This window comes from Dermacentor silvarum, chromosome 1 (genome assembly GCF_013339745.2).
Source record: "Dermacentor silvarum isolate Dsil-2018 chromosome 1, BIME_Dsil_1.4, whole genome shotgun sequence".
Lineage (NCBI taxonomy): Eukaryota > Metazoa > Arthropoda > Arachnida > Ixodida > Ixodidae > Dermacentor > Dermacentor silvarum.
This window is the reverse complement of record NC_051154.1, coordinates 249871912-249944000: the sequence shown is the minus strand read 5'-3', so window position 1 is coordinate 249944000 and position 72089 is coordinate 249871912.

Genomic DNA, 72089 nt, shown 5'->3' with positions numbered 1-72089 from the left:
TTCGACAATGTCACACACGACATAATACTGACGCACCTCTCCCAAACCAACTGTGGACACAACACGTTTCAGTACGTTAGGCAATTTCTCGCCGACCGGCAATCGTATATCCGGATACAAGATGAAGAGCACGGCCCCTACCAATTAGGCACGAGAGGTACCCCGCAGGGCGCGGTCCTCTCACCTGTACTATTCAATTTGGCAATGATGAAACTCCCGGCTCAGCTGGAGAATGTAGGAGGCATACAGCACGCGCTGTATGCTGACGACGTTACCATCTGGGCTAAACACGGATCGGTAGGAGACATTGAAGCCAACCTGCAGCAAGCGGCGGATATCGTGGACGCCTACGCCCGCCGCTGTGGCCTTCAATGCTCCCCTGCCAAATCGGAATTTGTGCACATTCACCCCTCGCCAAAGTGCACTACCAAAATTGAACTGTCCCTAGCAAACGGACCCATCCCAGAACACGATGAGATCAGAGTACTGGGTCTCTTTATTCACAAACACCGCCGAGTCGACACAACACTGGCCAAACTGCGCAGGGTGGGGGACCAGGTGGGCCGCATGGTCCGCCGGGTCTCCAATAAACGCGGGGGGTTACGGTGCAAAGACGCCTTGCGGCTGGCGCACGCATTCGTAACCAGTCGAGTCTTGTACTCAACTCCTTACCTCCACCTTCGCAAGTTTGATGTGAACGCCCTCGAGGTGGTTCTCCGCAAAATTTACAAGCGTGCTCTCGACCTCCCGGTCAACACGTCCAACCAGCGCCTCCTGGGCCTCGGAATGGTCAACACCTTCACGGAGCTCCGAGAAGCACACTTGATGAACCACTACACAAGACTCAAAGACGCCGTCGGGTCGCCGCCTTCTTGCCCGATTACACATACAACATCCGACACTAACGGAAGAGCGCGTGCGCATCCCCGAAATCTGGAGATGCGCCCTGCACGTGCGCCCTCTTCCGGCCAACATGACACGAGACGACCATAGTGGCCGGCGCCTCGCGCGGGCAGAAGCCTTGGCACGTCACTATGGGAACAAACATGGAGTATTCTACGTGGACGCCTCCGGCCCACACCATGGGGGTTGGTACACGGCCGCAGTCGTCCATCAGAAGACCGCGGTGAACGGCCTTACGTTCAAAGCACAAGACATAACACATGCGGAAGAGGTGGCCATCGCGCTCGCCGCCGCACATCAGGACTCGCGGGTGATCATCACCGACTCGCAAGGGGCCTGCAGGAACATCGAAAAGGGCTTTATACCCTATTTTGCATACCGCATACTTCAAAGCAGCGATTATCTCGGGGCCCCCGCGTCCCGCACGATAATATGGACTCCCGCGCACACGGGTCTCGAGGGCAACGAAGCAGCTGACGCCGCTTGCCCGCGCGCTTACTCTCCGGGCATCGCCTCCCCTCGATGCGGACTCCGAACCCAATCCGGCTTTTACCTTTAAGCAAATCACCCAACATTACCAATTCGGCCACGCAATCTTTCCTAAGCCCTGTAAGGGCCTCACGAAGGCGGAGGAGCGTTTACTCCTTCTCCTCTATACTAAAACACTGCTGTGCCCGGCAGTCCTAAAACATTTAGACCCTGCTTGCACAGGGGAGTGTCCACACTGTGGGGAAAAGTCTTCGGACATTTTCCACATGGTGTGGGCATGCCAATCCACCCCGCACCTTCCCCCTATACCCAACCCTATTCGGGAGGACTGGGAGGCGGCCCTGCTCGGCTGCTCCGACCTGGCGAGCCAGAAGGCCCTGGTCGTGCGTGCCCAAGCCGCGGCTATAGCCAATGGGCTTCTGTAATGAAGAGCCCACCTAGTATTTATAAGGAACGTCCCTTAAGGATCGGTCCACACCCTCCCTGTCAATACTTTGGCCAATAAAGTTTTTCAGTCAGTCAGTTCCTGCATTTAAACTTACGCCTTACTTGTAGCTCACAATAAGCACCGATTTTATTATCTTGAGGCAATAATAGCTAGTCCACAAAACTCCCCCTTATTAAATTATTAAAAGAAAATTGGGGGCACGGTATGGGTAATGTGTCGGCAATGTTTCAAATGCGTGGGTTAAATGCGCCTTTTGGAATAGATTACGTATGCAAGTGGCCCGGATCGTTGTTAGTGTGTTTTACGAGCGGCGTAAAACTTAGACCGCTGCCCCTGCATAACTATACAACCGAGGTCAAATTTGGTGAACAAAAAGGAAACGATACGCCAAGTTATTGTGTCACGTTAAATGCGTGTTAAATGCGGCTTCTGCAAAAAAATAAAAAAAATAAAAAAAATTAAGCAAGTGTTTGAAAGTGTTACTCTGCCGTTATAGCTACGTTTCCCAATGTCGCAAGAGAACTCTCGTTTCGGAAACTCTATACTTAGAAGGAATGGGTGGCATGCTAAGTGCAACCTTTTGCGAAGTTCTAACGTTTCTGGCTTATTCAGAAGCGTTAGGAATAATTATTGAACATTTTTTATGCGTGATATATTGGGTTCTCCTGGCATCCTCAATGAACTAAACGAGGCCGTTTCGCTATGTCTGCTGACAGTAAGAACGAGGTGATGTGAAAGCTCAAAGTGGGTGGGTAAGTGGGGTTTTGGCAATAAATTGCACATGCATAAAGCGCTCTATAGAGCGTTATGAATGTGTCGAATATGTCTAACGAGCGGGGCAAGATTTAGCCAGTTGACTTGGCCACTTGCCACCGAGATCAAATTTAGGGAGAGTGGTTGGAACGCTATGGAAAATCTCAGTGCAAAGTTAAATGGCGTTGGATCAAACGCAGCTTTCTAAAAAAATTCTTATTCAAGTTTGAGAACGTGTGATACGACCTCGATCGCCTATGCTTCGCAATGTTCCAACATAGCTGTAGGTTACTGCAGGTTTATATTTCGTGGAAGGGGAGGTAGCAATGTATGACAATATTTTTACGTTCCTGGTGCAGTTATAATCGTTTCAACTAATTACTGCTCCTTCGTTCTTTTTTCCTATTTTCATGCGTCATAAGACGTTCGCAGTTGGTTTTTTTTGATGTCCATGATGAACTAAACAAAGCACCCAGCTTATATTTTGCGAAAATAAAGGGCGCGTTATGTGTAATAGGTAGGCAAAGCTGACAGTGAGGAGACAGATCACGACATTTCCAGCAAATTACGCATGCAAGCGATCCGGAACTTTATGAATGTGTTTTAAGAACAAAGCAGAATTGATCTCGCTGCCCTGGGAGGAGGAGGAAGAGAAAGAGAGAAGGCGGGGATGTTAACCAGAAACGCGTCTGGTTGGCGACCCTACTCTGGGGGACTGGAAAGAGGGAATTGAAAGATGAGATAGAGAGAGGAGGGGTGGGGGAGGCAGAACGTGGTGAGCTTGCGTACGCACGCGGAGGGCCTGAGCAAGTCAAAGGCATTCACATAGGCCAGTCGCCCTCAAGAAAGACAACAGTGCCCCCACAGCTTTGTGGGCCGACGAGCGGTCTTCAAGTAGCACCTGCACGAACAGCCGATCGTCCAGACGTCGCAATGCGTTAGCTAATGTTTGTCTTTCTGACTGAAATCGATCACAGTGACACAATAAATGTTCTATGTTCTCTTCGCCGCCGCAGACGTCGCACGCAGCACTTTCGGTCATTACAATCAAAGCAGAGTACGCCTCCGTGAAAGCCACTCCCAACCACAGCCGGTATGGAAGCGATGCCTCACGTCGGTGAATCCCGGGTGGAGGTCGGAGTTGGAGCGAAGGGTTCAGTTTGTGTAGCCTGGTGCGCCTTATATTTGGGGTGTTCCACTTGGTTAAAGAGAGCTTGCGTGCCAGGTGACGAAGCTGCCTTGCAGCGTCTGTCCTGGAAAGAGGAATGGGAACGTTGTGTTGTTCTTGATGGGATGTGACCATCGGGCAGCTTTGTCTGCGTGATCGTTTCCACTGATCCCGCAATGGCCAGGAAGCCACTGGAAAATAATTTCGTGCCCTTTCTATTTGACGTCGTGGTGAAGTTTGACAATTTCGTACGTTAGCTGTTCGTGAGCTCCACGTCGGAGAACTGACTGCACTACTGTGTAAAGCCGGTATCGAGTTGGAAAACACGGCCCATGTACTCTCTGCGTCAATAAATTTAAGTGCACTGCGCAGAACCACAAGTTCTGCAGCCGCAGACGTTGTGACATGTGACGTCTTGGATCGCATTGTTACTCCTCTCGTCGGTATAAACACAGCACCGCCAGAACTGGTCGATGTAGTCGATCCGTCAGTATAGACATGTACGTGACTATAACTATGCTGTATCTCTCGTACAATAGCAGTAAGCTCAATTGTTTTAGTGCAGACGGTGATAGATCTCACTTTTTCTGAAATCCTGGAATTCTGAGCTGTACTTCAGGACGGCACAAACACCATGGAGGAGACACCGGCCTGGCCGCAGGTCCGTACCCCCATGTAAGCGAGGCACGATATGCTCGGACTGTTGTGCTGTATGACGTGCGGGGTCTTTTCACGGTGAGTGCGGCGAGGTGGTGGCAAGGGGTCCGGGCAATGTGCCTGCACATGTGCACGCATTGTATCGACGGCGATGTGCGTCGTGATTGAATAATCTTGAGCAATGGCGATAGTTTCAGCCGTTGACTCACTGCGGGGTACTCCAAGGCATATCCTAAGAGCTTGCGCCTGAATGCTCTGAATTGCACGCAAATTAGTTTTGCAGGTGTTGGATATAACATGGTAGGCTGTGTCGGAGGAACCCAACAAACAACACCCTGTACAGATGTAACATGGATTGTGTGGACACCTCCCAGTTCTTTCCTGCAAGGAACTTGAACAGACGACAAATAGCCATCAGGCGCTTTTTCGTGTGGTTGTTGTGAGAAGTCCAGGACAGATCTCTGTCAATCACAACTCCCAAGAACCTGTGGCTTTTGCTGAACGATATCACTTGTGTTGATTGATATGCCGTATGCAGACATCGGCTTCCGGGTAAATGCCACCCTTGTGCACTTTTCCCACGTCACCTCCGGTCATTGGTTACGAAGGTAGCATGATGTCGATGAGGCCGCCTTCTGAAGCCGAGTGCGAAGCTGGAGCCGTGAACGCAACTGTGAAACGACCGAGTGAACGCAACCGTGATCAAAGCACGCACGCACGCGCACGCACGCACGCACGCACATGCACGCATATATATATATATATATATATATATATATATATATATATATATATATATATATAGTAAGGAGTGAAAGAGTCAGATGTTTTACTGTTTGCCCCCTCACTCGAGAAATAGTTCGTGCGCCACGGTTCTAAGGATGCTAATCACATTAAAATTGCAGATCTCACGCGCCGTGGAAATCAGTGTATGCGATGCGTTCATTGGTGTTTGCTATTGTTTATCGGCTATTTGCAAGTATTTAGCACACGACCAAGTAGGATACATTTGCCAACATAAAGATGTGGTGCTCGAAGATGTGGATCCCACGCATGGCGACGGTTTAACGTCGGCGGCATGACGACACCGGAATGAACACGAAAGAATGACAACGAGTGAACAACCATGACCGGATGACGACGACTGTATGACGACGATGCACTGATGACGATGAAATGACGAAGAGGGATGGTACGAGGGCAACGGCACGACGACAATTGGATAAATATTATGGAATGATGACAATGGTATGACGATAGTTGGATGACGAAGCTGGAACGAGGGCAACGGCATCACGACGATTCTGTAACCACGAATGCATGACGACGACTGCATGACGACAACACAACACACTGCAATGACTTCGACAAAATGAGGACGATTGAACGACCTTAGCGTCATGACGACGCAATCGCGACTATGAAAAGACGACGATGGGCTGACGACGGCGTGACGACAATGGGATGACGAAGTCGGAATGACGACGATAGATCGACCCCGACGCATCCCGAGATAGAAGGCACCTTACAAGCAGTGGTCTCTGCAGTAGAAACCTACCTCCAAGACACGGGTCTCCGGCTATCTCCACTCAAATCGGAGCTGCTCCTCTACCGCCCGCGCTGCCGGCCCAAGCCTACCGGCGAATCGCGCCAATGTGAGGAAATACTCCTGTATACGCAAGACGGCTCCTGTATTCCCCGAGTCCCGAAGATACGCATCCTCGGCGTGCATATAGCAGCCAACGGGTCAAACGCAGAAGCTATCCGCAAGATCGAAGGCAAGATTACAGCGGCTACCCGCCTGATCAAACGCATTACAAACAAGCACACGTGTGTGAAGGAGGACAGCGTCATGCGCCTCATACACTCCTTCGCGATCAGTCACATTACTTATGTGGCTGCCTTCCACAACTGGAATGTCACCGAATGGGAGAAACTCAACACTCTTATACGCAAGACTTACAAGATCGCCCTTGGCCTACCGGAGTCCACGAGCACTTCTCGTCTGCCACAGCTGGGGGTATACAACATGCTTGAGGAAATCGTGGATGCGCAAAGAGCCTCGCAACTCGAACGCATGTCCCTGACAGCCACGGGTCGGTACATCCTGCAGCAACTTGGCTTCAATTACCATGTCCAACACGGCCAGAAACAGGCCATTCCACCCGACATCAGCGACACGCTGACCATCGCCCCTGTCACAGACCCCGGTGAACGAGGCGCAGACGCCGGACTAAATTCCAAAGCCGACTTATCAGCTTCCGAAAATAATCCCACGAAAGCAAGGACAATTAAGAGTGGGCCCTCTGGTGCGCCAGCGAACGCCGGTTGCTGTCCAAAGACCGAGTCAGAGCCCAGAGTTGTCAAAACACAACAAAATATATTCTTCACACAAGGCAGTTACACACACACTTGCACACTTAGGCTATACACAACACAATACAAATCAGATGGGTATTAGACACAAGAAAATAAATCACGACAAGCACTAAGAGTCCAACACGTAAAGTACAAAATAAATAGGAACACTAAGTGTCCAATCGTATTCACCGTGCTGGTTGGTCTTGGAGTCAGACGATCTCGGCGTAACTTGGGGGCAAATCTCGAAGAAGGAACTTCTTCCGGAAATGCAGACGCTCGATGAACTCGTCGACTAGCTTGCCGGGGAATCCCCTTTTTCCGCAGACGCTTGGTCTTCACGTTACATCACTTCACGGTGCGGACTCAACTCCTGAATTCCTCACTGGACTCCTGGATTCCTGCCTCTGATTCTCGCACGGCGGTTATATAGCTTCCACAGGCGTTCTCGAACATTCTTATCGGTGTCGTGATCTCGTAGCATGGCCAAAGCTTGGGAAGCTTCTACTCTTTTCTCGTACCTTCGACCGCTGCTTTCGGAACATTCTCGAGGGGGGTTGATGACTCATGCTGTTGGCGCGCGCGCTCACGCTGTAGTTATGTCGGTCGACTCGCCGGGTGAGAAGGTGTCTCGGCGCGCGCGTGTGCTCCCTCTCTCTCTCTACCTCTCCGGTTAACGTCGCTCCGTCGAGTCTCTTCCAAGTTCCAGACGTTTCGGCGCCGTTGTTAGCGTTGTTGCTTGAGGCGTATGCGCTCTTCCCCTCTGTCGAAGTTGCCGCGGGGCCGGCGTGTTCTTTCGCTGGCTTGCGTGACACGCGGATTACGCGCTCTTTTGTGACAGCCCCTATCCCTCAAAACATGCACCCCGAACATAACGGGGGCCGACGCCAGGCCCGTGCCAAGGCAGTGCTGCGCTCCTTTGGTGGGAAGACGACTACGCGCTTCGTAGACGCGGCAGAATAGACACAAGAACTCCGGTTCACTGCGGTAGTCGTAGACGTTAACTCCCGGCTTACGCACGCGTGTAGTGTCAGCACGGAATATCCAGAAACAGCGTAAGAGGTTGCGATTGCGCTTGTGCTTACCGATCCCCCTCTGCGAGGTAGTTCTTAGCGACTCACAATCCGCAGTTCGAAACTACGCGTGGGGGCGCATTTCCTCCGAAGTTCTTCAGATTCTAAGGCAAGTGGTCCACAGCACTTCGACAGCACCGCGATCATGTGGTTCCCAGCGCACGTCGCCACACCCACTGACGAGGGCCCCCTAATTTGAATAAGGTGGCACACCGCTCTGCGCGAGAACTGACCCGCCGCGCAGAGTCAAAGACACCCTCTTCGAGTTCGGACCTCCTGGTGCGAAACACGCGAGAACGCTTAGTCAGATATAACGACATAACCAAGCACTACCAGTTAGGCAGGAGGATATTTTCCCGACCTCACCCCAAACTGAAACGTCGCCAGGCAGTCGTCTGGCGACAACTGCAGACACACACCTTCCCCAGTCTTGCACTGTTTTATGTTGGCTGTTTTATTTTTTAGTGTTAATATTTTTCGCTGAGTCATTGTAATTTCTGCTGAGTCATAGTCATGACTATGACTTCTACCATCATCCTTTTGCGTTTCCTCCACTTATTACCCACGTCCGGTCACCACTTCAGTTGTTTTTGAGTGCTAATCTTTTTTCGCTTAGTCACTGTCATTTTTGGTGAGTCATGCTCATGTCTATGACTTCTACCATCATCCTTTAGTGTTTCGTTCACTTAGTGTCCACGCCCGAACCCGTTTCAGTTGTTTTTTAGTGTTATTCTTTTTCGCTGAGTCAGTGTCATTTTTGCTGAGTCATAGTCATGACTATGACTTCTACCACCATCCTTTTGCGTTTCCTTCACTTATTACCCACGTCCGGTCACCACTTCAGTTGTTTTTGAGCGTTAATCTTTTTTCGTTTAGTCATTGTCATTTTTGGTGAGTCATGCTCATGTCTATGATTTCTACCACCATCCTTTAGGGTTTCCTTCACTGAGTACCCACGTCCGAAACCATTTCAGTGGTTTTTGAGTGTTAATCTTCTTTCGCTGTGTCATTATCATTTTATGAGGCTGTTTTTGACCTACATGACACGCATGTCATGACATTCATGTCATGACCTATCATCTATGTTCGCCATACACTCTTGCCGTACCATGCCAATCCGCCTTTTTCATTTTCCTGTGCTGCCCTCTGCCGCACGCCACCGGAAACGTTTTGGTAGGGTGCCGGGGCTTTCGCCGGTTGATTTGTGAACCTGCGCCCTTGTTGAGTGCGCATCGGTTGTGCATTTCGTGGATTGCGAATAATTATTAATGGCTTCTGCGGGGCAGCATGTCGTTCCTGGAAGCCATGTAGCACTCACCAACTATATATATATATATATATAAGGTGAGCAGGCGTGATAGCGCTGTTTTGTTACGCTGAGGTACGCTGAGTACCCTCTGCCGGCGCGGCTGCTTTGGAGTTTGTTGTCGCTGACTCCTGCACTTGCACCTCGCTTTTCTTACAATTCTTCTTGCACATTCTTTAGACATTTTGCATAAATAAGAAGTTCTCGAGCGCGCAGCCTTCCGCGTCGGATTTAGCAAAGCGGTGCGCTTGTTTACATCGACATCTACAGCCACAGATCGTTGTTAGCGTCCAAAATTGGGAAAAGGTGCATCGCTGATATGAAAAAAAAAATGTCAAAACGTCGAATAAAGCACACATACCGGCTCATATGAGCCGCGTTATTCCACCGTGAGATGAGTCAGTATGAGGGCCTGAGCTACTCAACGGTGACTGTGATCCAGTTACAAATATCGGGCTGTTAATTTATTACTGATTCTCGCTTTTCTTTAACTTCATCATACTTAGTTTGCGCTTGTCATAAAGCATTATTATAGAAAAATGTGCTCACATAAGCGCTCATTTAAAGGCCGTGTTGTTCTCCCGCAAAAACGCGGATGCCATCGCTGACACCGTTGGTATATAAATGAGCGAGGCGGCTGTTTATGCTGCTGTACCGAATATACCGTCTCAGTAGTAGTAGTAGTAACAACTTTATTTATCCTTTTTACAAGGAAAGGGGCAGCGGGGTATAGGGGGGAAGGGGTCTACTCGAGGTAGTCCTCCGCTACCCTCTCAGCCCACCCCAGGATGGCCTCCTGAACGTCGGGCCTGGAGCTGCGCAAGGCAGCCCCCCACTGCTCCTCACTAGTAATTAAATTATTAAGGGGAGGGGGTAATGAGTGTTGAGGGCATCCCCACATTATGTGGTCGAGATTGGCCTTGGCCGCTGAGCAGAAGCGGCAGGCCGGGGAAGGGTAGAGAGAAGGGTGAATTACGTGTAGAAAGTGAGGGGAGGGAAACGTGCGAGTCTGTAGCTGCCGCCAGAGGATCTCGCGTTTACGTGGAGAATTACGTGCCAAGGGAGGAAATGTCAGACGATCGAGTGTATAATGTGCACAGATGTCGTCTCATGTTTCGCGTTTGACGCAGAGATAAACAGTACATCTCAGGAATTAAGAAGTGCGCGAGCATACCAACACGTAGAAACCGACCCATCTACGTTGCGAATACGAGCGGCAGCCTACGGGAACGGTGACCTATACAGATGTTGGCACAGCCGTTGGGCACAGCGCTGTGTCGCCGCTTGCAGATTATTGTGTACGCGCCGTGCGAAGCGAAGAGTAGTTTATTTCAAATCGCTAAGGCCAGAACTGAACTATAAAAGCAGTTTCATTCGTCCTAACTTGCTTACTTTTCAGTACAGGTCCGCCGGTAGCGGGTGCACGAACTCGACGGAGCCAGGCCTAAGCTTCGCTGAAATCAACATTGGCTCAAATTTCATGTGCACGGCTTGCGCATTTCAACCTTTCAACTTCGTAGGCATGTTTTGACTTACTTTGAGCGCGATTATTTATATATACCAACGAAGGCGTTGCGGCTATCGCGTTATCGGTTCGACGGCCTATCGCGCGGGTTTCGGTCGAACGATGGTATACAGGCACGGTGATTTTATCGGTGCCGTGGACATGAAAGCCCGTCACAGTACCAAAGCCAGTCTTACGCTACGCACACTTTCAGTACTGCACTGACGTCGAGCTACCAGTGGAATTTCAACGCGGTACACGGCACGAGTTGTCAGTAGCGCGCGTCCGAGCGCTTTTTTTTTTTTTTTTTTCGGTGTACGTTTCCCCGAGATGGGGCCGCACGGCCGCGCGAGCGACCCTTCCAAAACGTTTCGCGACTAATCCGCCAGGGCAGGGCGCATGCGCCGTCGGGCCGTGAAAAAGGCGGATTTCGGTACCTACCAAGTTAACGAAACGACCATGAGAGCACCAAGACGTAGGCGGCTGTTTCATAACCTACATGACAGGCATGTCATGACATTCATGTCATGACCTATCATTTATGTTCGTCTTACACTCTTGCCGTACTATGCCAATTTTGGTACCTACCAAGTTAACGAAACGACCATGAGAGCACCAAGACGTAGGCGGCTGTTTCATAACCTACATGACAGGCATGTCATGACATTCATGTCATGACCTATCATTTATGTTCGTCTTACACTCTTGCCGTACTATGCCAATTTCGGTACCTACCAAGTTAACGAAACGACCATGAGAGCACCAAGACGTAGGCGGCTGTTTCATAACCTACATGACAGGCATGTCATGACATTCATGTCATGACCTATCATTTATGTTCGTCTTACACTCTTGCCGTACTATGCCAATTTTGGTACCTACCAAGTTAACGAAACGACCATGAGAGCACCAAGACGTAGGCGGCTGTTTCATAAACAACATGACATTCATGTCATGACCTATCATCTATGTTCGCCATACACTCTTGCCGTACTATGCCAATTTCGGTACCTACCAAGTTAACGAAACGACCATGAGAGCACCAAGACGTAGGCGGCTGTTTCATAACCTACATGACAGCCATGTCATGACATTCATGTCATGACCTATCATCTATGTTCGCCATACACTCTTGCCGTACTATGCCAATTTTGGTACCTACCAAGTTAACGAAACGACCATGAGAGCACCAAGACGTAGGCGGCTGTTTCATAACCTACATGACAGGCATGTCATGACATTCATGTCATGACCTATCATTTATGTTCGTCATACACTCTTGCCATATTATGCCAATTTTGGTACTTACCAAGTTAGCGAAACGACCATGAGAGCACCAAGACGTAGGCGGCTGTTTCATAACCTACATGACAGAAATGTCATGATATTCATGTCATGACCTATCATTTATGTTCGTCACTCTTGCCATACTATGCCAATTTTGGTATCTACCAAGTTAACGAAACGACCATGAGAGCACCAAGACGTAGGCGGCTGTTTCATAACCTACGTGACAGGAATGTCATGACATTCATGTCATGACCTATCATTTATATTCGTCATACACTCTTGTCTTACTATGCCAGTTTTGGTACTTACCAAGTTAACGAAACGACCATGAGAGCACCAAGACGTAGGAGGCTGTTTCATAACCTACATGACAGGAATGTCATGACATTCATGTCATGACCTATCATTTATGTTCGTCATACACTCTTGCCATATTATGCCAATTTTGGTACTTACCAAGTTAGCGAAACGACCATGAGAGCACCAAGACGTAGGCGGCTGTTTCATAACCTACATGACAGGAATGTCATGACATTCATGTCATGACCTATCATTTATGTTCGTCATACACTCTTGCCATATTATGCCAATTTTGGTACTTACCAAGTTAGCGAAACGACCATGAGAGCACCAAGACGTAGGCGGCTGTTTCATAACCTACATGACAGGAATGTCATGACCTATCATTTATGTTCGTCACTCTTGCCGTACTATGCCAATTTTGGTACCTACCAAGTTAACGAAATGACCATGAGAGCACCAAGACGTAGGCGGCTGTTTCATAACCTACATGACAGGAATGTCCGGACATTCATGTCATGCCCTATCAGTTATGTTCGTCATACACTCTTGTCTTACTATGCCAATTTTGGTACTTACCAAGTTAACGAAATTGGGTACCGGTCCCGGACAGTGGCCTTGGTAAACTCGGCGGTAATGCAGTTCCACTCAACGTGAAAGCTGGGGAAGTGCGAAACAGTGATTCGCCGGTGTATTCCTTGTGTTTCTCCTCGTGTTTATCTTGATTTATCCAGCGTTTATATTGTGTTTAGCAATCCATAATCCGTTTTGACACCTGTGCTAAGGCACAACTGGTGGGAAACTGCCACACACATGGAGCCAAACCAACAAGCACATGGAGCCAAAGCCTGTACTGATGATAGTTAGAAGCGATTTTAACGAATTTTTGTTAATTAATTCTTTTAATTCATGAGTATTTTTATCTTTTAAATTATTCTGAATCATGTTAGTTTATTTTGAACCGGTTTTGATGAATTCTGCACTTGTTTTGACCCTGTTTTGAAAACTTGTATTTGCGCTGACCATGACGACATGAGATCACATCACAAGATTTTCACGATTTTCACGAGTTCCTGCTAATTAATGCGCTTAATGCTTGATTATTCCTATCTTTTAGATTATTATGAATCATGTTAGTTTATTTTGAACCGGTTTTGATCAATTCTGCACTTGTTTTGACCCTGTTTTTGCGCGTGACCATGACATGATACGCCGACTGCATGCCCAGGCCCCTGAAGTGCTTCGCGCTTAAAACCATATATTGCATGAGAAGACGCTTTGGGCATGCGTGCGCTGTTATTCCTGTCTCCGAATCTAGCCTCCAGAATTGGTCGGTTGCAAGCCGCACAAGCTCGAACTTTCGATCAGCATCAGCAATTAGTTATGTTGATCATTTACTGCCTACACTTCGATGCTTGCGAAGTGCAAGAACTTGGGGCCTGAGCGCACTTGATAAAAAAAAAGAAAAAAACACTCCGATGCAGTGCCGTGTTTTATAAGTGCTTAAATCTAGTTTACGATCATCAGGAGTACAAAAGATTGTCTTGCGCGCTATAAGTAGACACTAGACTCTTGTAACGGAGTTAATGATAGATCATCGGACAGTGCAAGAAATTGCAGTTTGTCTGTCATAAAATCAAGTCTTATTAGAATGCCTTTTATTTATACTTCAAATCAGTGGCGTAGCCGGAAATTTTGTTCGGAAGGGGGGGGGGGGGGGGGAGGGCTCACTTGCAGCGCGGTCTCCTCCTTATAGAATTTGTCGAGGGATCAAATACATGAATAATAACTGCATCGTCATTGCCAATGCCATTATATATTAGATGCTGCAATCGAATTATTGAACGCTACGCACTGTCAAGACAAGTAAAATATCTATTTTTTCATAACAGAATATATTCGTATGTCCCAAAAATTGTGGCAGAAATAACTGATATCAATGCTTCCACGTTTTTGTCTATTTAATAAGAAAATATCACGCGCACTTTAGAACTGTATCAGTTCTAAACCAGCAAAGCAGTGCATGCAGCTGATATAAAAAACGTAAAGGCCATGAAATGAACAAGTTGAGGTCAAATATTTTGATGAATCTTTGTCATTCAAGAACCTTGTTTACATTTTTCTACATATGCTACGGCCAGAGAAAAATCTCAATGACGCTGTCCTTCGTTCCGATGTATTGCGCAGGGGCAGCTGTTAGCGGTCGTGTATTGTGAGTAAGTACACTGAAATTATAGTCGCAACAGAGAGTACATATAAAAAGCAGAAGTTCTGCAAAATATACATTAGAAATGCGAAGATACAATGGAATATACTGATGCGAAGATACAGCTTGGTGGTATTGCGGATGGTACGATTACAGAAAAGTCCTTTGAGATTGTCCTGTGCTTTTCGAACCGTTGGTGTAACTGTGCTAATACGTGGTCCATGAATGAAATGAACACAATGCTACGGAAATATTCCTCAGCATTTTCCGATATTCAACGCTCCCACGATCCTGCTGTCGGACACCGGTTCGTCGGCTGGGGATTTCCACATCCAATTTTTTTGCCCGTTCCTGTACTTGTTCAAATTTTTTTGAGAATGAAGCAGTCGCATTCTTGCGGTCATTTTCGATCGCCTGCTGTACCACATCTATGTCGTCAATGGCGGCGCTCATGTCGATGTTCCTGGTCGGCAGGTTCTTTGCCAGAGGCAGAGTCACCGCTAACACATGCTCCGCCGCATGCAGGCTCACAAGGAATGCCGGTGACAAAAGTGCCAATGCTAGACTATTTGTTTGAACTGGACTTTTGCCACTGCCATTTAATTTTATCTCCTCAAGAGTCGCGATGATCGGTTCAAACAGATTCACAAATGAAAGAACTGCATCATGTTTTTCCACCCAGCGCGTTTCACATAATTCCAAAAGTCGCTGCCTTGTGGACTCAGGACACATCCAAATTAACATTTCTCGTAAAACGTGTGAGCGGTTAGGAGATTTGCTGAAAAAGTGCGGTGTTTTCTTCAGCGTCCCAAAACAGTTTCGGATATCTGTGATGGAGCACGCCGCACAGAGAACTAGGTTGAGGGAGTGGCTGGCGCAATGTGTGTGTAGCGCGGCGGTATATTTCTGGCGAATGGCACTTCGCACTCGTTTTACCAGCCATCGAGCTCGCACCATAATAACCTTGGCCACGAAGGTGATGCATGTTTATTCCAAGGTCAAGCAGAAATTTTATAATGATGTCGGCGAGGGCCCTGTCACTTTGGTCCGGAATTGGCACAAAACCTAAAAACACTTCTTCGTTGTCGTTGGCATCCTTGTTCAGGTACTTTGCCCAAAGAGTAAGCTGTTCGATTCCAGCAATATCGGTCGTTTCGTCAGCAAGTACGGAGAAGCAGCCTGCAGCGTTTACTTTAGCAACTAGGCTTTGTTTGATAATTTCACCACAAATTTATATAATTGGGTTTTGTACTTCTGGGCTTAAACACGAGGCATTACTGGGGCAACTTTCCAAGTGGTTCTTCATATACTATATATATATATATAAATATATATATATATATATATATTGTTACAGTGCGTCAAAGGTAGTGGAGCGGCAGCATCAGCAGCAACAACATTAGGAGAGCAGTGAGGAAGAGAAGGACGACGTGTAGTATCGGCACCCACTTGCCCTACGGCTCTCTGCAATAAACGCCTTCTACACACCCCGTAACAGAGTGGTGGAAGGTGCTGGGTATCTAAGCATCCAACGACGGAATCACTACCCCCTGAACCTCGTCGCAGCCGTCGACTGGCGGGACTTCCACCATCCTCAACAGCAGGCATGTCCCGAGAAACTGAAGCTCCGATACCGACGGGCTCTTCGCAACTGTACAAGGAGCCACCCAGCTTTGCCGGAACTGGCGGTGAGGATGTGGACGAGTGGTTGAAGTAGTACCGACGGGTGAGCAAACAATAACGGCTGGGACTCCGCCTCTCAGCTGTCAAATGTTGTGTTCTCGCTCACGAACACTGCTCTCATGTGGTACGACAACCACGAGAACACGCTTACGACCTGGGATACATTTGTCCAAGAACTGAAAAGGTGCTTTGGGGACTCCGCAGCGAGGAAGAAGCGAGCTGAACAGACTCTGTCCCAAAAGGTCCAACTCTCTGGCGAGACATGTACTATATATGTACATAGAAGAGGTCCTCAAGCTATGTAGACTCGTGGATTCAAGCATGTCTGATGAAGATAAGGTGGGTCATCTTCTCAAGGGCATAGCTGAAGATGTATATCAGTTCTTGATTGCTAAAGAAAACCTGACATCTGTGGCCGACGTCATCCAACATTGTCGCACGTTTGAAGCACTGAAGATGCGTCGCGTGGCACCGAAATTTGGCCGTTTGGCTAATGTGCCGACATTGGCCTGCGTTGACGCGAGCACACCATCCGATCTGTCGTCTACAATACGACAGATAGTTCGGGAAGAGCTCCTCCGGTGCCACGAAATCGGCCGTTATGGTAGCGGCGACTCACGAGGCAACGAACCCGGACTACCAGCTACGTCGTGGCAACCCTCTATTAATGCGGCGAACGTGGACGATTATAGAGCTGTGCTTCCATCTGCACCCACCAACCGGCCACGCTTCAACGAGCAGCAGCACCGCACTTCTTATCCGGCGCAGCGGTACCGTACCACTTATTCGGGGTACAGAGAATACAACGATCATGACCGATACCCCATGCTCGGTGGCGGAAATGAAAGCTTTGAGCAGCACCGTGAATTTCGGCCTCCTCGTGTGTGCTATAGTTGCGGGGTCCCTGGCCACATCGCCAGGTTTTGCGACCGCCGCCGACCTTCCCGAGAACCTTCATGAGCGACGTACCAGTCAAATTATCAACCCTTTTTCCGCGTCATGGCCTCCACGCCCGCCAACCAATCGTGGAATTCGTCAAGGTAGCTTCCGTAACCCGTCACCAGCCTCCGATCGCAGCTTAACGCCACCGCCTGCTCCACGTACTCGGCGGTCTCCATCGCCGCGGCGTCGCCGGCTATCCCCACCACCGGAAAACTAGGCAGTGCGGCCGATGGGGGTGAGGTCGCTGGATACCGTTCGCTGCCAACCGACATTCCTCCGCCAGTTTTCATGCTGAAAAACAAAGTGCACGTGCTTGTTGACGATATACCTACAATGGCTCTTGTGGATACTGGGGCAACAATTTCCATGATGAACTTAAATTTTAAAGCCCTACTGGGACAAAAAGGGATGTTTTCGTGGAACAATATTTCTACGTTTCGTAGTGTTAGTGGTGACACGTTGTGCCCTATTGGTGTTTGTACGGCGGATGTGTGTTTGTGACCCGCCGTGGTTGCTCAGTGGCTATGGTGTTGGGCTGCTGAGCACGAGGTCGCGGGATCGAATCCCGGCCACGGCGGCCGCATTTCGATGGGGGCGAAATGCGAAAACACCTGTGTACTTCGATTTAGGTGCACATTAAAGAACCCCAGGTGGTCGAAATTTCCGGAGTCCCCCACTACGGCGTGCCTCATAATCAGATCGTGGTTTTGGCACGTAAAACCCCATAATTATTTGTGTGTTTGTGTGGCAAAGTATTTACCACTGAATTCGTCGTTATTCCTCGATCCACGCATGATGTTATTTTAGGCATCGATTTCTTGCAGGAGTGTGGTGCAACCGTTGACTGTCGAAGTGGGGAGCTTTCGGTACAACGCGAGGTTATAACAGGACTCATGGAGAACTCGCCACGTGAAGAAGGTGCCTTTTGTGTTTCGGAGGACATCGTCATTCCCCCACTATGCGCTGTATGCGTTCCGGTCATTTGCTCTGGTGCCAACCCCGCCACATTTGATGCCGCGACGGAGCCGCTTCATTCGGCCTGTGTAAAGAAGAACGTTTTGGTTCCGCATTGTTTAGTATCGGTAGTTGAAGGACACTCTGGATTATGGGCAATGAACTATGCGGCCCAGCCCATACTTCTCCCTTCTGGCATGAAGCTCGCTCTCTTCAAAGAAGAGACACCGGCGTTACTGGCGGTACTCGGAGCTGCAGACGAGTCCCTCCATCCCTGCCCATCGGACTCGAAACTACTTCAGATGGTGAGCAAGTCGCTCAGCACGAGTGAGCGCTACACGTTACTGGATGTTCTATCCAAGCACTCGCAAGTGTTTGACTTTTCGCAGACTGACACGACGTCCCAAATTCCGACATCTCGAGTACGCCATCGTATAAATACCGGATCAGCGCACCCTATACGACAGAAGCCGTACAAAGTATCCCCGACTGAGCGCAAGATAATTGGCGAGCAAGTTCAGGAAATGCTGCACAGAGGGATAATTCAGGAGTCCGCGAGTCCCTGGGCTGCACCTGTCATCCTCGTTAAAAAGAAAGATGGCAGTTGGCGATTCTGTGTTGATTATCGGCGGCTAAACAATGTTACCAAGAAAGATGTCTACCCACTTCCGCGTATAGATGATGCCTTAGACTGCCTTCATTCGGCTTCTTACTTTTCTTCTGTAGACTTGAGATCCGGCTACTGGCAAATCCCGATGCATGCCGAGGATAAGGAAAAAACGGCGTTCGTAACACCCGATGGACTTTTTGAATTCAATGTCATGCCGTTCGGCTTGTGCAACGCACCCGCCACCTTCGAACGATTCATGGATACTATTCTGCGAGGTCTAAAGTGGGAGATATGCATGTGCTACCTCGACGATGTTATTATTTTTGGACGCACATTTCACGAGCACAACACGCGTCTTGGTATTGTACTCAGCTGCATACAGAAAGCTTGTCTTGTGCTCAACTCTAAAAAGTGTCATTTTGGTGAGCGCCAAGCCTTGGTGTTGGGACATCTTGTGGACAAAGACGGCGTCAGGCCTGACCCTGCGAAGACAGAGGCTGTTGAAGCATTTGAACCACCTCAGTCTGTCAAACAACTTCGCAGCTTTTTAGGACTCTGCTCCTATTTTCGGCGGTTCATTCCTCGATTTGCTGACGTCGCTTATCCCTTGACCAGCCTCATGCACAAGAACGCCGCTTTCGAGTGGACGCCTGATTGTTCTGCTTCCTTTCGACAGCTGAAGTTTCTGCTGACGTCGCGACCGATCCTCCGACACTTCAATCCTTCCGCGCCAACAGAAGTCCACACAGATGCGAGTGGTGTAGGTCTTGGTGCTGTTCTGATTCAGCGCGTGGATGACAAAGAGCACGTCATCGCCTACGCAAGTCGGTCATTAAGCAAACCCGAGCGTAACTACACGGTGACTGAGCAGGAATGTCTTGCTGTCATTTTTGCGGTGCAGCGATTTTGGTCGTACCTGTATGGGCGTCACTTTACGATCGTCACAGACCATCATTCTTTGTGCTGGCTCGTGAATCTTCGCGATCCATCTGGACGCCTTGCACGATGGGCCCTGCGTCTGCAAGAGTACAGCTTCACTGTATCCTACAAGAGCGGCCGACGACATGCTGATGCCGATTGCCTTTCCCGGATGCCTCTTAGTACAACGGAATGCGACGCCGACAGTTTCGACCACCTCATCGCATCCGCACACCGTGATTTCTCAGATGCCACAACCTTCGCAAGAGAGCAACGTGATGACCCGAGTTTAGAGCCACTTTTCTCTGGAGCGAAAGAGTCGACATCATGTAGTTTTTGTGTTCGGGATGGACTATTGTATAAGAAGAATTTTTCCGCGATAGGTGCATGGTTTCTTCTGGTGGTGCCAGAAGCCCTCCGCTCTTCTGTTTTGCGCGTCGTGCACGATGATCCAACTTCAGGCCATTTAGGCTCCACGCGGACACTCCATCGAGCCAAAGAAAGGTTTTACTGGCCTCAAATGCGCAAGACCACGGAGACATACGTAGCCACTTGCGCCGAGTGTCAAAGTCACAAGAGACCTACTGCAGCTCCAGCCGGTTTCTTACAGCCTGTGGTGCCACCCAGTTCCCCCTTTGAGCAAGTAGGCATCGATCTAATAGGACCGTTCCCACGTTCTTCCACAGGCAACCGCTGGATCATAGTATGTACCGACTACCTGACTCGGTTCTGCGAGACGGCAGCACTACCCTCTGCAACTGCAGGCGAGGTTTCCCAGTTTATGCTGCATTGCATTATACTTCGGCATGGTCCCCCTCGAGTGATCATTAGCGACCGTGGTTCACAGCTGATGTTGTTGAAGAACTTCTACGTTTGTGCGCCTCCAACCTGTGACACTCAACGCCTTACCACCCGCAAACTAATGGGCTGACAGAACGCACGAACAGAACACTTGTGAACATGATTTCCATGTACGTAAGCTCGGACCACAAGAACTGGGACGAAGTATTGCCGTTCGTCACATACGCATACAACACCGCGCAATTCTATAATTCACCTCGCTGAGACGCTCAAGCACAATAAACGGTCCACCATAGTCAGCGAGCAGTTTTTGACATAGACCGCGTTTACGCACGGGAGTCCATAGCCACACTAGGTCACCCGGTTCGTCAGTGACTTGCCGATGTCGACTATCGTATCGGTATTTGTACTGCTTTTGCGAAGCTAGAGTACGTAATCGAGCGATGCGCCGAGCCTCCTCTGCTCGGCAGAGAGTTTCCGCGATACAAGCGTCGTCGTGACTGCCAAAAGGGAAGATAGTGTCCAAAGTGTACCTCGGCGGACGAGCGTAGAGCAGGAAAAACGGACTGTATCCAGTGGTCTCATGTTGCGCGGTGTTGTATGCGTATGTGACGAACGGCAATACTTCGTCCCAGTTCTTGTGGTCGACATCGGCAAGTCACTTACGAACCGGGTGACCTAGTGTGGCTATGGACTCCCGTGCGTAAACGCGGTCTATGTCAAAAACTGCTCGCTGACTATGGTGGACCGTTTATTGTGCTTGAGCGTCTCAGCGAGGTGAATTATAGAATTGCGCGCCTCACTTCCAGTGGGAGACGGTCATCCAGGACCGACATCACGCATGTAGCCCGCCTGAAGCCGTTTATTCAACGAAAGCCCCACTGACTACTCGCCCGGAGGGCTTCGTCTGCGAGAGGAGCCATGTTACAGTGCGTCAAAGGTAGTGGAGCGGCAGCATCAGCAGCAACAACATTAGGAGAGCAGCGAGGAAGAGAAGGACGACGTGTAGTATCGGCACCCACTTGCCCTACGGCTCTCTGCAATAAACGCCTTCTACACACCCCGTAACAATATATATATATATATATATATATATATATATATGCATACAAGATGCAAGATGAAGGGTGTCGCGCCAGACCCGAAGGTATATTCACTCCGACGAAGGCCGGTCCTCCGGCCGAAACGTCAGTCAGTAAATATGCCATAAACGTTCGTCTTTTCTCCTTTTTTGAATATATATATATATATATATATATATATATATATATCCACAATCAGCTCGCATGCGAAGAAGCGCTCTGAAAATACCAGTATTTTCAGTGGGGGCTTTGCTTAAATCTATAGGACCATTGCCCCTATGGCCACGGAGAGCCAGACCTTGTCTCAATAATAGGCCGTTAACTTTCTTCTGTTTTCTCTTATTTTACTCTTATTTTACTTTGCCTGCCCTTGTCCAGCTGATCGATCATATTAGGCGCGCTCCTGGAAATGTTTGGAGAAAATCATCATCTGCCAGCTGACAGTCACGGTGATATTTATTATTTTGGTGTGTGTGGAAGATTTCGAGCGCGTGCTTCCATTTCTGGAACGGCTAGGACGCGACTGCTTCAGTGCGCGCATGTTGGCCCAAGTTAAAAAGAACATTAAACCTAAAAATTTAGTTGAGAAATTGAAAACCTTAAGCATGCCTTTGGAAATGTCAGCGCAGCTTTCGCTTCAAAAGTTCATCAGAACTTTATACCCATAAAGTTTCGGAATTGAAATCCATGCGCTCCGTAGATACCGCGGCCGCCGCGAGATGCCGCGACGTGACCGCTCGCCATCAAAAAGCCCTTGAAACTTGGTGCTCGGATGGAGCTCCCTGCATTATGCGACTCCAGGTTGTTACGATTGACGTGTGACACCCCGTGCAAAAAGGATTGCGGTTGACGTGTTGACGGTTGACCATCCGTGACTGTGCGGAGGGGATTATCGGAGGACCATGCCTAAACCAACGGAGGATGAATCCTTGATTTTCTATGGTTGTCTCGAGCGGTCCTCAATCTGGCGGGCGCCCCGCAGTGATTACTGGCCCCTTTGTGCGCGTGCGCCCAGGAGGCTAGGAAGTCCGCCTTCCCCGAACTGTGCACCACAGGAGCCTCGAGTCGCCGCTAGCGGAGGCAAGCCCGTGAAACGTCGCCTAGGAGAGAGGGAGCAGCCGCCAAACTCCCGACTGGACTCAGTACCTGTCACGTGACGTTGACGTGAGCGAAATCCCGCCTACGATTTTAGCGGGCCTATTTAAGCGGCCCCGCCATGTATTTTCTCATTATTCTCTTCTTTTCTATCCTTCATCAACCATGAAATAAACTGTGCAAGTTTCGCACTAGAAATCGTCTCGCCCCTGCCTGGTCGCCATGGTCTACCGGACGCCTGCAGCCTGCCGACAACGCCACGCTACCCAGAAGTAAACGCCGGTCGAGCTTGAAGGAACCGGGCGTCGCAACAAGGTGCATGAACGTTGCCACGAAATCCAGCCCGAGTTCGCAATGTTCGCGCCGAAATGTCTTTTCGAGCTTGAAAAAGACGTAGACAAAGGTAGGTAGGTAAAAACTTTATTTTTGTCCGGCAAGTTGTAGACAAAATCCAGAATGATTCCCGGCGCTGGTGGTTGTTTTGGTCGGCGATGCATGACAGCACGAATAAATTTCGGGGGCGGGGGGGCTGAAGCCCGGTCAGCCACCCCCCTGGCTACGCCCCTGCTTCAAACGTGCCTATAAATAACCAAGAGACCATCCTTGATGATTATGTCACACGAAGCATTTCTGAACGGCATATAGCTAAGCAATAAATGTTCTGCAATGCCACTGTATTGGGTAATCAGCTTAAATGCTCCATTTATTTTACAAGCTCTACGTAAGGCCTACGAAGGATCAAAACAAGGAGAAGTCCGACGCGGCAAAGTACAAGAACAGAGCGGCCCACGCTATCAGCGTGATCAACGGCCAAGGACAAGAGGTAGCAGCAGCCTCGGTAAGCACTTCAGACATCGACTGCGCGGAAGAAACGGCGATAGCCCTGGCAGCCACTACGGGCAAGCGAGAGGAAGATCACATCACTGTCATCACGGACTCACAAACAGCATGCAGAAATTACCAAAAGGGCCGCATTTCGAAACAAGCCCTGAGCATCCTCGAAAAACTAGACAATTTTCAAGAACTGTACACTGTCTGGGCCCCGGGACACGAGTCCCTGGCGGGTAATGAAGCGGCTAACGCTGCTGCCCGAGATCACATTCTCCGGGCTCACATTCACCTATCACCGGACCAACCGTCACTCGACGGTTGGTCCGGTGATAGGTGGCGGTGATTGGTGTTGATAGGTGGGAGGCCCAGCTGAGAAGCCCGAGCCCTGAAGACCAGCATCGCCTGGTGAGCAGGGCCAAGATATCGGCTCAGGCCCACGGCATCCTGGACTAGGGACGCCGCCCACCTCGGACGATTTTAGCGTCTGCTCATTTCCCTAAATAAAGTTTATTCCTCCTTATTCCTCGCCTATATCCTGCTGTCGCTTAGTTGGTGCAGGTTCTTGTCTATCTTCTCGCTTCATCGATTTTTTTAAATTGATATGGAACCTTTCAAGGATCAAGCTCAATACTCGTGACGAGTGTCGTAGACAAGTGAAACTTTCTTGTACTATTTGGTTCAAGCTGCTTTGCGAAAACTGATAATATCGCAGTGAGATGTGTGCACAGAACATCACTTGTTTAATGCGGAAGTCTCATCTTTACATTTATTGTAGATAGCAAGCCGGGCTCAGTCCTAATTAACCTCCCTGCCTTTCATTTATAATTTCTCTCTCTCTTTATTGTGTGATGAGGAATAAAGCGTTGATGCCCGTTGCCTCTCTGGGGATTTGCCAGAGTACGTTACACTGACAGGCTTAGAAACTGATTCGCAGCACATGGCGACACCTCGCGCTAATGGGGTCAAAGGAGCATCATTGCGTCTGTGGTTTAATTAGGTTTTTGCTTTTATTTATTTGTTTGTTTTGTTGTTTGTTCTATTTTTTCACGCAAGCATATGAAGCACGCATCAAATAGAGCGAGTTGTGTTTCAGGCTGTCCCCGCATGTAGCCGTCGATCAGTTTCAGGTAGTCAAATGCTGTCGAACATTAAATAGACCGTTGCCCTTACAGGCTCACTGTGACGAAGAGTATGAAGCGATGATTTTCGCCAATAATTTCCGCTTCGTGAAACAAAAGCGCAGTCAAATACGTGATCATCAGCACCTATCCCCTTATTATATGCCAACGTTAGCCATCGTTTGGCTTGGCGCCTCTGGGTGCGTCCTGCTAAACACTCGCCGACCTCGCTTCTAAATAGTAACGGAGAGAGTTGAATTGAGCGAGAGCTGGTGTCGGGGGCGGCGGCGTTACACAATGGATTTCTAACGCCGGCACCGTTACGGAAAAGGGCGTGCGTGCTGGAAGAGCTATGTGTGTGCACCTGGAGATACCCGACAGCTGGCAGGGCCGTTGGTTTTGTTACTCCCGCGTGTGTAGTTCACGATACACTCTCGTGAAGTGAGAGGGTGCCGCCTTTCCCACTGTACACAAGGGCCGGAGGAGAGGCGGGCGGTGGCAAATCCCGCGGCCGGCGGAGATTTGCGGAGGGCGCGGGGGGGGGGGGGGGGGGGGGAAGGCGAGGGGTCAAGTGTCGGCCTTCCCTCGCCGCCGGTGACCCCAGAGAGCCGCTCCCTGCCCTCCGGTGTGCGCAGCCGGTGCAAATCAGAGCCAGTAGGGCAGCCGAGGCCAGTGAACCCCCGCCGCCTGTCAACTGCCCTCTCTTCCTTCCTCCGGTGCGTCCCCGTACCGTGCCAGTGTCGTCCGCTTGACGCCGTAATGCGAGCTTTGCACGCTTTGTATAACGGGGCTTTCTCGGCGGAAGTCGTTAGCCGGTCTCGTGACGTACACTGCATGTGCACGACCATCGAACTATAGGGCCTTGATCCACAAAACCGTACGCGAAATCGGTGGCTGGCTGGGCGCTGGCCAGTTGTCTCCGCCAGCGAGATGATTATACAAGGTGTTCTAGCGAACACTTTCAAATTAAAAAAACAAAAAGAATGCCTGTGACAGCACAATTCTAGTCCATGAGCTGTTCTACTCGAACAGGCTGACATTACTTGGGCAGGAAATTGAAATGCATAATCGACTAATTAACAAACATTCACTAATTATGTTTTTAAGTAATTACCTTATGACCCATATTGCAATTTACAAATTCTAGCCAACCAGATGCATTTCTGGTTAATATCTCTGCCTTCTCTCTTTCTCTCCTCCTCCTCCTCCTCCTACAATTTCAAGCGGGTGAGACTGCAAGGTATATCCACTTGAAAATAATTGCGTGGATGACCCCATTTACAAAATATGCGCCGTAAAACTTGCGGTAAACATGCACTGTCGTTCCATTTTCTAAACAAAACGTCGTTTTACGCATTGAAGCGCAAAAGTAACTGGAACGCCAATGCATTTCTCCGCAAAGTTCGGGAATTAATATCTCGAAACTGGTGTCAACCTGAGAATTCGTTCCAAGTGATCGCCTTGTGAACTCCCCGGCTAAATTTGTAGGAGGAGGAGGAGGAGGAGAGAAGGCAGGGATGTTAACCAGAAATGCGTCTGGTTAGCTACCCTACTCTGGGGGACGGGAAAGAGGGAATAGAAAGATGATATGGAGAGTCTATAATTTGTAAATTGCAATATGTGCCATAAGGCAATTATTAAAAACTTAATCAGTGAATTTCTGTTAATTAGACGATTATGCATTTCAATTTCTTGTGCCAATAATGTCCGCCTCTTCGAGTAGACGAGCTCATGGACTAGACTTGTGCTATCTGTCACAGGCAAATTAAAAAAAAAATTTTTTTTTGAAAATGTCCTCTGAAACACCCGGTGTGGCGCCGGTGGGTGAGAAAACGAAGGGAAAACTATCTTTATTGTGAATGTTGGACAGCAATCAACTGTCACGCGGCGGCTCGGCTTTTATGGCGTCCTGCTGCAGAGGCGTCTTCGATTAACCGGTCGTGAGTGCTCGCGTTCTTGTGGGGTAAGCACTGTAATTTCGGCGTGCTGAGATTTCTGAACACCAGCTCGTCAAAATAAACAAAAAAAATTACAAACAGTTTTTACGAGAAGAAATGGAACCGAGGGGCTCGATTTTTATTAATCATATCATAAGAAGTGAACAAACAAAGACACCAAGGACAACATAGGGGAAATTACTTGTACTTACTAATTGAATTAAACAAATGATAAATTAATGGAATGAAAACGGATGAAAAAACAACTGTCCGCAGGTGGGGAACAAACCCACGTCTTCGCATTACGCATGCGATGCTCTCACCATTGAGCTACCGTGGAGCCGTTTTCCAATCCACTTTCTGGGCTATTTATCTGTTACAACTAACCCTGGGAGTGTTAGCCAGCGCCATCACTCACAAACCTAGGGGCGGATGTAGAACATCCTTTCTGCCGCAGGCGTCATGAGCCCGTTATCTTTTTGGGTGATGGCAACTGGTCAATAAACCCACATATGCTACCTGAAGGTATCAATGTTGCCGGATTCGAGCCCTCGTTAAGTAATGACCGAGAAGAAAGGGAACAGAGGGGCTCGATTTTTATTATCCGCTTTCATTTCCATTAATTTATCATTTCTTTAATTTAATTAGTAAGTACAAGTAATTTTTCCTATGTTGTCCTTGGTGTCTTTGTTTGTTGGCTTCTTATGAAACAGTTTTTACGTCATACATGAGCAAAGCAACGCAATCTAATGCAGAAATGTAGGGAATACAGACGGAACACTAAAAATTACGTTCCTCAGTGGTCATTCTTTGCTTTCGAACGTTGAAAACAATTTTGCTAATCGATCGATCTGTCCATCCATCAATAAATCGCGCCAGTTGGAAAATTCCCACGGTTCGAAAGCTGGCAAGCTAACTGGTCGTGAATGTTGAGGTGCACCGTGCATTAATTGTATTGTCCCTTGCAGCAGGCAAACAAGCAGGTACCGCGAAATGGTGACCTATATGATGACGCTAAAATTAAATTCTGCGGTTTTACGTGCCAAAAACACGATCTGATTATATGAGGCACGCCTTAGTGGGGGACTCCGGAATAAATTAGACCACCTGGGGCTCTTTAACGTGCACCTAAATCTAAGTACACGGGTCTTTTTGCATTTCGCCCCGATCGAAGTGCGGCCGCCGTGGCCGGTACTCGATCCCACGACCTCGTGCTTAGCAGCCCAACACCATAGCCACTAAGCAACCACGGCGGGTGTATACGATGACGCTTGTTTTCTTTCTCATGTGCACGAACCGATTTTCGTAACGACTCTTTTAGTTTTTCAGTCTTGTTTTTCGGCATTAGGTCGCACGAAGCCGCCCCTACACTGTCGCCAGGATCGGCCACTCTTCCAGGAGGATAAAAAAAAAATGAGTAGCATCGAACTAAAAGAACCAAGCGCTCGCCACTGATTCGCCCACCAGTTCATCGAGAGCACCGCGCTCCATTTCAGAACGTTGCTGCAGGGGGTGCGACCGAGACCCGAAAGGTTCAGTTCACATGGCTGTAGCAACTTTCGTTATCGGCGTGCCATCTGCTCGGGTCTTTCTTGCCAGAGTTGTGCCCTTGTGTGTTCGTCGTGTTGGTTCGCAACATCAGCAGCGCTGATGTGTTTCCGCCGGCCTCCAATTGCTGCGGCGAGCGCTATCTCAAGCAAGTGCTGCATCTTTGCAATCCGAGATCGAATGCGCCAGGAACCAGTCGCATGTACTATTACCTTCAATTTACGCCCGAGGAGCCTGCAGCATCGTGTCGTACTGATCGGAAACGCACCTTTGTGACTTTTACGTCCAATCTATCTTACCTTGTTGTTCATCTATAATTAAGCAGAACACTATTGTGCTTCAGCGTCTGCGTTTCGCAGCCCTTCTCGAGGTGACCCAATCGGTCCAGCTTTGAAAAACAACTGCGGCGCGACCATAGACAACGCTTCATTCAGAGAAGGTTTCCACCTCGATCTATGGCTACAACAGCAGATTCGCGATCATATTGCAGCCTTGATGACTTGTTTGCGCAGTGTATGCAGGTCCAGTGAATCCAGAAATCGCTTTTAGTCATGCTTTTAAAGCGAAGCTTTCTTCGCCTCGTCCCCCCAATGCACTTTTAGGCTGCCGGCTACTGTCTCGCACGATTGATCGGTACTGGACATATGTATAGTGCAAGCAAGCACAGATATAGTGGAAACCGAGGCGTTAACCTGCCGCCCCAGGTGCATGACGCACGTAAGTGCGAATGCGATCTTCAACACAAACATGCCGTCGTCGTCATTTCATTGCCTTCATTCAATTGTGATAATTTCTTCGTCGTAACGTCGCCGTCGTGCACTGGTTCCGCCGTCTTCGCTCTGTCGTCACAGCGTTGTCGTTTTTTTTTTTTTCTCATCGCCGCTGTCGTGCACGCCGTCATTAGAACGCTCGTTCACTAACAGGGAAGTCGATATGACCATCCTTCTCGAAGCGCTCCAGCTGCAATTCGCAGCAATCATTATCACGGAAACGTGGCACACGCAGCAGTCACATGTTTTCTGCCCACCGGGCTATCAGCGTGTTTTTACGTAATCGTGAAGATAAATGCGCGGGTGGTATTTCGCTTTTTTTAAAAGAGAACGTAATCTATCAAGCTGTTCAAATTTGTGCGCTTTGACGCCAGATTATGAGGCACTTACTATGCGCAGTCAGAAAAGCGTATTTATTGTTTTGTACCGGACCACCGCCCGGCAATGGTGGCCACTTTGTTGCCTTTCTTGATAAACTGTTGTTCTATGTGGCAGCCCAGGCATTGGATTTGTTCTTAGAAGGCGATATCAATGTAAATTTGCTTGTTTCTACGAGTCTACAAAGAGGGGTTACCTCAGTGAATACAGTAAACGGCTTCTCTAATATCGTAAATAAACCAACACGTACGACCGAGCAAAAAATATTACGGGGTTTTACGTGCCAAAACCATGATCTGATTATGAGGCACGCTGTAGTGGGGGACTCCGGAAATTTGGACCACCTGGGGTTCTTTAACGTGCACCTAAATCTAAGTACACGGGTGTTTTCGCATTTCGCCCCCATCGAAATGCGTCCGCCGTGGCCGGGATTCGATCCCGCGACCTCGTGCTCAGCAGCCCAACACCATAGCCACTGAGCAACCCCGGCGGGTACGCCCGAGCGAACAGCTTGACTACTAGATGTATTTATTACAAACGTTGTCAGCGAGCGTATACCCGCCTACAGAGTCTATACCGACATAAGTGACCATCTAGATATTTTTATGTTGGATGACAAACCCAACCACAAAATCTGGAGTTCGAGGCCTGTGAACTATAAAAAAATATCGTTACAACTTCAGTCTGTTCGTAATGACATTATAGAGCAGACATGGGGCACTGTTTATAAAGCTAATAGAAGTGATAGCGCATATATCGAATGCAATATATTCAAACAAATTTATCACAGAAATTTTCGGCTTGTCAAAACAAGAAAACTTGCCAAAGCGTGGAAACAATGGCTAAATCGCGAACTTCTAAGCATGATTAAGCACAAGCACAGTTTATACGCGAAATTTCTAAAAAAAAAACACTTCTATTTCTTGAAAAGTTTAAATCTTACAGAGATAATTTCGCATCGAAATTAAAGGTAGCCAAGGATTGTTATTTTATGGGCATGTTTTCCGACATAAATGTGGAGCGCTCCAATGTCACTTCCACGAAGCTCAATTGTACACTTCATGTAATGTCTCGGAACTTATCCCCGACAATATATAGAGTAATACGGCAAGCGACTGCATGGTCCTTCGCTAACCACAGCCTTTAATCATTTCTTTATTGAGCAATGCAGTCGGGACAATTACGCTAATACGGATTATGACTTTCCTCTACCAAAAAATTCTCGCACAGCTTCACTATTTCTTACACCAACTGACTGTGCAGAAGCTTTTTTTTTTGTGCGGGTGTGTGTGTATATCAGTAGAATTAAAGACAGCAAATCAAGAGACGCCTATATAGTATTCAAGTAGAACCCGTGAAATTTGTTATCGACATTAGATGCCCGCTATAATTACGCATATTTTAACATGATCTTAAGTTCAAGAATCTTCCCGGAATGCACTCCAGTAGGCCGAGAAATACATATATGTAAACAGGGGGATAAAAACCCGCAAAGTAATTATCGCCTAATTTTGATACTGTATTTTTTTTTCAAAAGGCATTGAAATGTTACTACATATAAGGCTAATATCATACCTTAATGTCCACGACCTGCTCCATGACTTTCAGCATGGCTTTAGGATGCACCGATCGACAGAATTAGCCCTTCTGACACGTAAGGAAATTGTCATAGAAGCGTTCAGCAATAGAATAACTAGCCGCCAGTATTTATTTTGACTACAAATTCCTTCGACCTGCTCGACCATGACATATTACCGTATGAATTGGACAAATACGGTGTTCGGGGAATTTCGCACGCGCTACAAATCGTATATTTCGCACAGAAAACAACTTTTGAATATTGATGACGCATCGTCCTCAGCTCCTGAGAATATGCACAGGTGTCCCACGGGGCAGCACATTGGGGGAATTATTATTTTAGTATATGGCAATGATATAGTACACACTGTCAGCAGTGTCCAAGTAATTTCATATGCGGACGATACGACGATTTTTGTAACTGGTGGGTCTGAAATAGAGATAGAGAACAATGGGCAAATGAAACGCTTATGAAATTCAAGAAATGGGCTGACATTGTCAAGTTAAAAATAAACTCTTGTGGAACTAAAGTGGTCCTCTACGCTCCGAAATGTAAAAAAATAAAGAGGAATACATGTCAACATAGGCACAAAATTATTAGGAAGTGTTGACTAAGTGAAGACTTTCGGAGTAATTTCGCTAGATATTGTAACCTAGAATGAGCATACAGAATACATTAAATCTAAAATGTCTGCTCCTATAGGCGCGACGCGTACGAAGCCATATTCGTCCTTATAAAGTCAAACTACTTTTATATAATTCATTAGTTCTCCCAAAAAAGTTGTCGCAGTTTCACCTGAAAGGCGAAGCATCAATTGCGATAGCAAATTTGTAGAGAGCTATACGGAGTAATGATAGTAGCTTTATCAGCTGTATAAACTTGGACATGCAACAGCACCGGAAACACGCAGATCTGTTGTCGACGCCGTCGGCGTTTTGCCCGCGTTCGCACAAAATGCGTGCGGCGTTGGTGACTGTTGCCGGAGCCTCTGATATAAATAGACACTTGGTGCCGCAGCTAAACGTCGCCTCCCTTCCCCCCCCCCCCCCCCCCAAAGCCTTTCACGCGTCGGAAGAAGGCGCGTTTGCTCTACATATAGGTGATTGTAAAGGAGGAAAGAGACGCCTACTTCTTCAGCCCTTAAGGGAGCACGGCGCAGAACGCGCGCTTGTTCTCCGCCGTGCGTTCAGTCCCCGTGAAAGCGCGCGTCCCTTGCGCCCTTTCACTCGCACATACAGCGTTCGGCGGCGCGCGGCGACGATTTCATCTCTATTGACGTCATACGGAACCTCACGGCGACGGCGACGGCGATGGCAGAAATCTGCTTTGGAGTGTCCATATAATTGCTATCGCAATAAAATGCAACACTGTTGCATTATATGATGCACAACAGGCACGTCTAACCTGTAAGGAACCTGCACTTTGCTCCAAAGCAGAGCCGTTCGTTGCATTGGGAATGTGCAGTTTTTTTTTCTCCCACTATAGTGAACTTTCCCGCAAATATGGTGTCTTACCTATGTTCACGTTATATAATTATCGGCTGCTATTAAGTCGTCGGTCTTATTTAAATGAAAATTGTAGCGTAATATTCTCATTATCTAAGCTTCATGAAAACATTGACACAAGAGAAACGAGACTATATATATATATATATATATATATATATATATATATATATATTGTTAACGAAGCCAACGCAGGCATCGGGAAAATTAGCTGTGGTTGAAATTGAAATGTGGAAAATATTAAAGAAAATGGAAATGAAAGTGGACGAAAAGCTCACTTGTCGCCGAAGGTAATCGAACGCACAACCTCCGCATTGCGCCTGCCTTGCATTAGCAGTTGTGCTACGGGCGACGGCTATCAACCCGTCTACTAAGTTGGGTATATGTGTTTACTAGATGTAGCCCTGGGAGTGTTAAGCTAGCGCCACACAGAGCCGTGGTGGGCTGGTGTGGAACGTGCTTTTTTGGCCGATGGCGTCATGTGACATGCGAAATTACGAGAGCAGGCACGTGGCTAAAAAGCCCGCGTATGCTACCCAATGACATCAAGGCTGCCAGATTCGAGACCCTCGCTATGAATGAACGAGGGAAGAAGGAGAACCGAGGATTTTGTTAGTCATGATGGTCGGTTCGGTTCCCACCGGCGACAAGTTATCTTTTCGTCCACTTTCATTTCCATGTTCTTATTATTATTTTCCACATTTCAGTTTCAACCACAGCTAATTTCCCCGATGCGTTCCTTTGCTTCATTGTCTGTTGGCGTTACATAATCATGATTAACAAAATCGAGCCCCTCGGTACCCCTTCTTCTCTCGTTTATATATATATATATATATATATATATTGTGAGCTTTAGCTCTAAACATAGCTGTACTCGGAAACCAGGTCAAGCAACCCTGAGAGCCGTTGGAAGTTTTTCAGGGAAAAGAGCGGGGAGCCGGAGTTTTTTCAGCCTCAGACAATGAACGCAGTTTGTAATTCTGCCAATTAAACGTTTTCCATCCTTTCCGCCCGCTTCCTCCACTCACACATGACGCAGTCGACATCCGCAACCTGCCACAGCCACTTCGCCCGCCAAGTAAGCCGACGTGCCCTCGACTGAGCGCTGTTGAACGCCAAACCATTCTTAAGCCTACCCAGCCCGGCGTGTCAACAACGATGTCGTTCATCAACTGGCGTGTTGCCACCGCAGAAGACCTCGCCACTTTGAATGCACAGTTGATTAAAAATGAGCTGCAACGCCGGAACCTCTCTACAACCGGCAACAAGGAGGAACTAATCGACCGACTTTTGGTTGATACCGCGAAAGACCCACCGCCAAGCCACGAACCCGCGCCATGCGTGGCCGCAATTTCAACGTCGTTCCCGGCCATGCCAGTGCCTACGACGTCATTCCCAGCCATGCCAACCTTCACGTCAGACCCAGCAGAGAACATGCAGCGCATGGCAGCTTTTCTTCACCAGAACATGGCCATTATGATGACCACGATAGCAAGTCACGTGAACCCAGTGCACGTGACAACGCTACCAGACCTCTCAGCTTCGCTGCCTACCTTCAACGGAAGTGGCACCCCTACTTTCAAGCACTGGATAGAAGAGCTCGAGCGCATTCAACGACTTGCACGATGGGAATACCAAACTCTCCTCGCCATTGCGCAAGGAAAGCTACTTGGAGTCGCAGCAGACTGGCATGCCTCAGCAGGGCGACAGCTTACCACATGGACCATCTGCAAGGCCGTACTCCAAGAACAATTCGGCAAGCAACTTTCCATCATACAGTGGCAACAGAAGGTCACAGCCTTCATACAAAAAGCTGGAGAGAGCCTGCAGCAGTACACCTTTGCAAAGCTCAAGATCATGTCACGTTGTCCAGATCCCATTACTGACAAGGAACGCGTTGAATACCTCGTTCAAGGCATTCGTGACGACCAGGTAGCTACATCCATCGCTGTTCAGCGACCCCGTACTGTGGACGACTTCCTCAGCATTGTATCCGAAGTGGATAGAGCATTGGACCATGCCCGCCTCACCGATCTCCACAGCCAGCAGAGCAATTCGCAAGACAGCCGAGACGCCCCCAACTCCAGAGTGCTACTGCCAGAACTGACAGTACTGTGAACTCCTCACAGACTGCTCGACCATCTACGTTCCAGCACACCACACGCATGACACAGCCTCCTCGTATTAACAGCCTGCCACCTGCGGACCAAGAGTCGAGGTACGAAGCCATTTCAGCTAAGTATGGTGCCCCAGCATACAGAAGAGGACAAGACTTGAATGATGCGGTGTGCTACAACAGTCAAGAGAAGGGTCACCTAGCAAGTAAATGTACTACACCAAAGCAACCTTCGGGTGATAACAAGCCGACAGTCCCCAAAGCACCAAAAGCCTGTGTTAGCCGTGTCGATGACACCCTGTATGGATCCAAGTTCAGATGTGCCGTTGCTACTGCTCACGTCAAAGGACTGGGAGAGATCAGTGCTTTCACAGACAGTGGCTCAAACGGCACCATTCTTGCAGCAAGCTTAGCATCAAACCTCAACATCGAACCGTGGACCAAGCCACCTTTGCTTGTCGTCGGCGGAAGCTCCGTCATGCCGGAAGGATCTGTCTTTTTGATGATCACTATTGGACCTCTATCCGCAGTTGTCGAAGCAGCCATCCTTGAAAGAAACGCCCTTCCCCTCATTCTAGGAGAGGATTGGTTTTACGCAGCTCAAGCTGAACTCCACTTCAAACCTCCGAAGCTGCCTGTGATCTGCCAGCCATCTACAAATGTTGTCGTGCAGTGCAAAGAGGAACTATTGCCAAGAATGTCAAATGCAGTAATTAGGACAACATCTGCATTGTCACGTTTTGATCCCTCGCAGCCCACGGCAGAGCCACTTCAATTCGAGTACGAGCCAGGCGAGAATGAACCCTTGTGGAGCCAGCTCAGCAAGGCGGCACTAGTACAACTGGAAACATGCCCCACAAGCCCACTCCAAACAAGTTCTTCTAGCCCGTTGCCTTCAGACCCACTTGCTAACGTCCCTGACGATACCCCGACTGACATCTGCCTCGGAGCTCAGCTCAATCACGAAGAACAAGCAGCCGCGTAAAGCGCATTGTACGTCATGCTGGTCTTTTCAGCACAAGCCCTGAAGACATCGGTGTCTATGAAGGCATTGAACACAAGATCAAGCTGGTGCCTGACGCCAAGCCCTACGGTCGACAGCCGTACCGTTACACAGCCAGTGATAGACAATTTCTCGAGCGTCAGACAGCGACTCTACTTGAGAGTGACATCATCCGACCATCCTATGGCCCATGGGGCTTCCCAGCAGTGGTAGTGACGGAAAACGACCAAAAGAGACTGTGTGTGAATTACATACCTCTGAACCATATGACAGCGAATGTCCTGCAGCCACTTCCCCGAGCTGACGACATTTTTGATGACCTTGCTGGCAGCTCCCTGTTTGCGGTCTTGGATTTGTGCTGTGCATACTGGCAAATCAGAGTGAAAGAGGAAGACCAGGAGAAAACCACCTTCATCACACACAGTGGGACGTACATGTGGACACGTATGCCCTTTGAACTCAGGAATGCTCCTTCAACATTTCAACGTGCCATGCACCTCGCCCTGCAAGACCTTCAACCTCCTATAAGGTCGGGCATCAGACTACTTGGAGGACATCCTCGTGTTTGCGTCCACCTTTGAAGACTTCTCGCCCGGCGTCACATAGTTCAGAAACTGCATCCGCTTTGCCGCTGAACGATCAGTGCCCAGTCAGACAGCCCAGACTGCCCACCCACCTACAAGACTATATGACCTGTCAATGCAAGAGTAGCTTTTCCTTTCCAAGTGGACTTGGACTTCTAGGTTGGGTGGGATGTGAGCTTCAGCTCTAAACATAGCTGTACTCGGAAACCAGGTCAAGCAACCCTGAGAGTCGTTGGAAGTTTTTCAGGGAAAAGAGCGGGGAGCCAGAGTTTTTTCAGCCTCAGACAATGAACGCAGTTTGTAATTCTGCCAATTAAACGTTTTCCACCCTTTCCGCCCGCTTCCTCCGCTCGCAATATATATTTGTTTATAATAATGCATGTTTGTATTTATCGTATGCATGCATATTTATTATGCTTTAATTTTTTGGTGCTACTGCTGTCATGCCACAAGGTTCGAGTCCCTGTCAAGCTCATCAGAGATTTTTGTTCCGACTGCTCCTTTCAAGGATGACAGGATGCATGACTCAAATCAAATTTGATTTTATTTGCTACATGCCTTATGCCATCGTAGCCATTGTGTCATGCCGTCGTGGTTGTTCCATGGTCGTCGTGCCGTCGTGTTCGAGTGCGGCATGCTTATGTTGGGCGAGACGTTTCCCGTTGAAAATGTGTCCCGCTTGGTCGTGTGTTCGATACCTTGCAAATGGTCGTTAAACAAAGACAGCGTTCTTCTCAAACATCAGTGAAAGCTTCGTTTAAACCGATTCTTACAGTGCGTGGGATCCGCACACTTTTGTAAATATTGCTTCGCCAGTGCGGAGCACTTGTGCAAGCGAAAATAATTTTTGCGAACTATACATGTGATAGCATCGGAAGGGAGAGCTTTCATGGAAGCAAGGCAGGCACATGTGTCGCCATTTCTTTAAAAAGAGAGTGCAGTCTTGCTTTGCCCAAAGAACAGATACGAAAGAGGTGACTGCTAATTCTTACCTTCGATATACGTAAGTGATAGTTCCGATTAACTGGACTATACCTTCGTGAAGTGTTTCGTGAATGCGGGCCCTTATTATTTCGCGCGGATATATCAACACACGTACTTTGTTGTCTTCTACAATACGACAATATTAATGTACTAAGCCGTAGAAACGCTGTCTATGAACCTAAGACAAAATCATGAGAGCCTTGAAGTGAAAACCAGACAGCGAACTGCAGACTGTGTCCCTAACAGCTCTGGCTCCTTCACGCCTCCTCCAACAAGATACAGCCTACTTGTCCCACCTCCACGTTCCACTTTTTAATTCGGAACACCTGGTCGCCATGTTAAACTGGTGTTTCGCGCAGTGATTTCTTGAGCCGCTGCACTCCCTTTGCTTTTCAATCTTGCCCACTAAACGGCGGTTGTTACTGCACCATGTGTGGTGCTCGTCTTGTGCGATTCGTTGATAAACTCGCCTTGTGGCAGAGAATTGATTCTATCTTATTTTATCGATTCAGCATCGAAATTATAAGCATTAGACTTAGTCATAAACCTGACAAAGTACTGCGTGTAACGTCCGCTTGGCGAACACACTTCACAGCATCGCGGGTGTTCTGGAGCCTGCCTTCTTGGAGGTCCTTCTCGTAGAAGCTGTTGCCTTCTTGGCTGTTGCACGTGCGTTGCTTCTAGCTAAAGTCGAGCTCGCATTGAATGCACTCGAAGATGGTGTCTCATCCGTTTCTCCGTATGCATGGTTTGCAAAAGTGTCAGCAGCTTTTTCTTTTTTTCTTTCTTTTTTTTTCCCAGACGCTTTGCCGTCAGTTTTGTCTACTGCCTACAGGACGCCGGTGGCGGCGTATCTTTGCGATATCTTGAGAAGGCTCAACCCTATCTCAGGTTAGAAGTAATCTGACGAGTCAAGGTCCTTTAAAACTTTATCACAAAGCGGACCATCAGGACGATCATGAGATGCTCGCTCCGTAAGTTCATCGTCAGAAACATATTCGCGTTTGTTTGATTGGTTGATTGATTGATTGATTGATTTTGTGACCAACAGGATTACTTCGAGAAGAAAGTTCTAAACGTCGTGAGGTTCCAGGTGAGTCAGAAGGCATTGCGAACAAGCAGTTAGTATGGCTTCTCAAGCATTTGTTTTTTAAAGATCTAGTTTTACCGATGATGGTGCGTGGGAAAAATTACAACGTAAGTAACCAATTCGCTTTCACAGCTCAGGTTTACATAAGGAATAAGCTTCTTCCGGTATAGGCGATTTCATATTTGACTCATGGGTGCCGCCATCTTGGGCTGTTACACAAACAATTTACAAGTTTTATGAGATGTGAAGTCACATAACATGGTCATTAAACGCTGAACGCATTTATACAACTATTTTCATGCTTGCGAATCGACTGTGGTAACGTAAACTTCGGTGTTAAAGACAGAAAACAGCAGCGTTAACAGCCTAAGATTGCGGCACCTAAACGCTTCTGTAAAATAGTCCATGCTGCTTCATTTTTTTTTCGGCGAGCAAGTTATTGTGACGTATTTTCCTCAGGGTATTAACGAGTGGCTCGACCAGTTTTTCTGATCCATCAATATCTAGCAGTTTTATCAGTTCCGCAATTCGGACGTGACAACGTTCGAGCCAAGCAATTTTATCAGAGTATACGCCTGACTGCATTAGGATCGTGCAATCAACAGTTTTAAAGTTCTGTCCTCTCTTCTTATCGTCAGATGCGCTACTGAAGCGCTTTCTACTATTATCTAGAATGTAATCTTGAGGGCAGATTGAAAGACACTCATATACTGTGCCTTTCAATCAAAGCACTTAGTATTGGTTCAGACGGAGTCATGTAGGGAACTAAGGCATTTTCGGATGTCCGTACGAGGGTCAGCTTCAAGGTGAAACAAGAACTGTTGCACTGTCGTACTGCTGGTTTCAGCGGATCATTGAAGGCTTGACAAGGCTCCAAGGCTGCGAACGATGTAGGTGCGGTCCCAGAGGCACCATCATCAGGTTTTCATCTGCGCAAAGGAGGCTGCCATCAACACTGGCATGTTCGACGAAGATGAGAAGTTTTTTAATGTATGAGCAACACCTTTCGCAGCCAACATTTATGCCGGTTTTGATCTTGTATTGATACGAATATCCTACGTGCACCCTTACACGATGCGTACAGTCGCTCCGACGAAGACGACGAACTGCTCCACTTGCTCGAGCTGCCAACTACATTGATCAGCGCTGCAAATGCTTTCGTAAATATATCCTGTATAATGATAGTCTTAAGTATAAGTACGGCTTCATTCGCGCAACATTATGACCCTACGAAGCACCGTTTTTAAAACCACGTTTCGGTTTCTTGCGGTAAATCGCCACGCACTGTGTTACGTTGTAGGCAGCAGGAGAATTACATTTTAATATTTTTTAGGAGCAACTGTAAAACAACTTTTCCGTTATTCATCACTGTCCGAGACAACACATCACTGTTCGAACAATTAAAAAAAAGGCGCCCACACGATTTACTTGAATTACTTAACTACAGATTAATTATCAGCCCAGCCGGACATCATTTGCAAGAAAAACCAAAGTAATTAATTCACTAATTAAAATGATTACATTAATTACCTTCCTTTTTAAATACTTTGCGGTGCATGTTTATACTGCAATGTTGAAGGGAATCGTTATAAAGTTCCGTGTTTATACATTTCAAACCGGCCATGCAAACCAAGATAGCTGATGTCAAATTATTATTTCAATTTACCTGATAACTCACGCAGCACTGCGAAGCGTGGCTCGCAGTGCAAGCCCCCTGTGATCTAGATAGGGCGCCGTAAAATGAAGTTTTGACTATAGGGCGCGATAAACGGGCCCATCTCGCCCGTGCTGCCGAAGCGACTATGCATCCAATCGGGAGTTGCGAGCAATGCCGATCGTAATAAGATCGTTGGAAGAGGGAAGCGTGACGGTAGCTTCATTTTTACGCCACACTTTTACGTCACACAGGGTTTGGAGAAATGGCCGCGTTTTGCGGTTTCGTGGATGCGATCAGGTAAACTGAACGAATAATTTGACGCCATTTATTTCGGTTACGTGGCCATTTTGAAATGTAGAAACACAGAACTAGACTTTTACGACGAATCCCTTCAACTTTTCGATGTGAACATGTGCCGTAAATTTGGTTACTGCGAAGTTCGTTAATGCAATTAGTTTAATTAGTGAATGGATTGCTACGGCTTTTTTGTTTCTTTTTTTGCAAAAAATATCCGAATGGGTAGATAATTCATCGGTAGTGACGAAATTCGAGTAATCTTTGTAGGCTTTCTTTAAGAAAAAACGTTCCAATTAAAAATAATAAAGAAACACTGTATTTACATGAAACGTTTATGAATAAGCGCACGATATACGGTGCTCTCCTCCTTCGCTGTAGGCGTTGGCTTTCTGCAAAATTTGCAGGCTCTCGTGAATCAGAGGCACAGTAAATAAATAAATAAATAAATAAATAAATAAATAAATAAATAAATAAATAAATAAATAAATAAATAAATAAATAAATAAATAAATAAATAAATAAGGCATTGTGTCAGAAGCAAAGGTGAACTCTTCACGCACTTTCCAGGGCTCTAACTGTCTATCTATATATCTATCTATGTATTTATATACGCATGTCTGTATAACGTTCTTCCGCCTACCTGGGTCACCGGGCACTCCATGGTCGAATGGGTAGCACATCGGGCTGCTGGGCGGAGGGTGCAGGGTTCGAAACTATTCGTCGGACCAACTTGGCTCACTGAGTATGTGGCAATGCGTACATATGTGCCGCTATTCAATGAACCTCTTTCACGCCGACATGGGCCCCTGTAGATACGGGACTGGATATAGGCCGGTACGTACCGCTATTCGATGAAACTCTGTCGGCCACTTGGAGCACTGGGTTATGTGCCACTCGGTCTGTGCTGGTCTTCAATGAACCTCTTTGATGCCGTGTAACTTTGGTGACTGGGTACGTTGACAGTAGGTGCGTGCCGCGCTCTTCGAAGAATGCCTTTAACGCTTACTTGGGTAGCTAGATATGTACCGCTGGGAATGTGCCGCTCTTCAATGAACCTCTCGGCAACTCGGGTCAATGAGTACATGCCACTGGGTATGCGGCAAGCGAGATGACAGTCATCAGCGTTCGAACGCACCCGCGCGCCCCGCTTCTCGTCTACGAGGCCACGCGCGGACTTTTCGACAGCGCCAATAGATGTCGCCGCGTGTCCAGATAGAAGCGCGAGAGGGGGGCCCGGCTGCCCCATCCAGCGTTTCTCAGCGTTCGCACGCTCCGGCGCCGTGCATTTCGGAGGCCGTGTGTAGGCTTTGCGGCGGCGTCGCTGGATGGCGCCGAGTGTTCTTAGGGAAACGCGGAGGAGTCCCGCTGTAATGCACGCCTCGTGCATAACTGGTTTCGACGATGGCAATGAGTTGTGTCGCTATATCCATTCAATGCCAAACGCGTTACCGTTGACAGTCGTCGTGAGATGTGTCCGCCGAATAGTTCCCCCCTTTTGTGAGCGCGCGCGGCGAACAAACATCGCGGCAACGCTTCTCGTGCCTAATTCCACACTGGAAATTCACTCACAAGAGCTCCAACTCGTGCCAGCAGCTTCTGAAATCGTGCCAACTGTATAGCTACAACTCTCGTTGGGCAAAATTTTTGTTGAACCGTTTCATAAGTGCGACTGGTTGAAGCTTGGCCGAAATCAGGATGGACTTTAACGCTCCTTTCTCCTCTTGGAACTGCCCAAATCACAAAAAGCTCGTCTACGGCTCAGTGTCTCCTTCATAAACGGTGTTTGAAGCATTCCAAGTGTTTAGCTGGTCATGTTTCTCAGGGGGAATCAAAATTTCAAGGAGATTAGCTGTCCGTTACAAATACGACGTCGCCATTTCGCAAGAGTTGCGCGACAACAGTTGGAAACACTGTCACCACAAACCCGTCAGGCATCTTACGGTGACGTTTGGGTACTGATTTGTGAAGTGTCCATCGCATCCACTTAGCGGGAGAACATTGCAATACAATTACAAAGAGCTCCATGAAGCCAGACTTCGTACCAATTGGTTCCCTGGCTAGGATATTATAGCCACTATCTAAACGGGCATAAACAAGTGATTGGCGCGTGCTCTGATTGCGCATGCATAATGGTGACAGAATTCGGTTAGAACTGTCTGCGTTCTGAGCAATTCCTGAACAAGTTGGTGCCACATGATGAATGTAACAGCACGTTAAGACACCAATTAATTGTCTTAACATCTTATTGTACGATTCGTTTTTTTTATTTCTTTTATCCGGAATAAAAACATTTAAATTCTCGCGCAATATAGTTAAAAATGCGGGAGGCTGTACATCAATGTAGTTGGATATGAAGTGAGAACGCCCAAAATTAGTTTCATGCTATCTACTTCCCCGTGGTGAAACTTGAGGGCTTGTTAGGAAGTACTGAAACAGGCATCTAGAGTGAAAGAACGCCTTGCAGCTGGTGTTGCGGGCCGAGAGGCAGCAAAAGCCGCAGGAGTCCTATAGTCTGTGATGCGATTCAGTTACTCTCTCTCTCAATTGCAATGCGATCCAGTAACTCTGTGTTGACGATTGTGTCTACCCCCGAAATTTCTTTGCAGGACTTCGATGGAAACCAGCCAATATATATCATTGAAGTCAATGGTCCGGTCTTGTGGTAACGTACAGGAAATAATTTTTTGCTTCGGCGAGCATACGCTTAATATACCCTACCCACTGCATTCTATACCTACATGAGTCGACGCAAGTTCTTGAATGAAATCCGAGGTGAAGTTAAAGGATCGCCGAATGAATGTATTGGCGACAGGAGCACAAATTAAGGTGTTTAAGCTTGTTTAACTGAACAATAAACTGCGTAATATTCTGCGTGTGCCCGTCACGTATCAAACTTTCAGCTAAGCACATTTTCGCAAGACTATAATTGTGACTACATTGGTTATATCGCTTCGATGTGTGTGCCATTGAATGCGTTTCTCGGAAGCTGCGAGGGTTATCTAGTTACACACATCGATATCAGGACGAGGCCGAGTCCCATTGGATATCAGTAACAGGATCGTCTAATTCATTCTCAAATAAGGCAGCCTGCCCCGCGCCCGTTCTCAATTGTTACCGCGTCCGACAGATGGCGCGGTCATGCTGGAGGTCAGACGAACCGCAGCGTGCAGTGTCAAAACCCTTGCACAGTAAATCACTGTCAATTTATTGATCGTTGCACCTTTGCACGACTTTCCCTGAACACCGTTTGAACATATATAGGGTAATCGACCCTATAAGTGTTGTGCAAAAGCGCTCGCTCGCGTTCACAACCGAATCACATCGTGGGCTCGTGCGCGTAAGCGTTGCGGCGATGCTGAGATATATTTATTTGTTTTGTGTTCCTGCGGAAAACATGCACTCGTAGCGGATGGGAGTGAACTGTTGCTTTGCGTGGATAGCCTGCCTCGGAAGAAGGCGTTACATTAATTTTTGAAAAGCATCTGAAACTTCATGAATGCAACAATTTCGCGTTCGCACCGCGTTTATTGCTGCGGGAGGTTGGCGTTTCCGTGTAGATTTACCACCCGTTGAACACGAAATTAAAAAAAAAAAAGAAAAAAAAAAAACACCCCGTGTGCAGCGGTTGGCACGAAAGATACGAAAAACAGTCTTCTGATACTGAGTTTGCTGCAATGAGCAAAGAGAGGTGCAGTAGACTCACCGTGAAGACGAACCACGTTAAGCCGAATTTCTGGTTATGAGGATCAAGAGAGAGAGAGAGAGAGAGAGAGAGAGAAATAACTTTATTTTGCCCAAAATGTGGTTAGAGGAGGGGGTAATGACTAGAAGCCTCCCCCATCCCCCCCTTAGACGGCGGCCGGCAGCCCCTGAGCCACGGTGGCGTCTTCAGCCATTTGGACTACTCTTGCTTGAACATCCGGGTCCGAGCTGAGCAGCACGGTCTCCATTGCTCCTCATTTCTTATTATTTAACTTGGTTGTTGTGGTTTTGAACAGTTATTGTTATGATATTGTTTCTTTGGGCATGCCCAGATTATGTGTTGAAGATCTGCTCGGTTGTTACAATGCTTACATATGTCTGTGTATATGCGTCTGGGTGATATGGACTGAAGGCAATGGGGTTGGGGAATGTGTTAGTTTGTATTAGCCGCCAAGCTACCGATTGCCACTTGTTCAATGAGCAATGCTCTGCCGGATATCTAGCCCTGGCTAGTCTGTAATGATGAATGATTTCTCTAAAGGAAACCACTGCAGCCTATCTCTGCCCGACCGGCGGATTGCGAATGCGTCCGTGTTGGTGTTGGTGACGTCGTCTCGGTATGCGAAACCTCGAGCCGCGTCATGCGCATTCACGTTGCCTGGCAGGCCAGAGTGGGCTGGTGCCCAGATGATTTGTACTCTCGGTCTCCGTGGAAACCAGCCTGGAGGATTTTTTGCGCCTTTGGCGAGATGCGTCCTTTAGCGTAATTTAATATGGCGGTTTTGGAATCACTTATTAAAATTTTATATTTGGGAGAAGATGTCATTGCTAGTGCAATGGCGACCTCTTCTCCTACCTCTGGCGTTGATGTTAGGACTGTGCCTGACGCAATTGCATGTCCTTGATTATTGACTACTGCCACTGCCATGGCATCTTGATGTTCGTAGTCGGCTGCGTCTACATAGAGCACATCTTTAGCATTTTCAAACCTTCTTCCTAATGCTTTGGCTCTTTCTTTTCTTCGTTCTTCGTTGTGCGAAGGATGCATGTGTTTGGGTAACGGAGGGATATATAGGTGTCTCCTAATGTCCGCTGGTATATCTGTTTTGATGTCATTTCTGGGTTCATAGTTGATGCGCAGTGATTCCAGAATATGTCTTCCGGTTTGACTTTTGGAAAGCCTCTCCATCTGGGCAGTTCTGTGAGCTTCTATCAATTCTTCTATGGTGTTATGGAGTCCCAGTGCCTCGAAACGTTCATTCGAAGTGGAGACCGGGATCCCCAGAGCATGCTTGTAGGTTTTCCTGATCATGACGTTGATTCTTTTCTTTTATTCAATTTTAAGGTCTAAGAATGGCGCTACGTAGACGATCCGGCTGAGAACAAAGGTTTGAATTAGTCTGATCCAGCTATTTTCTTTCATACCGTGGTGTTTATTTGCTATGCGCGAAATAAGACGCGTTGTCTGATAGGTTGTGCTTTCTAACTGTCTGATGGTTTCAATATTGTACCCGTTGTTCTGAATCCGCATACCGAGGATCTTTATAGTTGTAACCAGCAGTATGGGTTGTCCTTGGTTTGCGAAGAGCTGTATATTGGGGACTTCAGTTTTCTTTTTTCCCTCTTGACGTTGGCTGGTATAGCAGGAGCTCGGATTTCTGCGGGGAGCATCCCAGACCTCTCGACCCAACGTATGCTTCTACCGCATCAATCGCCTTTTGCAGTGTGTCCTGAATATGACCATCACTGCCTCCCGCTATCCATAGCGTAATATCATCGGCGTATAGGCTATGATTTAGATCTTCAATGTTATTAAGTATTTCTGGAAGACCTATCATGGCGACATTGAAGAGAAAGGGCGAGAGGACAGAGCCTTGCGGCGTACCTCAGCTCCCCATTTCTAGTTCGTCCGACGCTACTCCTCCTATTGTTAAGATTGCTCTTCTGTCAGATAGGAAGTCTTTGATATAATCGTACGTCTTACGCCCAACTCCTAATTTTTCCAGGTTTTCCAATATTGCTTCATGTTTCACATTTTCAAAGGCCTTGGTGAGGTCTAGTCCCCGTATGGCCCTGGTATCCATCCGGGAGCAGCCGTTTCCGTCTATTATTTGGTGCTCAATTCTCAGCATTATATCTTGCGTCGATAACTTCGGGCGGAAGCCCACCATAGGTTTGAACATTTTGTTGGTTTTCCATAAAGCCAATGCGAAACAGAAGAAAAAGAAGGAGAAGCCGCGTAACACGAACTGCTACTTCGGTTAAGTCGAACTTCCGCAGCCTCCATAATTAGCTCAATAATTAAGCTCAGCGAGAGGTCTAGATGGGCAGGCTTGGAGGGAGGTGACTGTGCTAGCTACACGGCAAGCAAATGATGTTTCTGTGTACACATAAACAGCTACGCCAGCATCGAAGATGACGAGGAAACCTGCAGGGCGAACACCATGGAAACAATGATTGAGGAGGCCCTCGGTGTGCCTCGGCAGGCTGCTAATTAAGGATCCTCCTGCAGGGCCCTTCCCAGGCCTGCAGTGTTCTTGCAAATAAATAAAAACGAAACTGTTTAGGGAGCCACAAGAACCAGGTTCACACATGACTCAGCTGATAATACCCAGAATATTTTGTCGCATTTTTTTTTCATGAGAACACTGAAGAATTTTTGAGCTGAGTGAAATATCAAATTTTGTGACAACGCACAGAGTTGCACAGTGCCACCAACCATGTAATTACTTAATTGCTTACGAAGTAATGCATAATGCAACATTTTGTATCATGCAAATCCAGAAATGTTCCTTGTTACGTCCTCTTTTTTTGTTTTTATACTTTTTAATTTACTATTTTACGTCGTGGATGTTTGTGTGTATCAGGAATAGCAGATTTTCAATTCTGCGAGTCACTGGTGATAAAACGAACAGATTTCATTGTTCCTTCGAGTTCGTCTTAATGGAAGTCTACTGTATGTCGTTACGGATTGACTCTTCCGTCGCTAAAGGTTAATGACCATGGCCCTTCACGGCCCGGAGCGTGCCGGAGTCGTGAGCGTCGGCGCTGCTCTGGCCGGAGCTCACCTGCAGGTTTCCTGCGAGGTTTTCAAGTTACTAAAAGGTGGGCATGCAAATACGGACACGAGAGGGAACGAAAAGGACCACACAACCGCCAGCTATCAACTGAAGGGTCGCACAATGGCGGCAAAGAAGGAAGAGACAAAACTTCACTCCGCATGCCCAAGGGGAGCCGGCGCCAACCCGCCAGTCATGGACGCGTGTGGGCACTCGAGAAAGATAACTGTTTAGGTGTGACCATTCGTTGCGCAAGATGATCGAGGGCTGACTTACGGACATGCACCACAATTAATGATGTGCCAAGCCTCGATCATAAGGCGAGCTTCGCTCTTATGTCTTAACAAAACTATGCAGTCTGGAAATTTTGAGTACACTTGCAATCATGACAGTGCAGTGAAAGGTTAGACGCTGTTCACGCGATCAACAAACGTTTGTGATCAATTAATCTCTGATTGATGCAACGATTTATCTGCCCTGTGACCGCAGCTAAAAGGAACTTTATAAACTACGCCCAATCGGCATTGTGCGAATTGGTTGACATGCTTTGTACAACACTTGTCAGATTATATGTTCCAGTTCAGCTGGTCTTTCTTTCCACGTCAGCATATATCTTTATTGGTCCCTATGTAATGGCTCTGTAGGGGCCAGACCTTAATGTACAATCTATGTTACATGCATGAAATTATGAGCTGATTCGTTAAAGATTGTTTGCAATAGCGAGTTGGACGTCTTTCTTCTTCTTTTTTTTCTTGTTATACTGACCCAAAGGTTTAACACTGTTAACTTTTATTGAATTGAAAGCAAATATTAGACTCGGTTAATGTCAATTCGAAACCAAAACGAAATGGCAGCTTTAATTAATATACGAGCTTACAAAGTTAAGGCAAGAGTACGGCCATGACCAGAAATGTTCGAAATTGAAATTCCCGTAAGAAAGTTCACAGGCTGGGAATTAATTAGGTGTGGTGCACTGGAAGTTTGTTGGCTGATTTAGCTGCATACGCGAGCTTAAATATTAGGGGTGTGCGAATATTTCAAATTTCGAATACGAAACGAGTAGCCTTTTCTATTCGATTCGTATTGGATCCGACAATTCAGTGTTCGAAATTGTCAAATATTTGTTTATGTTGTAATATAAGGAATAACAGCGCTTATTTCGAAGCGGCCGCAATTCCGATGGGGGCGTAGTTCAAAAAACGCTCGTGTGCAAATATTCAGGTGCATGCCGCAGAACCTTGGGTGGTCAAAACAATCTAGAATTCCCGACTACGGCGTGCATCATGATCATATCGTGGTTTTGGTACGTAAAACCCCAGAATTTTTCACAGTGCTTATTGGACATTTGCGGGAGGAGGCTGACGCTCCGAAAGATTCTGCTGCAAGGCAGCCGCGAATGTTACAGATAGGTACCAGTCCCTATGCGAACGCGTGGGGCTGTAACATTGTGCTCAGTAATTTCTAATGAATTAATGAAGCTTTATTTGAAACAGTGACTTGTAAGTCGAGGTGGGAGGGTCCCTTACTCCAGGAACCCTCTGGCCGGGACCGCCCGTCGGGCCCGGGCGACGAGTTCGCGCTGGTCGACCAGGTCCGGCTTGGAGATCGCAGCCGCCCACGTTTCAGTGATTTGGGTCTGGGTCTGCTGCTACTGGTTGTGTCGCTGTGACGCTTGCTCGGGTGTTCTTACATTGCAGTAGGAGGTGCTCCAGGGTGGCTGGCAGGTTGCAATGTGGACAGGTGTAGATGTATAGTGTCGGTTGGAAATGATGCAATAAGGTGCCGTGGGTGAAGGTAATATTGCTCTGGAGTCGCCTGTAGTCGGTGCCTTCGTTTCTTGTTAGTTTTGGATATGGGGGAGGGTATACCCTGCGTCCGAGCCGATAGTGCTGCAGTTGTGCTTGGTTAGTTAGTGCTATTGTTTCTGTTTCCTCCGCTGATGTGGGTGCGTGGGACATGTCTAGAATCTCGTGCGGGGAGGCCCGGTTGACGCTTGCGCGGGCTGCGGAGTGTGCCGCTTCATTCCCCTCGAGTCCCTTTGCTTGGCAATCACAAAATATTCTATCTGTAGCTGATTAGATATTCGAAGGTCGTTTTCTCGAATATTCGTTTTCGATTCGATTCGGCAAATTTACTACGAACGCCTCTACTAAACAAGGATTGCGAGGCTGATTTTCTGCAGTTTGCTCCTTCTCTTTCTTCTTGATGATCATCATATTTTCTTTTACAGGACATTACATATTGAAAGGGTGGAGGGGGCGCGCAATAAAAAGTTGAAAGGCCGTTCAGCCTCTAGTAGAAGTCCCCTGAGCGAGTTGGGGGTGAGAAGGGGCGGTGTCACTGCGCACAGCACTCTATTCCGTCTCCCCGAGCGTGAGGGGAGAAGAAGCTGGAGCGTCGAACCTCACTATGTTCGCGATCGGCCCGTGAAGAAGGCTAGAAACTCAGATAACTGGTACGGAAAAAAAAAGGGGGGGGGGGCATACTCGCTAAGAAAGACATTGTGTTATCATTAACAAAAAAAATTTACCGACGATTACTATACTATCTAATGCGAAATTTGAGCACAGCTATATACGCGTTTTCATTTCGCGATATACTAAGGCAAAGAATTTGAGAGAGAAATGTAGCAAAGTCGGCAATCGTGGAAGATCTGATCTGCTGGTCAAACCCGTCGGCTTGTATACATGGCTCATCGAAGGTTCCACTATAATCGCTGGTGCCACTTGGCTTCCAGAAAGTACTGCACAATTCACGTCACGCATACAATCAGATTACAAAACAATCGCAAACCATATGCCATTCGAAACAAGCGCGAACGATACCAAACCAAGCAAACCATACAAGCGCGAGCGAGAGCTGACGCGAGGAGACGATAGTACGAAACGAGCGGTCCGTCTGAGACCAGATACGAGTACGTAACGAGTAGTCGGGCGGGTCCGCATGAAACCAATTTCCCGCCTGCACGTCACTAAAGGGGCCGCTCTCATTGGTCTCTGCCGTTCGTGGCTCGCGTCTCGCTCTTTCATCTTTCGGTGTTGTGCTCGTTCGCTCGGTTACGCCGCCGCCGACGTTCGCCGCAGGAACGGGCCATTAAGAGCAGCGCTCTAAAAAGAATTCACCGCAGTAACGAAAAATCAAACTTGCTGCATTGTTCCCTGATGTGGAAACGCCTCAGCTCCTGCAATACCACTGCCACGGGCAGATGGTCAGAATGGTCAGTTTATGTGTGCAAAGATATGCGTGATGCGAAACCTTCAAACGACATGGCTTGCTAAGGCCGCGCCATTAGGCATTTGCCATATTACCCTTTAGAGCGGTAAGTTCTGGCAGCTACACAGAATTCGACTGCACTTAATTGTGTTGCTTCAGATGACATTTACATCTTGCTACCGCTGTTTCGCTGCACTGCAAGAGTGGTCAGGTGAAGGCAACCTCGCTGTCAGCGGCCAGAGCCCCGAGGGCACTGTGCGAACATCATTATACTTGCTCGCAGAAATTTACAGGAAGCAATCTTCGCGGAAACGCAGATTTTTCTTTTCCCCTGCCATATCAGTATCAGCCAAAAATTGAAGCGCGCATCTGTTTTGTGGCCTATACGCTCGCACAGTCGCAATAAAATTTGTCCCCTTTCTCTTTTCGACTGCGAGGGCATTTCTTCGCGTACCCTCACCCGTTTTGCTGAAACTGTTTCTGGCCTGTATACGATGCTAATGGCCCCATAGATGGCGCCATAATGCTATATGATGGGAGTTGCTGTATATGCTACCAAATGTGTATGGTTCCCTTTTGGGAGCCATGTACAGTAACTCCAGTATGATGGGTCAGAGAAGCGCAGAGTAAAATTAGTTTTGAAGAAAAAAAAATCAGAAACATGGTTGAAAAGAAGTGGTTGGCTAACGTGCACAAATATCTGTATCTCAAAAGCATGGACACGGAATAGAGGAAGAGGTCAATAAAGTTGGCAACCAAGTACACGGTAATTGAAAATGTATTTATATAGACAACCCGGATTCAGCAAAAAATAAAGTGAGAGAAACAGAGACGATAAACTTGGTACAAAGGATGGAAACACAAACGTCCATAGAGAATTACAATTACGGCGAAAAAGAATTGAGGAGAGAAAATCTGTACTATAACACAAAAAGAGCAGTGCCTTGATGTTTGAGGCCCCGAGCTGGCTACCTGAGGACAAAAACGTACCGGAGCAAATATTCGCAACAGGATAATGCATGTGCCGACTGCAGCAAAAGTCCGGAAACGACTCAGCGCATCGTAATGAAAAGCCAAGATATTCACCCAGCAAGACCCGTATAGGGAACGTACACCTTCCAGAAGTGCAGGCATTCAAAGCGGATGGGAGAATTAGGTGGTCAGCAGTCGAGATGAGCAAGAGACGTTTAGACTATTCTTGAAAAAAAAATATAGGAAGTTATCTACAGAGCCACGGTCGTTACAGTCATAAGTAACAGTAGAATGTAAAGATAGAGGTTTTAATGACCAGAAAAGATCAAGAAGATATAGGCAAAATTCTATAGACATCAATAGATGTAGTAAACTCTGATTAACTCAAGCAGGCTAGGTGACCTGTTGCAACCCCGTTTCGAAGGGGATTCCAGTAGGGATAATAATAATAATAATAATAATAATAATAATAATAATAATAATAATAATAATAATAATAATAATAATAATAATAATAATAATAATAATAATAATAATAATCATTGTCATCGTCATGTGTGTTACGGAGACTCCACTATGATGCGCACACACTGCAGGTGTCGCAGCAACAACATCGCATGATGAGGCTCCGCTGCGATGTCCGTGATGATGTTCATATTAGTGGTGCTACGATGACCGTAATCATGTCCATGGTGGGGATGACGGATGAGAATGCCCGTGATAATTTTGATGGGGATAATGATCATGTGCACTGAAACATAAGTAGGGTAATATCATCAGCAATTTCTATGACATAGTAAAAACAGCGGAAGAATTCTATACCGACCTGTACAGTTCCCAGAGCAGCCAAGCTACTTTCATTCGAAGTAGTGATGAACAGGATACTGAGGCTACTTCTATAACTAGCGATGAAGTTAGAAGGGCCTTGCGAAACAGGACCAGGGAAAAAGCTGCTGGAGAAGATGGAAAAACAGTCGATTTAATCAAAGATGGACGAGATATCATGCTTGAAAAGCTTGCGGCCCTTTATACGCAATGCCTCAAGACTTCAAATGTACCAGAGAGCTGGAAGAACGCCAACATTATACTCATCCATAAGAAGGGAGACGTTAAAGAATTGAAGATTTATAGACCCATTAGTCTGCTCTCAGTATTGTATAAAATATTCACCAAGGTAATTTTCAATAGAATCAGGGCAACACTTGACTTCAGCCAACTAAGAGAACAGGCTAGCTTCAAGAAGGGATATTCTACGATGGATCATATCTATGTCATAAATCAGGTAATAGAGTAATCTGCGCAGTACAATCAACCAACCTCTCTATATGGCTTTCATAGATTATGAAAAGGCATTTGATTCAGTAGAGATACCAGCAGTCATAGAGGCCTTACGTAATCCGGAGTACAGGAGGCATACGTGAATATCTTGGCAAATATCTACAAGGATTCCACAGCTACCTTGGTTCTCTACAAGAAAGCTAGAAAGTAACCTATCAAGAAAGGGGTCAGGCAAGGAGACAATCTCTCCAATTGTATTCACTGCATGCTTAGAAGAAGTATTCAAGCTCTTAGACTGGCAAGACTTAGGAGGGAGGGTCAAAGGTGCAGATGACATTGTCCTATTCAGCAGCAATGGGGACGAATTACAACAAATGATTGAGGACCTTAACCGAGAAAGTGTAAGAGTGGGGTTTAAGATTAATGTGCAGAAGACAAAGATAATATTCAATAGCCTGGCAAGAGAACAAGAATTCAGGATCGCCAGTTAGCCTCTAGAGTCTGTAAAGCAGTACGTTTATCTTTATAAAAAGAGGAAATTTATAGAAGAATAAAATTGGGTTGGAGTGCATACGGCAGGCATTACCAAATCGTGACTGGCAGCTTACCACTGTCGTTGAAAAGAAAAGTGTACAACCATTTCATTCTACAGGTGCTAATATATGGGGCAGAAACTTGTCGAGGTTAACAAAGAATCTCGAGAGCAAGTTCAGGACCGCACAAAGAGTGATGGAACGAAACATGTTAAGCCTAACGTTAAGAGACAGGAAGACAGTGGTGTGGATCAGAAAGCAAACAGGGATAGCCGATATTCTAGTTGACATTAAGAGGGGAAAATGGAGCTGGGCAGGCCATGTAATGCGTAGGATAGATAATCGGTGCACCATTGAAGTTACAGAATGGATACCAAGATAACGGGAGCGTTGTCGAGGGTGGCAGAAAACTAGGCGGGGTGATGAAGTTAGGCATTTGCAGGCGCACGTTGGATTCAGCTAGCGCAAGAGAGGGGTAATTGGAGATTGCAGGGAGAGGCCTTTGTCCTGCAGTGAGCATAAATATAGGATGATGATGATGATGATGATGATCATAACGAGTTTTCATGTGCATCTTCAGTCGAATGGGCTCACGTTGACTGTCATCGACAGATGGATTTCACCGGGTTTTACTTTTCTTGAATCTGCAGAGTTCTGAAAGCTATACTTGCCTGACGGTTTATTCCGATGTCGCACTGTACTTTGAAGACAATACGTCTTCCCAAAATCCTCACTCAATTGCAAGCTGTCAACTTTACAGTGCACGCTGCTGGGCTAGCCTGTTCGCACTTGGAAGTGCAACACCCACCATGGCGAAAGCAGGGCACTGGCAGGTGATGCGGTACAGGGCACTCCATGGCGCTTGTGCCGCCTTCTCCTTCGTAGGATCTTTCTTTGTTTTCGCACTACCTGCAAGAATAGCTGTGTCACTACGGTGCCGTTCTAGCGAAACCGTTACTACCGAAACCAATTCTAACCCGCGCGGTGCGGCATAGATAGCGCGCGTGAACGCAGCTTGCAGGGGAGCGGTAACGGCAACGCTAGAGCGGTAACGCAGTGACGAAACTGTTCCACAGTCAGTCGTGTCGTCCATCGCGCCGTTCGCTTTCACGCCACTTCGTTTCCTTTTGCCTGCGATTGAACAACTCGCTCGAACTAAGAATCAGCTTCAATGGACACGCAACGGCGGGCCGCTGGACCTCACGGCGGCCAAGGACTCGATCCTTCGGAGCAGCCCGGCGGCCGCGCCAAGCTCGGTCTCTTTCCGCGGTAACCTTTTCGGCGCGGTCGCTGCTTCCTGCGGGGGCCCGTAATGAACGCGGAAGGACAGCCGCGCACCTAAATAGCACCGGCATCCAGCGCGCCGAACGAGCCGCCACGCTGCCAGCTCTCTCGAGGTGTATGCAGGGCGAGGGAACTTTCTCTTTTCCCTCCAGGAAGAGAGCCGCCACTGCGCGCAACCTTGGGACAGGAAACGGGGAAAAAACGTTCCTTCCACGTTTTCGCCTGGCCCCGTTGTGGCTCTCGGCTGGCGGACGAGCTGCGCGACCGGCCCTAACACCCGCCACGCCGGTAAAGGAGGGGGCGGGGGGTGATTCCAACACGAAACCTCTCTCACCACCCAATCGCGCGCGCGGGCGAGTTACGTACGCTCACGCCAATATGCGGAATCTTGCTGGCCCATCACAGATGAAGAACATGTGTACCAAACCCCTGCGCATATCGTATATAGTCCCCTGGTTCGAAGTAATTCATCATGCACATGCTAAAACTATACCCCTTGGTCGGAATTCATGGAAAAAACGTTCTGCAGCCAGGATACATCCTCTCCAGCATTCATGAGAGTCGTAATTTTCTTCTTTTGTACGGAATGGATAGTCCAGGTCACGTTGTATCAAAAACCTCGCTACCGAGGGAATTTAGAGACATGTCCGCAGAGGTTCTTGAGTGCTAAAGTATCCGTGTATTGAGCGCAACGTCACGGGTTCGATAACCGACTGCAACGGCCACGTTTCACTGGCTGATAGCGAAATGATGCAAAAACGCCGGCGTGGAGGGATTTTTATGCATGATTTATAGGAACCAGCTGGGATCTTTACTAAACTAGAGGCTACTATATGCTTTCTCGTAGCCAGCAGCGCAGTTTTGAGGCATGTTTGTGCGAAATATCGAGAAGCATATTCATCGTGAAAGGCACGCTAGAGGACACTTAAGACGAACCTACATAAACATCTAAACTTGCGAAGCTAGATGTAGGTTTGGCAGGTTTAGATGTTAAACGTGGAAGGAACCTACAGGTAGGTTTGGCGTCCCAGTTAATATTTTCCCGGAAAAAGCCTCCCTCGTTCAATGAGGGACAAAGCTGAGTGAAACGCCAATGTATACTTGCGACAGAGTTAGAACACGAATATCCTCGAAAGTGGTGCTAATGGGAAGGTTCCTGTGAAGTGGACGCAGGCCTCGAGCACTGCCCAGATTCAATGTCGCGATATTGACGTGCTAACAAGTTCTTGCTATAATATCATTGCTTACACTAATAAAATTTCAGGCATAAAGCAACTCAGGATAACTGTCGACGTTAATGTGATTAGCATTAGCGACACGCCATATTGACACCGCCAAAACCGCGTCATGTATGAGGCGTGTACTGCAGCCAAGCTCCTCGCCCGCGCTTCCCTCGGGACACGTTGCGCCATCTAGCGCCGCCGCCGCGAACTTCCGCGCGTGGCGTGTGTCTGATATTCGGATATATATGATGCGGGTTTAGCTGATGCGCTGGTTAAGCACTATACGCCTCGCAAAAGCGACAGCATGGCCGTAAGTGATCGTCCCAGAATACGTCCCCAGTGGTTGACTGCGAGAAAGTTAAGCTTTGCCGAGACGGCCATTATCTCTATAGTCTTCGCGGCTGAACCTTATATAGGGTGTCCCAGCTAATGTCAGCCAATCGGTTTAAAAAACTCACGTTATTAAAAAAACAAGGTGTCAGATACCATTTTAAGACATACGGTGTTCGGAACGCTGACGACTGAACAGCGTAGGTCTTATAATTGCATCTTGTCGCGTGTTCTTATATATATATATATATATATATATATATATATATATATATATATATATATATATATATATATTCTTTTTTTTTCTTTTTCAGTTTTCAGTTTATTATTCATTTAATGATTATGTCAAAGATGTATGCAGACGAGGGTCCCAAAGTCACCGGCTGCAACGGGACCCTCGTTGAACAGCTTAGCTAAAGTTAGCCGGGGCACACAGTACGCGGCTTGAAGCGACGCGTGCGTGTAATCGGCCGCGTGTTGACCCATGCATCCTCCTCTGTGTGCACGGCGCGACGGGAGTGTATCAGCCGTGTATGTATTCGCGTCTGCGCGTCGTTAGGCCGCCTTATTGCGGTTTGGTTAAGTGACCGACCACTTTCACCGTTACTTCGGAAGTGATGTATAGGGCGACCCGTATATAAACACACACTGGTTATAGGAGGAGGCCGCATGCAGGGCCCCCGCCGCGCCGTGCGCATCGGTGTGGTGGCCACGCACCGGCCGCGCTGCACGAAAGCCGCAACGGCACGCGCTGTACACTGGCGAGCCAAAAAAGGGTGGCCCGTTGGCCCGTGACCTTTGGAGCTGGCCGAGGGTGCACCTGCCGCGGCCAGCGCCGATGCATGAGGAAAGCCCGCGGCGGCCAAATATAGTCGCCACTGACGGCGCGCGTCGCCGAAACGCTTCCGCGCCTCCCCCCCTCTGGAAAACAAGGTCAAGCTTCCCGGTGGGCCCCTCTCGCTGCAGCGGACCCCTCGGCTGGGCCCAGGGGACGCTCGCTGGGCCGAGCCCAGAGTGCCCGGCGCTGACCATCCCAGCTGCCGGTGGCGCGGCGAGACGCTGTGTCACATCGTCGCGGTGACGCGTTATGTATACGAAGGAAATGCAGAGCGAATGTGACGCGCCGGCGTGCCATTCGAGGCAAGTTATTTCATTCCACGGTATACTGACACAACTCTGCAGAGTTGAAAGCGCTGAAAGGAGGCGGCGGCGTGAAACCGCGGCATTTTTTTTCTTTCTTTTTAGTATAGCGTGAATCAGCCTGAGTTTTTGACCTCTTTCACCGAGCTGTGACCACGGCGAGGGTAAAATTTGTTCGACAGTGCAAAGGCACACTGCGCAGCCGAGAGGATGTCAACTTCGTGCAAATTTCTTGCATTTACACGCTTGCAGCGCGGCAAGTTTTGACGTTGTCTGTAGCGCGTCTGCGAAACATAATTCTGCCGGTAATTACTTGGTATAACTATTCGTACCTTCACTGCTTTTATACTTTTTTTTATAGCAATAGTAACCAAAGGCAACTGTGGCAAGAATAGCGTTACGCGTATCTATGTTACAAATGACGCAAACAACGTCCCCCTCTACCTCCCCTCCCCCCAAATACGTTAAAAATAAACAAAATAAACTTTAACTCGGCGGTCTTCCTATAGTATCGTCTAATGGATGACCTATACGCCGAATACCTCGTCTTTGAGACCGCCAGTGTTTAGGAGGTCTGTTTAGAAATACCGGCTATGAGTTCAAGCACACAAACTTGTTTTTGCCCGTGAAGATTCAAGCGTCACAGGGAAGTTTATCAATCAAACCCCACTCTCCGGACGCTTCTGGCAGGGTGTTTGTTGAGCTTTCGATACAACTGCGGGGCTCATTCGAGAGCCTGCCTCGTATAATCCGCGGATACACAGACGTGCTTGTTCGAAGGATCTTCGCAAGCGTCGTCGCAACCAAGCGCACAAAGTGAAGCGAACACCAATGTGCCTGCGTCGCTCATGCGCTAAAGGAAAGAAAGAAAGAAAGAAAGAAAGAAAGAAAGAAAGAAAGAAAGAAAGAAAGAAAGAAAGAAAGAAAAGCTATGGTGGCATGAAAGGTTGACTTCGTTCGCTCCTCTCCCGGGCCTCCAAAATCTGCTTAACCGATTGATATACGATCAGCCAGGCTCCGCCCATCAACGCTTGTCTCACTTAAAAGGCGCGCACTTCTCCGGCCAGCTGACGTTACGCTCGACACGCTTTCACGAGACAGCGTCGCACTTTGTGTCACGTTTTTTACTTGTGCTTCTTCGTGAGCCTTCAAATTCGTCACACAACGTCGCTCCTGCTCGGTGGTCAAAGTAAAGAAGAAGGCGCTCTCTCTCTCTCAACTCAATGGCTCCGTTTCTCTCGCTCTTTTCCGAAGGTTTCTCTTTCTTTGAACGGACGACGCTCGTCGAGACAAAGCGAAGTTGTCCGAGCGCTCTCCCAGTCGGACATCTACGAGCATAAATGCGAACGCATTCAGAAGAACGCGAGCGCATTTCCCTCTTTCTTTACGGTGCGTGTAACGTTCCCGCTGTTGCATCTGTCAGGAAAAGAACGGCGCAGAGGCGTTCACCGCGCTTGGGGGGCGCTCTCTTCCTTTATGTCAAGAGTGCGGAAACGTCGCAACAATATGCTCTCTTTTCTCTTGTTGCTCTTCCACGATCGCTTCACTCGGTCTCCGTCGAGGCGGCATTCTGCCCCGCGTCGCGCGAAATCGGCGGAGGGGTTGCGCCGGGCGCTTTTCACCGCCCGCCTCGTGTCAAGCTCGCCTGCGCTCGACAGAAACGGGCTACGCGCCGCTCCGGCAAACCTGCCCGTGGCCGTGAGATCTCAAGTGCGCCCCACACTCGGGGGCGCGCCGCCGTCTCGCCCGTGAACATCGCCGCGCCGCGATCATGCTCGCGCCCCCCTGCAGTCGCGCCTACGCGGCGCGTATAAGAGGCGGCGGTGTTCACACACGCGCAGGCAGCGGCCAACTGGTTTCTGCTGGGGAGGAAGGTTACTACGCTCGCTGCTGCACAGCGCGGAAGGGCCGCGGCACCGGAGAAAGCGGCGCCTCGTGAAAGTCGCGCGGCGGGGAGAAATAACGGGCCAGAATTAAGGACGGCCAAGATGTGCCTCGCAGTGGGCCCCAGCTGCTCGTACACGGGAGAAGGGTGCGCTGACGGTGCAACGTCTTCTGATCGCTGGCCGCGTTGTTTCGCCTCCCCGAGTGAGGCACCCGCGGAGAAATGGAGCTAGTGGGTCGGTTGCGTGGAGGGAAAATCCCGCCTTGTCCCAATGTCTCTTTAATGCGCAAGCATTAGATTTGGCGAGTACCCCAGCGAAATCTACAGTCCGTCCCGTGACGGCTTATATCTGCATATTAAATGCATAATTGGTCAAGTTAACGCATGTAATCGTTATAATAATGTAATAGTAGATGATTGGTAGCGCTCGAAAAAAAAAAAAAAACTGGTGACGTCGACGTCGCCGCGTAATGGTCGTAACAAAAAAGGGCAATAAAAAAAGGAAAATAAAAATAAACCTGGGATGTGGCAAAAAAAAAAAAAAAGATCGGTTGTGAAGGCGTTTCGGCTCAGTTGATACAATATATCTGCGAAACAAATGCATGATTGGCCAAGTTAACACATGTATTCGTTATAGTAGTGTAATAGTAGATGATTAGTATCTCGATGGGTATCCATAAGCTAGCTGAATAAGTAAGCAAAAGCGAAGTAGCAGCCGAGCCAATGGATGCCTACGAATTTGTAGACAATTCTCAGAATTTCAGTAGAGTCCTTTCTTTTGTGTGTGTGTGTGTGTGTGTGTGTGTGTGTGTGTGTGTGTGTGTGTGTGTGTGTGTGCGTGCGTGTGTGTGTGTGTGTGTGTGTGCGTGCGTGTGTGTGTGTGTGTGTGTGTGTGTGTGTGTGTGTGTGTGTGTGTGTGTGTGTGTGTGTGTGTGTGTGTGTGTGTGCGTGTGTCGTCTTCTAACTTAAAAACGACTTAAAGGACGTGACCATGGAACTTAAAAAGACGTGACCATAGAAGGATTCTATCCGCTGCAGCCCCATCGCCACTGCTATAGCCCTCTGTAACCGATCGAGCACCCTAACCACTGCGCCAACGTTGCAGAAAGGTTGCTTGCTGCGTTGATTGCATTGCACCACAACTGCAATATGCGACAGCGATGAATATCTTCGAGCACGTGGTTGGGCTCTGCCTGGCGGGCGATTCACTAGATGGCGAGCGCTTCCAGAGACCGGACCGTCGGGAAGTGCAAGCGCATGGCGGATCGAGCAGCATGCCTCGTCACATGCCTCAACGCCTCAACCTGCATTCTCTACCGAAACACATGGACGACGTGGCGCACGATGCGAACGTCGACAGAGGCGACATACTTTGCCTCACGGAGGCACGGATCAGGCCGGATGACACGAGCCAGATCACGGGATACTCGTTCGTGTGCACCACTCAGCGACCCGACAACGTTGCCGCCGGCGTCGCGATATACGCCAAGCCAGGACTTGAACTATACGACCCGTCCAGCTCGGAGACTCGCTTCGGTGCAGACGGAGAGATGTGCGCTGTGCAGTTCGTCGAAACGGGACTCGTGGTTGTTGTGTGCGTATACGTGGCACCAAATGTGTCTCAAACGGACGCGGCAGCGTTCGTGTACAGGAATCTGCATTCGGCTCTACGCTGCGGCACGTCCGTGCTCGTCGTATGTAGGAAACTTCAATCGGGAGGCACGTTCAACGCGGCAGCACTGAACTCAGCGACATAACTCAGCGACACACTGAGCGGCAAGTAATGCTCTCGCATTTACACATCGTAAGAATTGCTTAGGTGCCACCATAGTTTTTTTTTCTCTCGTTCTGTTTGCTTCCAGAGACCGGTCCGTCGAGAGAGCCTGCGCCCGACGGTACTGACCTGGGACCGACCGACGATCTGGATGGGCACCGCCACTCGCACGCCGTCGAAGAGGGCTGTTCCGCGTCTGCCTGCGTGCTGCCGATGCAATTATACGCCGGAGTGCACCGTACGCTAGTACGGACCGCGCGAGCGCCTCGCCCGCGGCACCGCGAACATATTAATGAGTGCCTTGCGAGGTCATACTCATTTATGGACGAAAGCGCGTCATCTTCTCGCAGAAGAGAGGATATATGCATGCGCGCCACCATCACCGTGTAACATCGATGAGACAATCGGCGGTCGTATCAGAGCTGCAGCGACGCGTTCGTGGGGGAATGCGCGCGAAACTTGCACGCGCAGAAAGTTGGGACACCGGCGGCGGCCCCGACCGCGCGCCCGATCGCAATCTCCCGTCGATGCACGAATAATTAAGCGTCCTGGTATACGCGCACACCCGTCGTGCAGCGACCGTGTGTATTCGCTATTCGGTCAGCGGAAAGGCAACAACCGGAACACGAAGCGCCGTCCGTTCGTCACCGGGCGCGCGACGCGCGCACGGCCACGAAGAGGGAAAGTGCACGATGTCCGCGCAATCGAGCGGACCCGTCGAACGGTTTTCTTTTCTTCCCGTGCAAGGAAAAGCTGTCGGACGGCCTGATTAGAGGCAAACAAGGCGCGCAGCCGCGGCTATATCGAGAGGAGAGAGAGGCGCCGCGGCCGGGCCGAAGACGCACGCGCCAACGGCACCGGACAGGTCGGTCCTGCCCGGCGTCGCGCGTGGAGAAGGTCCCCCCGTGGACGGCGCCCACCGCCTTCCTGGTTCGTCGCGGGCCGCTTCCTCCTCCGCACCACTTCCCCGTCCAGTTCCGATGGAGCTCTCACTTTGGTTTTGCTTTGTTTCACTCGCGGCTCCCCCTTGTTTTATTGCCTTTCTTTTTCCGGAAAGCGCTACACGGCCTCCTTTCCTCTGGCGCTCCGCAACTTTCTTTTTCCTTCGCCAACAGGAAGCCGCCATGAAGCCGCTTGGTGCGGGCGCCATTGAACGTCGCGCGGCGGCTGGACCCACGGCCGCCGTACGGTAAGTGGCGTAACGGGTCCGTGCGCCGGACCGGCTGCCGGTGGACGGCACCGTCTTCTTTTCGTGAGAAACGCTCGGGAACACCGTGCGTGACTGCGCACGTGGTCTGTGGCGACGGTAAACCCTGGGCGTTTCGTTATGAGGCAACGTGGTCGTCGCGCATTTTCTCGACGGGGCCGTTTTGGTGCCTTGAACACCTTGAATGCTGCCTTAATTTGAAAACGGCATCTTCGAGAAGAAAAAAAAAAAAAAAGGAAAAATGGGTCCGTATTCAGACACAAAAATTCAGACACAATTACTCTAGAACTGTTCGTCAATCGCTAGAACTGCCAGGCAATCGGTATGTCGTATACATATTATTAAGGAAAGCCTATGGCAAAGAGGAAAATCTGACAGCGGGCTAGTTAGACACCCATACCTAAATTTGTGCGCAAAAAAGAAAAATGCGAGGAACACTCACTAAAGCATACACAGCATACACCGAACCACCAAGTCTAAACTATGAACTCTTTAATTGTAGAAAAAAAAAGAGAGACCGAGAATATATCAATAGCGACATCGCATGGTCAACGACACGACGCATGGGCCTACCGACGCCGTCGATTATTGTCACTGATTACGGTAATCTCAAATTTTTACACCTAGTATACAGTACGCAGCGAGATGGCCTATAGCACCTCACGGCCCATCCCCTTCTGGCGAAGGACGAATTGTCCAGAGCGGTAGCATCTGAAATAAGTAAATAAATAAATAAGTAAATAAATAAATAAATACGTTTCCAAACAAACGTACACAGTCGCTTCCCCCGTCCATGGTGCGCCTTACTCTTCTGAAGGAGGCACATTTGCGCCATCCAGCGCGTAGGCTTCCCCGCGCCGTCGTGGTAGGCTACGGCAACACGCAAGGCGAGTTCGGGCGCGCATACTTGGTAAGTAAGAAACATTTTTGTCTACTCAGGGACGTCCGATACCAGTAAACGGATTGATGGTAATCACACACACCCCTCGTCTCGCTTTCATGTTTTCAGGGCCAATTTCAAGATACATTTATTTGCTTCATCGCGCGGCCTTCTTTCGACCATTGAAGTTCACCCCGCGGTGCCTCAGTGGCGTTTTGCTGCCGAGCCATGAGTTCGCTTATTCGATTTCCGGCCACCGATGGAGCTGCAAAAACGTGTCATGCCATGGCGGGGGGCTGCGGGCGTCAGCCCTTCCTGTCCGTTTCAGAAAAGAGGCCAGTTCACTTAAAATATTTGTTTTTCTTTTGTTTTTGTTTTCGGAAAACGTGCTTAAATGGTTCGACTACAACACAAATTAAGCACCCCCCCCCCCCCCCTATTTATTTGTAGGACATCCTGTGTATACTTTGGATGATCCAAAGACTGCCCGCAAATCAAGAGAGAAATTGCCGTTCTTAAACAAATGGTTAGAGACAGCTCATCCCACAGAGAAGCTGCTGAGACTGTACGACGCCGGCGTAATCGTCGACGCAAGCGTACAAGACGGGGTGCTGTTCATACGCAGAACGTACCCAAACCACTACCTTCGAGTGCAAGTAAGCATACAAGCACGAAGAGGAATGAGACTGAGAAATCTAACGCCGCGGGTGACTGGCCTGCGCTTCCGCGCACACAGCCTGCCAAGGAGCCTCCCTGCCTGATGTCTACTTCCACGCATACTTCGGTTGATGAAGTACCAAGGGTTGACCGACAGATCATACCGATGCTGCGGTTCCTAATGAATGTCATTAAAGAGCTACTGACAAGTATCGCAACCCCAGCCGCTCGAAGTAGCCTGCAAGTGCTGGACGCGCTGAGCCCAGTCCTAGCAGCCCTCGAGTAGCATCATGGCTGACAATCACCAATCGTTCCGCAAAGAGGTCAGAGAAGCATCGATTATCCAGTGGAACTTTGATGTCGGATGCCTGACTTTTGTCAGTTTGTATTCTCTAACCATTTCCAAATCATCGTAATCTGTGAACCGAAATTATCAAACCCAATCCGGCTATCCGGCTACAAATCAATCATGTCCTCAACTTGCAGCGAAAGCAGCAAGGTCGTTGTGTTTATTCGTCGGGAGCTTACCTACGTCGTTCAGCACGTGACACCTCATGATGAGAATCGGTATGTTTGCCTGACTGATAAGAAGAAAAAGGTAGCCTTCACACTGGTGGGTCCCTACATATCCCTTCAACCCAGTTTGATAGCAAGAGACTAGAAGACATCTTGACAGCAACCCCTGGTCCATGGATTATCACAGGAGACTTTAACGCTCACCACCCTATCTGGAGAAGCTGTAAAATTAACGCAATGGGCCGACGACTGGCTTCATTTGCACCTGACCATGAACTGTCCCTGCCTTTCTACGAGGCTCATCATACAGCAGTTGCTTAGACTTGGCTTTTGTGTCACGTCGCTTTGCTACTCGTGTGAAGTGATGTTTCGAAATTGAGACGCATGGGAGCGATCATATTCCCAGTTACCTTAAGATCAAAGGTTTGGCCAGCTGCCATTCGCCAAACACAATCCGGCGAATTGACTGGTCTACATTCGAAACCAGCATGGAAGAAGCTTGTCGAAAAGTCTCCCTTCTGGTCTTCAGCAAGCGATCAAGGAGGCAACGCAGAATGCGATGTGCACGCTGACAAGCACTCCAATGTTCTCAAAATCCGACGTGGAATTAGAGCGACTCCGTGCGATTTTTCGGCGGGCCGAGCGAAGATACCGACGCGACGCACAAAGTCCGTCCATGATCTAAGAATAGCCAGACGCACGCAAAAGAAGATCCAGCGCCGAATGGCCAAACTGGAATCTCGACTGTGGGCAAAATTTTGTGAATCCCCGGACCTCCGAAAATCTCTTTCTCATATATGGAGAACCGTGCGAGGCCTACGTACATTTCCCGAACAACGCGTGCCATTCAAAGCCCTGGCACTTTTCCAACGTCGAGAGGACATCGACGTAGCGGAAGATTTCTGCAGAAAGATTGCAGGTCTATCAACGTCCACAGGCTCCCTTGATAAGGATAGCATTGTGCCACATACACGGGATTCACGCATGGACTTGCCTTTCACCACCGAGGAGCTTGATGCGGCTCTTGCTGTGAGTAATCGGTCGTCGTCTCCTGGACCAGATGGCATATCGTACCGCATCTTGTGCCACCTGGGTGAGCGAGCACAAAATGCCTTGCTGGATATATTCAATGAATCCTGGCGGTATGGAAACGTCCCTCAAGAATGGAAGACAAGCCGCCTGGTACCACTCCTCAAACCTGGCAAGTCACCACTAGAGCTCGCGTCATACCGCCCAATCGCGCTGGCAAGTTGCGTAGGGAAGGTGATGGAACGCATGATCCTTGTAAGATTGGAGTGGTACCTGGAACGCTACCAAGTTTATTCATACGCTATGGCTGGTTTTCGACGTCTCCGCTGCTCCATCGATAATGTCATCGATCTGGTCACTTACGTCTAGCATCAAAAGAGATGTAAACGATTATCTGTCGTTATGTTTCTGGACGTAAAAGGAGCGTATGACAATGTTGCTCATGATGCCATACTTGATGCTCTTGAATCGGTTGGCCTTGGTGGCCGCGTGTACCGGTGGACCCGCAACCACTTACACATGAGGCCCTTTTTTGTGCAGACCGATTACAGTCCGACGTCTGAACAGTGCACATACCGTGGTGTTCCACAAGGTGGCGTCTTGAGCCCCACACTATTCAACCTTGTTCTTGTCGGTCTCGTGGAACGGATACCAAATGCTGTCCAGATATCAATGTACGCCGATGACATCTGCGTGTGGACGTCAGGTGTAACACGTCCTCAGGTGGGCGCGAGACTTCAAAAATTTGCAATTTCAATATTGGCGTATCTCAGTGAACAAGGCCTCCACATTTCACCTGAGAAATGTGCGCTGGTCGCGTTTACGCGGAAGTCAATGACGTCCTACGCCATATCCATCAATGGGCAAAACATCTGTTACGCCAGGACGCATAGATTCCTAGGGGTGATCATTGATCGAGACCTCAGCTGGAGTCCCCAGGTGGCCTACCTGAAGAAACGCCTAACGGCCATTTCACACGTTTTCAAATTTCTTGGAGGGAAAACGTAGGGAAGCGTCAGTACACGCAATGTTACATCTCTACAGGGCGCTGTTTCTCGGATATCTGAGGTACAGCTTACCTGTACTGAGCAATACCTGCAGAAGCAACATCCGCACAATCGAGAGTGCTCAGGCGCAGGCACTACGGGTTTGTCTTGGATTGCCACGATGCACATCGACAGCGGAAACAATTGCAATAGCTCAAGATTACCCAGTGACAACTCATATGACATTGGAAGTGCTCAGAGCACAGATCAGGCACATTGCCCGCCCCCCTTTCCATCACCTCGCCGCACTGCCGAAAGACCGGCCCAGTGCCCCGTTTTGCCAGGAGATATCGGCGCACCTTGACTGCCTCCCTCGAGATTATACGCCTGGCAAGAGGCTGCTATCACCTCCTTGGCGTTTGGCTCGTCCACAAGTTCGACTCTCGGTACCAGGGATTCGAACGAAAGCAGGACTCTCGTCGCCAGGTCTCAAGCAGCTATCTCTACTCATGCTGCACGAGACATATACAGACCATTTTCACATTTACACTGATGGCTCGACAACTCTTGACGGATCTACAGGGCTGTGATCTTCACCGCAAAAGCTGTGACTATTCCGTTTCAAACTTCTCTCCGGACAACGTCGACTGCTGTGGAGCTTGCTGCACTTCGCTGCGCAATTCACATGATTCACGGACACTTATCACGAAGATGGAGCATATTTACAGACTCGAAGGCAGCCTTGCATTGTCTGCTATCCGCTCTACGCCGTGGACCACAAGACCAACTTGTTCTGAAATTAAGGCACCTGTATCACCAACTAGCAGAAAAAGGACATGACATCACTTTTCAGTGGCTCCCAGGCCACTGTGGCATCATGGGCAACGAACAGACCGATGAAGCTGCGAGGAGGGCTCCCGAAAATGGTGTGAAGAAACCCATCTCGTTATCAAGAGCCGATGCAGCAACAAAGCTACGCATACTCGCGCGTGATACCACACGATCCGTGTAGAACACACCTGGTTTCCAGCATACTCTACTGCACCGCCTGGACCCATCCCTCCGACTACGCATTCCATCTGGACTTCCTCGAATAGAGACAACTGCTCTCTGCCGACTGTGGCTTAGAGTGTCCTTTACGAATGATTTTGCTTGCCGCATCGGAATGGCTGACAGTGCTGCCTGTGATAGTTGCGGCAGCGAGGAAACAATCCGACATATCCTGTGTCATTGTCCCCGCTACAGCTCCCAGAGACAGTCGCTCGTGACGGAGTTGGTACGCCTCAACGACCGGTCGCTTTCTGAGCAGACGATCTTAGAACGCCGGCTGATGCGGTCTTCACACCAGAAGGCGACGAAGGCGCTACTGAAGTTCCTCCGGTTGAGAGGCCTGTTTGAACGACTGTGACGCTCCTGAGTTCCTTTGTGTGTGTATGTTTTTTTTTTCAATCTCCCTCTCTTTCTAAGTGTGTGCATTTTTCTTTATCTTTCTGTCTCCCCTTACCCCTTCCCCAGTGCAGGGTAGCAAACTGGATATCTACCTTCCGGTTAACCTCCCCGCCTTTCGCATCTTATTTATTTATCTATCTATCTCTCTCTCTCTCTCTCTCTCTGTATACTCCGGAGCTGTAGCTCGGACACCAAGATGGGTTCTGTAGCGGAGTGTGAGGTCGTGGGTTCGATTCCGGACCGCGGCGGGGCTGGAAGGCAAAGCACTCACGTGCCGAACTAACGGTGCAAGTTCGGTACGTGATCAAAGTTAACCAAGCGCCCTCCACCGTTTGTCATGATATCTGCGTTGCTTTGAACCTTTAAAGTTTATCAATTAACTATAACGTGAGGAGTGGAGGAGGTCGATAAAGGTTTATTAACCTCGGGCTCATCAATTTCTTAATCTGGCCTGCACGCAAGAGAGAGAGAAAGAGAGAGATAGAGAAATTAAAACACGGAGTTAGCCCTGTTCAGTGTTGCCAGATTGTCACGTGTGTTTTTTTTTTTTTTCTCATGTCTCGATAGAAAATTTTTTATTGAGTAAGACTTCCCGCCCGCCACATAAGCACGTTTCAGGGATAATACTTAGCTGTGAGAATAAAAAACAAATACTGGTCAATGTTCAGTTTTCTATACGCAGGCATGCCCCTGCCAAACACACGCTGATAGCAAAAAAAAAAAACAATAATAATAATAATAACGTACGAAACTCCGGTAGTGGCCACCTTTCACTGGACCAAGCAAGCTCTCTGACAAATGATCCTCCAACCAGATTTGCCTGAAACTTCCTCCTACACTTAGTTCTACCTGCGCTGATACCTCCAGGAAGCTCATTACATGAGCCGTAGGGAATGTCAGTCTTTACAAAAGTCCTTGTTATTCAGCTGCCACAAGCATGAACAAACTTGCCAAACGCAGGATGCTCGAATTGCGAGATAATAATAATAATAATAATAATAATAATAATAATAATAATAATAATAATAATAATAATAATAATAATAATAATAATAATAATAATAATAATAATAAAATCGCATAAGCTTCCTTCGCGTTACGAGAGCGTGTGCCAAGCGCCAACGAGATAACAATCAAGGAAATTCGTCTACGAGCAGCCAGCCTATCGTGTTTCAAGATGGCAGCTTCCCCCCTCCTTCATTTTATCGACCGATACCAAAACCTTCAGTAGGGGCCATTACGCAGAGGTGGGAAAGGGCAGGCAGCAGCGGAAACGCTGACGTGTGTCTTTTAGCATACACTACGAGTGCGGAGGTGTCTGCGGGTGTCACAATTGACGCTCCAGCTCGGGGCTCTGACAGGAAGGAAGGCGGCTCGCTTCCCAGCGCGACCGCGGTAGAGGCAGGAAGCAGCGGGCGCGCGAACAAGGGGCGCCAGAGCAGCGCGTCTTCCGCGCAGACATGGCATTCAGCGGCAACCGCGCGGCGTCGTTTGCTGCTTCTGCCGCTGGCTGCTGCTGCTGCTGCGAGGTGTCATATAGCGTGGTGCGGTCGTAAAAAATAGCAACGCCGGCTGAATGCAGCAGCGCATCACAAAGACCACCACACGTATAAGGCAGAAAGCGGGGGGAAATGAGCGCGTTTGCAGCGCCTCGAATGAAGCGTTCGCACCTGGGGCGCAACACGAATTTGATTGATTTATTCGTGGGGTTTAAGGTCCCAAATTGGCAACACTGGCGCTACGAGAGACGCTCCGGATTAATTTTGACTACTCGAGGTTCCCTTAACGTGCACTTTTAAGTACACGAGCGTTCCATGGCTTTTCGCCCCCCATCGCAATGCGGCAGACGCGGCCATGCAATTGAACCTGCTGACCTCGTGTTCACCAGCAGAACGCCATAGCCACTGAGCTATGCCGCGGCCTTGTGCATGAATTTGAGTCTCGATTAGCACTTACGCTCAAAAATTGTCGCAGTTTCACCCGAAAGGCGACGCATCAATTGCGATAGCAAATTAGTAGAGCGCTATACGGAGTAAGGTTAGTAATTTTATCAGCTGTGTAAACTTGGACATGCAGCAGCACCAGCAACGCGCAGAACTGTTGCCGACGCCGGCGGCGTTTTGCCCGCGTTCGCACCGAACGCGCGCGGCGTTTTTGTATAAATACGCATTTGGTGCCACAGCTAAACGTCGCCTCCCCTCCCTCCCTCCAATTCCCCCATAGCCTTTCGCGCGACGGAAAAAGTCGCGTTTGCTCTCTATATATGGAAAGGAGGAAAGAGACGCTTAATTCTGCAGCCCTTCAGAGAGCACGGCGCAGAACGCGCGTTTGCTCTCCGACGTGCGTTCGCTCCCCGTGAAAGTGCGCGTGCCTCGCGCCCTTTCACTCGCACATACAGCGTCCGGAGCGCGGCGACGATTTCATCGCCGTTGACGTCATACGGAACCTCACGGCGACGGCAGAAATCTGCTTTGGAGTGTCCATATAATTGCTATCGCAATAAAAGGGAGTAGCTGTCTATGCCTCTACAATCCGTTACAAAAGGGGTTATACACGGCGCTGGCTCCTTTCGTGAGCCTACGTCCACCTTGAAGATATGCGCAGAATGCAGTCCATAGAGTGGCTTGAGGGAAGGAGGAACATCGAGGTGGAGCGGGACGAAACGGAGCACATGCACAATGTGTATATATATTATGGGGTTTTACGTGCCAAAACCACGATCTGATTATGAGGCACGCCGTAGTGGGAGGACTCCGGAAATTTTAACCACCTGGGGTTCTTTAACGTGCACCTAAATCTAAGTACACGGGTGTTTTCGCATTTCGCCCCCATCGAAATGCGGCCGCCGTGGCCGGGATTCGATCCCGCGACCTTGTGCTCAGCAGCCCAACACCATAGCCACTGAGCAACCACGGCGGGTACATGCACAATATGTGCCGAATACTATGCGTATAGAAAGGAGAGCGTGAGGAAAGTTCAGGTGGCGAATTCACAAAGCTTCTCATTCGGAACAGCGCTTTGTCATTGGACGACCGCTTTCGCTAAGATTATGGCCAGCATTAGGATTCGCTGGAAATGTCTCTCACGCACAACTCTTGCGTAAGGAGCTTTGTGTGAATATGGGCCCTAGTTAGTCTTTTGTTCTTTTTTTTTTAATTCTCGGCGGGGGTTTTTGTTGCTGTCAACCGCGCGCTATATACGAGTTTATATGAACCGCGTAAATATAGGGGAAACAAATAACTAAAAAAAAAAGATACGCTCCTTTAATATAGGGCACTAAGGCTCGATAATTTTCGCTGAAAGGTCGAGAATACAGCGGGTGTAATGTTAGGATTGCTTTTGCTCGATTCCCATCTCTTCTTACCACCCACCGTTCACAACCAGCCGATCCTGGCGATAACGTGGTAAGAGTTCCTTCCGCTGGCTCCACTGACGAAGCACAAAAAAAAAGCAATAGCATTTGAATACAGTCGTCACATTATACCGGCCTATAGCAGGAAGATGAAAATTACGAGATTGAGGCACCGCAACCACTATCCGGTTTCAAAGAGGACGCTCCTAAATATAATTCATCCATGAGAATTTTATGGCTGTAGTATTCACTATCAATGATTCTTTATAGCCAACTCAATTTCTTTGCCAGAACTGGCTGCGCCGACTGTCCTAAGCATGATGACAACGCAAGCGGAGCGCGAATGGTAGAATGGGTCGCAAAACGCTTTATGAGGGTTGTATGGTATATATATATATATATATATATATATATATATATATATATATATATATATATATATATATATATATATATATATATATATATCATACAACCCTCATAAAGCGTTTTGCGACCCATTCTACCATTCGCGCTCCATTCGCTATTACATTATATACCATTATATACCATTCGCTATATATATATATATATATATATATATATATATATATATATATATATATATATATATATATATTGATGTCTTGGACAGAAGCCGGATTTTGCACGATTAAGGCGTTGAACGCGACAGACCCAATGCCTTTTAATATGTTCGCACGCGTTCGGCTTCCGTCATGCTAGGGTTCACACGGCGGCACAGAGCCAAGACATCCTCTATGTATGAGGTGTACGACTCTTGCGGAAGTTGGAGGCGCGTGCCCAGCTTCTGCTTGGCGACTTCTGCACGGCTAGACGAGGAAGCGAAGACTTGCCGCAGCTTGGCGGTAAACGTGGACCAATCCGCGATGTCGGATTCATGATTGAAATACCACGTCTGTGCAACACCGGTCAAGTAGAATGCGACGTGCCTCAATTTCTGGGTATCGGTCCACTTATTGCAAGAACTCACGCGGTCGTAGTTGTCGATCCAATCGTCGACGTCATCACCGCGGCGTCCCGCAAAGACAGGGGGATCGCGTTGAGGGCACGTCACAGTCCAAGATGGAACCGCAGGCGGAGTCGTTGGTGCGGTAGGGTTAGAGGTGCCGGAAGAGCCGGGGTTGGAAGTGTCCATCATAGTAGGGGTAACCGGGCGCAGGCGGCGACCGGAACGTAGCTCCAGGGAGGACGGGAACGCGAGAGGACGTCGGGGTCTTGACGTACCTCCACCACTTTATAAGACCGAGACCGACCGAGCTGTCAAGCGCTTTTTTATTCCAAAAAGCAAACGCCCCAGCTCATGCGCGAAGAAGTAGAAGAATAGGGAAGGTGATGATGGCTATGTACAAATGAAAAGGACGAAGTACGTTAATATTGCTTACAATATATATATATATATATATATATATATATATACCTTTGTATTACGCCGGACCACCTTTTAAGAATTATGTTTTTACGGCATTTTCTTGCTTCCATTTCCGATTCAAGGACCATCTTTACAAAGATGTTGGGTGTCGTCTGCTCTGCCGTACCTGTGCTCTACGCTTAATCGCTTAGATGTTGGTTAACTTCCCGTAGTTCCTGCGAAAGTGCGCATAACTGATTGGACGTACACTGCTCTTATCCGGCTTGTCATGAAAAGCTTTATGCCGGGCA